At 46.3% G+C, this 70997-nt stretch overlaps 1 protein-coding gene across 1 annotated transcript; it reads left to right on the top strand.

Moving 5' to 3' along the window:
- Positions 1–18191: 18191 nt before the first annotated feature.
- SPRED2 (sprouty related EVH1 domain containing 2) lies at positions 18192–53723 on the top strand. The gene is made up of 6 exons (XM_074150840.1): positions 18192–18199; positions 19253–19430; positions 21085–21253; positions 25846–25910; positions 49598–49747; positions 50172–53723. The coding sequence occupies exons 1-6, from the start codon at positions 18192–18194 to the stop codon at positions 50820–50822; spliced, it is 1221 nt and encodes a 406-aa protein (XP_074006941.1). The 3' UTR covers positions 50823–53723.
- The last annotated feature ends 17274 nt before the right edge of the window (positions 53724–70997 follow it).

Below are 70997 nucleotides of genomic sequence, written 5' to 3' on the forward strand. Positions count from 1 at the left end.
ACGAGAAAACTCATGGCTTGGTATGTTCTGTGTCAGACAAATAGAAAATGTGTAATATTTGATACAATATGTAGATATCTATACGAACATTCCATGCAGTAAGAATGCAAATAGCATCTAGGTCTTCACTGCAGTTGTGGTAGAGGCCAAATCCAAGTGGCAAGCTGGGTTGATAGTATTGCTCTTGCTTTTTAATGTAGATAACTTTCCCCCTATAGTTAACTAACATCTGCTAACTAAGGTGGAAATTTAATTATATTTCTGGAGCAATGAATGCCCTAGTTCAAAGGGACCACTTCCAGTGGACAAAAATAATTCAACTATATATGGTACTAAAGAGCGAAAAGACGAGAACGTATTAGAAGCATAAATATTTAAACCTTTTTTTCCAGGTTAAGTTAAGCTTAATTTCCGTACTGATGGCTTTCTGTCCTCTGGGAATTCTGCAGGCAGATGCGAGCTTAATTCAGCTCTTAGGGTGGCGTTCAGTATTTGTGCGTAGCACTGGTTGCAATGGGAATGATCCAGATTTCTTGCAGGCTTTTGCAAGAAGGAGATGGAGAAGTCACTTTGATTAAGTTCCTGGTCGAGGACAAATTGATGTGGTGTCCCTGTCCCCTACCCTCCCCGCCTCCTTTAATAGCAGAAGAACCCTGGGCAGTGCTGTGCCTCAACCTGACTGACTGAAGTAGGATGACATACCTAGGACATGACACAAGTCCGAGGGCTCCTCGTGGTGCCACTGTGAGCTAGCACGAGGATGTTTTTGAGATGGAAGTAAAGGTTAGTGCCTCTGGACAAAGCGGTGGTGTCTGTTCATCTCTGGGGACTTGCGATGCTCCCAAAATAGTTGTGATCCCAGGTTGCTGCAGAGGCAGTGGTTGGCCTCGGCACATCCCCACTGCATCCTTGGAGGGAATGTAATTCATGGCGGAGGTGGTTTGATTTTCATTCGAACAAAAACCAAGGTGGGACAGTCTAGAACAGCTTTTCTTGATAGTTTCTGTTTGTGGGAAAACCCTTCGTTTCCAACTAGTACTATCTTTTATTGAGTATTACGGTAAATATACCAAAAATACTTAATCTGGAGGGGAGCGCCTTCATCCTGTGGCGGCGGGGGGGGGGGGGGCGGGGAGGGGGAATGCACCAGCAAAATAACTTGATTTATTGGTATCGCCTACAGAACATTGTCCATGCAGCAGCAGCAGCCCTTGTAATGACTTTAAATGAGGTGAAAAACTGAATAACAATGTTGGCCGGGGAGGCAGCTAATCCTTGATGTGCAGGATGGTCTGCCCGGGCTGACAGCTCTGGGGACCTGGGTGAGGAAACTCTCTGCAGCTGCTTTTGTATAGAGAATAGTGTGACCTGCAGATGGAGGCTTTTGCCGGTATCTTAAGCTTTAGAAAAAACAAATATTCCCTCAAAATAACATAAAAAAAATAAACTTCCACTTCTTCCTGTTTTTATAGTTCGCTTATTTCCTCAGTGTCATGGTTTTGTCTTCAGTACTGTAGATTATTAATCTTCAGAGGATCAGGACCTTCGTAGAAGTATTTCCTGTACATGTTTATCTGTCTCTTTAACAAATTAGTATCTACTTGTTCTCTTCTGAATTTTCCTGCAAATAATAGGAAACTCTGTCAGTAATAATGCTTTTTGCTAGAAAAAATACCTAGATGAGTCACTGCCAGGGGTTAAAGTACCTTTTGTATGACTTAGTCGATGGCATCCTTTAGGACATCTGTGAGTAGCCCCAAATTCCAGAGGTCACCGTCTTTGTGTTGGTTTTGGCAAAGCATTGTTTCAACTAAACTTCATTTATTTGGTTGTAAGTGCATCTGGAGGTCTCCTGTCCAGGTGTTACCTAGACTTCTAGAAGAGGGATGTTGTTACGTTTACAGCTTGCTCGGAGATGGCCATGGATTTACACCTAATTTACTAGCAAGGTGAGCGTTGGCCAGTAGTCAACAGAGAAGCTCTTGTGTTGCCCTGTTATAACGGGATAGAGGCAATCTTTTCAGCCACTACACTACTAATTTTTTGTTACTTTTAGCTAGTCTCAGCTCAGTTTTTAAATGCATGCATTAAATATGTGCATTTAAATATATTCCTCCTGAAAGGGGCGTGCAGGCACGTGGTGAATGGGAACTCAACTCCCAGGTTCTCCATGGGCTTGTTACAGCCCGAGCACACCTGGACAGGCTGAAGCGAGGATGCAGTTTCTCCATTCTACCTCAAACTTGATGGTATGCATCGTGCATGCATCTGCAAGGGAGAGTGTTGGATTGGGATGAGCAGCTGGCTTCCCACCTTGGCTTTCTGGTTTGGATGGAGGTATCATCATCCCACTCCAGCACTGAATCTGCTGAAGCTGGGTCTGTGATGCAGCCCATAACACCCGTGCTGGCACTGCCTCGGGTTTCTGTGAAATGTGCTGGATTGCGTTGATATCCACGGCATCTTCACAGCATTGGCCCAGTGGCTGGCTCCTCCAGGGCTGTCCACATGGTGGAGGAAACACCTGGTGCTAACATTAATAAAAAGGCATCCCTGGACAAAGTAGTAGCTTATGGGTCCTTCAAGGCATAATCTTTTGAATTGCCTCTTGCCCCACCTTGCAAATAGCACTTGATCAGACTCAGAAAGGTGGGGAGGGTGGGGTATTTCTTAATTTTATTTTTCTCAGACTTGACAACTGGTGATTTCCCATGATGGTGGGAATTGTTTAGCAAAGCTTGTACTCAACTTGCTTTTGGCCAATGCGCGGCGTATTTCTCTCCCTCAGCACGCCGAAACGCCATCGCTGTTTGCTCTGAATATTAATTTCCAGCTGACAACAAGGCCTTGCGGGGCAGTCCTGGCACGTCACGCTTCTGTCACTGTCTTGTCTGGGAGCCAAAACATCCCTCTGGAGCCCTGGGCTGCCCTTCCCTTTGCACAAATAGAGCAGAGACCCATCTTCAGACCAAGGCTCTTCCTCACTAAAATTTATCTTGCTTGAAAGGTGAATGCTTTCTTCTTGCAGAGAAGCTGTGGATGCTCCATCCCTGGAGATGTTCAAGGCCAGGTTGGACAGGGCTTTGAGCAATCTGGTCTAGTGGGAGGTGTCCCTGCCAATGGCAGGGGGGTGAGACTGGATGGTCCTTAAGGTCCCTTTAATGGTCCCAGCTGCACCATCTGTGTGATGGGCAGGATGAGAAGCTCCTTCGCCATCAATGCTGTGCAAATGAAAGACCATGGGAGGCTCCAGTCACAGTCCAATATGCCAGGGGACTCCGGCTGTCCCTGGGCAGACGTACCAAAACTTACCTTTTTGGAAGTAATTGTCGTGGAAACACCAACATGCAATACATTGCGTAACTCATCCTCACCCGTCAGAATGAGAATACGGGATGACCCCCAGGTGATTTCCCCTGATGGACTTCTCTGCTGTATGCCAATGAAATTGCTCTTGCCAGCAATATGTTCAGCTGGCACTGAATCCTCCAGTATTTTAAAAAGGTGCCTGTTAAAGCAGAGCACAGGAAATAGATGCCGTTAAATGCGAGTGACACTTGTGACCGGGCAAAGGAGGAGAGGGACGCAACTGCCGGCAGCTTGAGGAGACTTTGCTTGTTTGTTTGTGCCTTTTTTTTCTTTTTCTTTTCTTTTTTTTTTTTTTTTTTTTTTCCCAAAAGCCCTTCAGCTTTGCAAGGGAAGCGACAGCTGAGATGTAAACAGGAAGGCTGGCTGCAGGGAGAACAAAGTAAGAGGTTGGGAGATGTGCACAGTTGGCCACAGGAAACTGAAGGTATTGATAAGAAGTCTCTGGCTGCCGTCGTACTTCAAAAATAACATCAGAAAGCTGAATAATGGTTAACGCTGGATGTCCCAGTACAGGTCAGGCGTGGCGAGGCTTGCAGTACTCTGTGCAGGAGGGGAAACACGCCCTGCATCATTTCTGTGCCCTGAAAGAGGCAGGCAGTGAGAATCACTATACTAAAGGAGCAATAAAATAATTCCCACGCTACTAAAAATGAAATCGGAATCATAAGCATTAACCGTCTTCCTTTAAGTCTATAAAACAGAAGCTTGTTCCCGAGGGCACTGGAAAGAGCTTGATAAGGTACATCTTAAGAGCAAGATGATGTTTTACTGACGCTTACAGGAAAAGCAGAGGGATCTTGAAAGTTGAAGCTGGTTAGCTTAAAGCAGTCCCCAGCAGAACCAGGAGCTGGCTGAAAGGAGGTGCAGTCGGCATCAGCTCGAAATCTCAAAAGAAGAAACTAGAGAAGACGAGAAAACAGATATACGCGGTCTGGGGTACACGTAATTAATCTGAGAGTACTTGCATGGGGGGGGAAATAATTATCCTACAGAAAGGGAAAACAATGGTTTGAAGTTAAAAGAAGGTTCACACTTTAAAAAAAAATTATATGTATTTTTACAGTGATTCTTCATCACTGAGATCTTTTGTAGATAAACGGGAGTTAAGCATCTGTTAGACCAAGCAGTCTAGATTTAAAGCTGAAATGAAACAAAGGTTTGATTGAGGAACAACCAGCCGAGTCAAGCTCTTCAACCTGTGTTGTGAGCAATCACTGTTCTTAGGCGGTCAGAGGTATGAATCCGTTCGTGGCATTCCAGTCTGGCCAGTCTAGGAGATACCCATCCAAGAAAAACACAAATTCAGATGCAAACTGTGGAGAGGCAGGACATCAAAAACACCTCTGCTTTGAGCTAAGTGTTAAAGTGTGGAAAAAAGGGAGGAGGAAAGTCTTGGGTTTTTACTAGCGGTTTTTTGGTTTTTTTTTTTAAATTAGTTTTTTGTCAAGAAAATGAAAATTTGCAGCCTGCCCTGCGATGATGGAGTCCATGTCACATGATTAAAGCAAAATGTGGGATTAGATTTCCTGGAGTATATCACAGCTGTTTGTCCAGGTATCAGTGAGGAGCCTCGGAGGAAGGTTTAATTAGAAGAAGAGCACACGAGGCTTTTCTGGCACGGAGGAGCTGGGTGCATATCATTTGTGTAACCTCTTTTCTGGTCGTGGATGTTTATTTGGAGTCTTGCTTATTTGGAGTCTTGCGAGTAAGATGCTCTCGGCAGCTTTTCCTTTGATCTGTCTGCAGGAAAATTAAATCCACGTGGCCTCCATCCCAGAACCTTTCTGTGTCCTGGATGGAAATACCCATCTATGCTGGGGGGTTGGTTTTTATTGTCATCCATCCATGTACAATCATCTACAAGAATGATGTGTCTGTCCAAGGCCTAAGCTTTAAAACACCTGGAAACAAAAAAAAAAAAAAAAAAAAGGATTGTTGTGAGCTGTCAGTCACAGGAAGATGAGTTTTTTAAACCGACCTATAAAGAGTTGCCTTGGTTTGCGCAGTTTGAAATGGTGAAGAAATGTTGCCTTCACCTTGCCATGCTCATTTAGCATCTCTGTAATTTATAAATAGGTTGTGCCTTTGCTAGGACTTGGGGTTGTGTGATTACGCATCACTTGTGTAATGATCTGGTCCGGCTGGGATGATGAGCCCAGCCTGGGCAAAGCAATTGCTGCCGGGCATCAATGGCAGGATGCTCCCCCTGTGCCGGTGGTTTGCAGCTTGCCGGAGCCAACTGCAAAAAGACAAAAGCATGGATCCTCTCTTTTTTTGGATCAGATGATGTCTACAAGAGGTTAAATACCACGGTTTTCCTCTTTCCTTAGCTGTACTGGAGTACTCGGGGTGTGTTTGTAGTAGGCAAGCATCGTGCTTGGTGAAGCCTAACATCTGCCTGAAGCCTACCTCGGGAAACGTGTAAGCAGAATCGAGCTGTGCCGTGACCAGAACTGCTCCTGTATAGGCTTTTATAGACCATCCCTCCCCCAGCAGACTCCTCAGCTCCTGAAGAGCTATTTAGAACCATAGCATCATTCAGGTTGGAAAAGACCCTTGGGATCATCGAGTCCAACCATCAACCCTACTCTGTGCTCGTGAGACCCCACCTGGAATATGTGTCCAGCTTTGGAGTCCTCAACACAGAAAGAAGGACATGGACCTGTTGGAACGGGTCCAGCGGAGGGCCACGAAGATGATCAGAGGGATGGAGCACCTCCCCTATGAAGACAGGCTGAGAGAGCTGGGGTTGTTCAGCCTGGAGAAGAGAAGGCTCCGGGGAGACCTCATAGCAGCCTTCCAGTATCTGAAGGGAGCCTACAGGAGAGCTGGAGAGGGACTCTTTGTCAGGAAGTGTAGTGACAGGACAAAGGGTAATGGTTTTAAATTGGAAGAGGGGAGATTTAGATTAGATATTAGGATGAAATTCTTTCCTGTGAGGGTGGTGAAGCACTGGAAGAGGTTGCCCAGGGAAGTTGTGGCTGCCCCATCCCTGGAAGTGTTGAAGGCCAGGCTGGATGGGGCTTTGAGCAACCTGCTCTAGTGGAGGTGTCCCTGCCCATGGCAGGGGGGTTGGAACTGGATGATCTTTAAGGTTCCCTCCAACTCTAACCATTCTGTGATTCTATGAAGCTTTGGGGTGATGTAGCTGCTCAGTCCTGATGTTTCAAAACCATGATTACAACACAGCTTATTCAGAGGTAGTTTTGTCTTTGACTGGGAGGCTGATTTCATTGTCCCTTGGAAAAAAAAAAAAACAACAAAACTTTAGAAACTGGCCTTGCAGCAAAATGGGCTTTAATTTTTCTGGCTGAGGTTGCTTTGGGCTTGTGTGCTGAGTTCTTGCTGGAGACAGCTGAGGGCAGAGCTGATGAGCCGGGAGGGTAACAGCAGTGCTGCAGGGGAAGGGGCAAGGTGGCATGTCCTGCTGCATCTGGGTGGGCTGAGTTGTGGACTGGGGGTATGCAATTAAAATAAAATCTAAAAAAAAAAAAAAAAATCCACTTTTTTTTTTTTCTTAATTACCTGGCTCCCAGGGTGCTCTAAGCAGCTGATGAGTTACCCAGTGGTTGCAAATGCGCTTCTACCAAAAAGGAGTGCCCTTTGCCTGTTAAATCAAGGATGTTTTTCTGTTGTACGTTGAAATGGGGTAAACGCAGCTGTCACTTGATCCCGATATAACAAACTTAAAGTGTTGCCTGTTGCCTTCAGCGCGGCTTTGGACTGTAGCTTGGTCCTGCTGCCATGACAAAATCCAGCCAAGCAGCGAGTTGGTGCTTGCAGCTACACCTCTTGACGAGAAGCAGTGAAGAAATGCTTCTGTCCCAGAGACTCGGGGTGTCCTCAGCATCCTCCCTGCAGCCTGAGGTCCACGCTCCGCAACTGGGTTCAAAGGCTCGGTGGTCTTCAGCTCGGGGTTTCCATCATCCAAGCTTGAGGCTTTCAGGAGCAGGTGCGATTTTAGGCTGCTGTGTCTGTAAATTCATGGTGCGGCTTTCCTAAAGGATGCTTTCAGGCAGCGTCACCTCCGTCCTGGGAAAAGGGGACTTTTTTTGGCCCCAAATTGAAGTGGTAACAGTTTGGATTTGAGGAAGGCTTTCAGGAGCAGGTGCGATTTTAGGCTGCTGTGTCTGTAAGTTTATGGTGCAGCTTTCCTAAAGGATGCTTTCAGACAGCGTCACCTCCGTCCTGGGAAAAAGGGACTTTTTTGGCCCCAAATTGAAGTGGTAACAGTTTGGATTTGAGGAAGGCAGAAGCAGCTGAGCCTGGGAACACCACAATTAACTTTCTTCCCCTCTCCTATCTAATCATCGGTGCCGATTAGTTCCAAAATCAGGGAAGCATTTTTAGAAGCCGCTTTCCAGAGTTCCAACGTCACAATTTTTTATTCTTGTCGCTGGTGCTGAGGCAGTTCTTGTGCAACATTTCTGCTTTAAAAAAAAAATGAGAGGGCATCCAGGGTTGATCGTATAACTCCTGGGGGGGGTGGTGGTACACGCTGCCTGAGCGAGGAGTTAAACAAAGCGGTGGTGAAAGGTTTTGAGCAGCGAGTAAGTGAGCTCTTGAGAACTTCTACCTGAAATGAAGCTCGTGCATGGAGATGCAGCTGGGCTGGGTATAGGTACGCGAGGACCTATAGCGGCTATCAGCTGCAAACTGGAAATACTTAAAATCCTGCGAAAAGCAGCAACGGGCTTGTGGGGAGGGCTAAGTACTTCCCCCCAAGCCCAAGGAGTTGTTTGGACCCTTGATCCCACAGCACTGCGTTAGCAGCTTTCAGGGAATAAAGTACAGCCTTGGTTACCGGAGGAGATGACGATGCCCAGAGTTCAACTTTGGACCTGTTTGCAGTCCTGGGTGACATTCCTGCCGGTCTGGTGCCACCTCCCAGCAGCACGTTTCCTCCGTCCGCCGCTGCTCAATGCCCCTGTTATTGGTTTATGGCAGCTGTATCTTAATTTATTTTAATTTTTTTTAATTTTTTTTTTTTTCCCCCAGCCTTGTAAGCGGGGTGGGGAAGCGAGGATCTTTGGTCCGTGCGTGCCGGGAGGATGTTGGGAATGAGTAATGGTCCGAGCCGGGGCTGTAATATGCAGAATACCTCTGGGATGACTCACCCGGTACAATGCAGCACATCCCTCAAGGAGACTGAATCACCGAGAGAGAGCTGGGGAGGTGGGGGGGGGGGGAGAAAAAGCCGCTGGCTGGCTCCGTCACAGCCAGCTGGGACGCTGGGGCAGGCAACGCCGGCTGGGAGGCTGGCAGCGGCAATGGTGGTGAAACGGAGCAGTCGGGGTGGAAAATGTAGAGGAAATGGCATCCCCCGGCAGGTAGGTGCCTGTGTTCTCCCCGGGTGTAATTTCGTATTTTTTACTCTCGGGTTTTTTTTTCCTCCGCCTCCCCCCCCATCTGCTCCCACGGCCCTTCTGTATCCTCTAAATCAGCATATAATTTATCAGTGAATATGTACGACTTCTTCTGTGAAACAGGCTTTCTTTTATGATTACATTTAAAATTTTTTTGTTTTCAGAAGTAATGGTTTAATGTGCACCCTCTCGTAAATACCGAGAGGAAAATAGATGAATCTGCTTCCCTTGATGTCCCTCTCCATGGATGCTTATTTGGGCTGGGGGGCATTAAAGAGAGGTGGAAGGCAAACTCAGTGGGCACGCTGGTTTTGATGTAGTAAAGAATGTTGTCTTTTATTCTATCTTTTTTTGTTGTTTTAAATGCGTTTACCTGGCAAAAGATAAAAACCCTTTAGGTTTAGACCACAGTTATCCTGCTTACTCCCTACCGCCTTCTCTGATATAGATTCAGCTGGAATCGAGTCACAGAAATTTTTTTTTTTTTTTATATTTGCAAAACGTTGTCTGCCCTTTGTAGCTGTAACGTACGTGTCACAGAGGATGTTTACGGGGGGGGGGGGCGATAAACAGAGTTGCATTCTGCACTCATCTAAATGGAGGAGAGTGAGGGAAAAATTGCTTAGGGTGAGCGATTTCTGAGGTTTTTTCCCTTTTCTTTTGTAAACTTTGATTTTTTTTCAGAAACGCGATGTATATGTGTGTGTGTAGGTACATGATTTTATTTTTATGTTCTGGATTATGATTGATTCTGTAGCTGAAGAGAAGTACCCCTTGCATTATTTTCACTTGCGTTAGGACGGGCAGCACTTTTCATCTGCAAAATCTGATATTTTACGGCAGCAACGGGGTTCCTCGTCTGGGCAGCGCCTTCGGTGGCATCACGGTCACCGTGTCTCCGGCGTGACAGCAAAAACTCATCGGATGGGGAAGAGGGTTGAGTGGAAATGGGTTTGTCTTGTGAATTGAATAGATTTCTCCACTACGCTCCTCTGTAATTTTTGGTATCAAATCTCCAGTTTTTCGTTTTTGCAAAATAAGGAGGGCCGTAAAACTTGCAAAGCTGGAATGCAGTCACTGTGCTTGTTTTCTTATTTTTGCTGAATATTACCATTCATTAGCTAACATAGGATAAGAGGAACAGAGTGTTTAGGGTCAGTATACCTCAGGAAAAAAATGAGGATAGAACTTGGTTGTGGCTTTTTTTCCGGAGGGCGGGGAATCAATTCAGGATGCAGATCTCCTGCAACTACCTGTTTGGCTGGCTAAGCTTTTATACGATTTTTGCTTATCTTGCATGTGATGTAAAACAAATACCATCTGTCACGCAATAACAACTTCCTTTCTCATTACTGTAAGTAGATGATAGTACTAATTAGCTTTCCTTGAAATCTGTTAATATTTTGTACCCTCGCACGAGAACAGGAGGACTTGAGCGTGTAATTCTCGGCTGTACCGCGTGCCGGCTTCGTGAGCTGCAGGGTAAATGATGTAAATGCTTTATCTTATTAAACTGATTTTTGTTTGTTTGTTTGTTTTGCTGCTCCTTACAGCTTTCCAGGGCATACTGACCTGTGCAGATAGAACGATTTATTGCGGAATTGATCCGTTTAACAATTTTGAAGAAAAGGTGTTTGTGGTGGTTTTGGGTTTGTTGGTTTTTTTTTTAAAAAACAAAACAAAACCAGCAAACCTGTAATTTTCTATCACTGACAAAGCAGCCACCGGGCAAAGCTGCGAGGAGACCGGTCCGGAGGTAATTCGGGTCTCCAGTGAGAAGGAGCTTCACTCTGATACTTATTGAAGAGGTTTCAGTAAATGCTCGTAAAAAGTTTTGTCGTTCGCCTGCATCCCGGTGGCTGCCTTTTAGAAACAACTAACTTTGGGGGGTGTTTTTCTAATGACTTCTGTTGTGGGTTTCAATAGCTCTAATGCAGTTTCAGCAGTGTATTACATAGAAGCTTTAATACGGCCGCGAGTAGTAAATCAACCTGCCCCTAACACAATCAGACTTTTGTTTTAATTTGGTATTGTTTGCCTAATAAGCTGATTTCTGGGGATAGCCCTTAAAAATCTATGTGCTTGAGCAGCGCCGGTGAATCTCCGCTTACCTGTCAACGTGTTCCCAAGCCTGCTTTTTTTTGGTTTTCTTCCCCTAAAAAGGCGCTTGGCGGTTCATTTGGGGTTTTGCCCACGTGTAGGGCGCTTTGTGGGGACGGGCAGACAAACCTAGTGCAGGAGGAGGAGAGGTTAATGCCAGCCGAAAAAGAAAACAACCCTTTTTTAGCCCTTGGAGGGTGACACAACTGCAGGTTTGGGTGCTTTTAGCTCTCCGTGGGCTAAAACCACCCAAACCTGCAGTTGTGTCACCCCTGTGCCAAGCCCCGCTGCTTTTTAACACCAGCTCCATAAGGAGCGAGGGTTGAGGGACCCCTCTGCAGCAGAACCTTCCTCCCGTCCCCTAGTTTGGTGCATCCAAAGGAGCCGGGATGTCACTGGAAAACTGGAAAACTGCGATGCGGGAGTTACTGTTGTGGCAGAAGCTGGTGCTTTTACGTGTGTCATCTCAAAAAATTAAAATGCATCTATATATAAAGTATATATAAGAAGTTTTTAATGGTTTGGGGTTTTTTTACATATACATATATATAAAAGTATCAATTTTCCATGTAGATCCTGGAAGGATCTGAAATGGTTACGGGACTATGAAATCCCATTGGAGCAAGTTAGGATAGAGCTGTTTCTCGTAAACTCAATAAAATCAGCCTTAAGTCATAGAATCACAGGGTGGTTTGGGTTGGAAGGGACCTCAAAGATCATGTAGTTCCCACCCCCTGCCCTGGGCAGGGACACCTCCCACCAGACCAGGTTGCTCAAAGCCCCTGGTCCAACCTGGCCTTGAACCCCTCCAGGGATGGGGCAGCCACAGCTTCTCTGGGCAACCTGGGCCAGGGTCTCACCAAACTCACAGGGAAGAATTTCTTCCTGAGATCTCGTCTCAATCTCCCCTCTTTCAGTTTGAATGTTTAGAAACACTTTGTTGAAAGGGTTCCTTTGTTCGTCGTGGCCTCAGTGTTTAAAGGAGATGTGGAGGTGGGCGGCTGGATTGTTGTACATGTCTTGGGTCTTCTGAGAAGTCCTTTTCCTTCTGAAAAAAACAAATAAAACTGCTATTAATCTTTCTTCGGGAGGCTTTTTGAATGGGCTGCAGCCAGAACTGGCCATGGAGGACCTGGCCTCTCTTTGGGACTGCTGTAGAGCCAGAAAGGCATCATGGAATGAAAAATAAAATGTACTCCTTTGGGTTTCCCCCAGCCTCCTGGAGCTGTGCTGCTTGCGTGAGGCCATGTGTCATCTAAGAAGACAAACTTTTTCGAGGGTTGAAGGCACTTGAGCCTTCGAGCATCCCTGCCGCATCCAGACCCCTGGCAGTCCATCGGGGTATCACCCTGCTGCAGCTAACAGTGTTCTTGGAGTTAATATAGTAATTTTATTTTCCTTTTTTTGCATGAAATTGTTAGTGTACAAGCCAAACACGTGTTGCCGGACGCAATTCAGCAGCCGGGTGTGAATTGAGCTGGAAGAGAAAAACTCCTTTCCATTCAGAAACGCAAACAGCCAACAGAATTTTCTCATTTTGTTGAAAGAGAGAGAAATGCCCCAAAACTGAGCTTGTAAGGTTAATATTGTTTTTATGGTAAAGTGGCAGAGGACAGTGGGGCGAGGTGTGTGGAGATTGAACTGTCTTGTATTTATTCTGACCAGGTGGAAGCCAGAATTTCCCAGAACACCTTTATATTGGATTGGAAAGACAGCAAAATACAGCGCGGGAATTTGCTGTACTAGACATGGGTTAGAGAGATGGTGGTTCCGTGTTCCTGGGGTGATGCAGAGGTGAGGGCGAGGAATACTTTTGGGGAGTTTTTCCATGGTTTTACACAGTCTCTGTTTTAACATCGTGTCTGACCAGAGTGGTGCAGGTGGCTTTTTTTTTTTTTTTTTTTTTTTTTTTAAACTTGCTGTTACTTAATGAAAAAGTTTCAGGCCTGCTGGAAATGGTATCAAAACATCGACTTTATTTTGTCGTGGCTCCGTGCGCCCAGAAGCTTTCTTTCTAACAAAGTACTGAGTTAGGGTTTTGAAGAAGAAGATGCTGGTTGTAATCTGCGGATGTTTCACCTTTGCTAGAAGGTCTCTAAACCGAGTACGGGATCAAGAAAGCGGGGCTCCAGAAATAGCAGTTTTTCATGGCTTCCATTCAAATGCCGCCACTTCCCAGCTGCGGGATGAACTCCAGAGGGTTATATCCTTGCAATATAATTCCCAGCAATTGCCTAGGCAGAACAGGGTGGCTTTTACTCCAGCTGTCGGAGGTGCTGGGACAGGGACAAGGGCCAAAATAAGAGTGCCGTGAAATGTGTCCAGCCAAAGACAAGGTGATGCCCCCGTAGTTGTAAAGTTAAATATGCATGGATCCAAATAGTTTAAATTGCGTTTAAGCGACCGGTGTCTGTGGTTCAGTTCAGCTGAAGAGCCCGACCTCTTCCCACCGGTGCATCAGCAGCCTCCTGCTGTCCTTGTGACTCTTCCCAGAAATCTGGGATCTGGGAATGCCGATGTGTTGAAGACAGCAGTCTGCATTTTCAAAGACCATTACGTGGAACTACCTTTCTGTCAGAGACCTGAACCTCTCCTGGCCTCATAACCTGCAAAGTCGAGAAGGGAGAGAAATACTGAAGTGCCCTATGGCTTTTGTATTTTGTTTGTATTTTGGTCAACTAGCCTGGCTAGAGGAAAAAATATTCCTGAGTTACGGAAGGTGGCCGGGAAGTGTTTTAGATGCTAAATGTGACTCAAAGTAGTAAATGTGGTGGGTTGAACTACTTTTTTTTTTTTCCTTTTTCCTCCTTGGGATTTTTAGACATCTCAGATCGTATTTGCAGTTGCGTTTGAAGCAAAGTGGAAAAGAAGAGTGGCTGGGGGAAGGGAGCTGCGTACTTCAACCCTCCTTCTACAAAGACACAGGCAAAATTAAAGCCTTAACTAACAAAGGAATCGTTATCGTCCTGCCTTGTATTAGAAATACTGTGACCAGCAGAAGTCGGGAGGTGATTGTCCCCCTGTACTCAGCACTGGTGGGGCCACACCTGGAGTATTGTGTCCAGTTTTAGGCACCTCAATCCAAGAGAGATATAGAGGTGCTGGAGCGGGTGCAGAGGAGGGCAACGAAGCTGGTGAAGGGCCTGGAGAATAAATTGTGCAAAGAACGATTGAGGGAGCTGGGACTGTTTAGTTTGAGGAAGAGGAGGCTGAGGGGAGACCTCATCACTCTCGACAACTACTTGAAAGGACATTGTGGAGAGGTTGGTGCTGGTCTCTTCTCACGGGTAATTAGCGATAGAACGAAAGGGAATGGCTTCAAGCTGCAACAGGGTAGGTTTAGAATGGACATTAGGAAACAATTCTTCACAGAGAGAGTGGTCAGACACTGGAACAGGCTGCCCAGGGAGGTGGTTGAGTCACCATCCCTGAACATGTTTAAGAGTTGTTTAGATGTGGTGTTGGGGGATATGGTGTAGGGGAGAACTTTGTAGAGTAGGGTTGATGGTTGGACTCGATGATCCCAAGGGTCTTTTCCAACCTGAATGATTCTATGATTCTATGAATTATTTGCCACGGAGTCCTGGATGCGTGATGGCAGCCGTAAGCCCATGCTTGGGCGTACGAGGTTCCAGGGCTTTGTCCCCCACTGGTTTCACTGCGGTTTCATGGTTGCCATAAGCCATGGGGCTTGTGTTGGAGAGCACTGGATGGGCTTGGCCGCTTTATACAATGCGGTTCATGCCTGCTGGAGGAAAGCACTTTTTTTATCCGCCTTAAACATCAGCTGTCTCTTAGACACAAACGCTTTCTAGAAGTTATTCTATAGGTAATGCAACAGTGGTTCATTTCTCACAGAAGTAGTCATTCAGTCACTTCTTGGTCAGGAAAAATCTCAATATCCTTCAGAGTAGCAATTATACACACGCGTTCTTCTTTTTAATTTTTTTTTTTTTATATATATATATATATATTTTTATATATATATATATATATGCACACCCACGAGCTATAATTTTTAAAGCTCTTTTCCTTCCAGTAAAAACAGCACGTGGGTTTCTGCGCTACCTTTACTCCCCCAGGTTCATGAGGGGTTTTTCGCTCGGGGTGGGACGGGCTCACACAACCTGCAGCAGCCCTGGAACACGCTGGCCGGCTGCCACGCAGCTGGATAATCCCTGCAGACCCTTTTCTTCCCGAGCTTTTAAGGCCGTTGGAAGACAAATCTGCAGGGTTAAGATGGCAAAGTATCCCATTTAAGAGCATAATTAAATATAGTTTGCATGAGACGTGTAGCAACCCGACAATTAGAGCAGTATTAAAAGTTTTAAGAAGCCAATAAAAATGAGGGGAAGTAAGGCTACTGTGGGTTTGTTATTTTTTTCAGCTGTTTCATTTTTAACTGTATGAAAGGCGCTATCTAATCTCGGCCGCAGTGGGTATCTCATTAATGGAGAATGGCCCAAACATTTTCACGTACCACATTAACTCTTTCTCCTGGAACAGTGGAATTGCAGAGGTCCCATGGGAAAAGTGCCAGGGGCTGACTCGAAGAGGGTTGTTTTCGCTCCCGAAACCTCAGTACACCAAAGTGGTGACACGCGTGTGGCGTTTGCAGGTTGCTCCTTCACACTGGAGGATTTTGAGCCCTCGCGACCAGCCAGAGCCTAATATCAAATAGCAAAGAAAATAAACAGCTTTTTCGCTTAAGGAAGCAAGGTCCTTATATGGACCTGAAATACTTGAGTACCTCCCAAGTATTTATCAACACTGGCATGAGGGAAAGCCGCATTCCCTATTCTAGGCTTGTGGATGGAGGTGGCGGGGAAGATTTTGACTTAGAAAACAAAAGGAAGCGGTGCATAGCCTTGAAAATTCAAGGTGCAGTTCCTGAGTCCTAGTCCGGTGACTAAACCAAGCTGTCGAGCCCTAAGAAGCATTAACCACCTTCTTTCTGCCTTTCTGTCTTTCTATCTTTCTCCTAAATCCATTAACCACCTTTCTTCCTTTCTGTTTTTCCTTCTGTCTTTATATCTTTCTCCTGAATCCCTCAAGTGTAGACTGCACGTCGCTCCAGGTAGGAGTGGGGACAGGGCTCTCCAGGGGCTGGAAACTAGCTCTTCTGGCTTGATATACTTAAGGAGGTAGGTGGCTCTTCATCTTGGGAGAAATGCAGTTTATATTGTGTTTTCCTGGGTATTTGGGGCTGACGGACATATGCAGTGAGTAATGGGGAAAGGAGTAAAATTCTAACGTCTTGCACTTTGTGCTCGGGTTCCTTTAAGTTTGTCCTCCACCACATACGCTTGAAAAGCCAGCAAATTGTTCTCCACCGTCAATACATCCGCTTTCCATTAAAGCAAATTACCAGATTGCTCTGTTTGGGTCAAAAAACCTGCTATTCCAGCTTGTTTCCCACGCCATTGCCCCCCCTGGGCATCACAGTAGCATCTTGGATGTGGGCAGATGCCAACTGTCATGCCCTGGTCCAAACCCTGTCCATCTTCTCACCCATCTCCAAGAGCCATCCTCCTCGAGGATGCTGACTGCCAAAAAAATGCCACTCAAAAGTAGAACCAGCAGTTTTGAGTTAACGAAGCACTCATCTTTTCCCCCCTCATAGGTGCCACGTCTAGTTGCGGAGCTGTTGGGCACGTGGGTGAAATGGGTGGCCTTGGTGGCAGAGGTTGTTAAGAGCCATAGGTCACGGTGTCGCTGCGGTTATGAAGATGAAAACCATATGGCTCTGTGCCCCATCAGATTGTGATTATAATGGGCAGGGATAGTAGATGAGGGACCTAAATTTAATGTGTAGGCATCCACTAGTTTTCAAACGTAATTAGGAGCCTAGAGAAATCACCGAGAGGTGATGGAAACCTACAAATAATTGGTAGAAATCACCAAATACCGAGTAGCTGCTGCTTTCTTAATTTTCCTTCAAGCCGGCGATTCCTGCAGAAAAGTAACTGAAGAAAACGTTACTTTTGGGACGGCCAGGGGCTCTGGCTGCTGCCGTAAAAGCGAATGGCAAATTCCGCAGGAAGCCCTGTTGCCAGTGGCAATTTTCAAGCGTGGAAGGAGAAGCAGGAATTTTGTGTGGATGACGTGCGCAGGAGGATGGGAAGGAAGGTTGTGTTGAGCGGCTGTGACTTCGGAAGAGAACTTGAAATTTAATGGGAGTTCCCCAGAAGTGAGAAGAGTTAAAAACAAGTCCAGAAAGGATCCCTGGGGAACAGGAGAACTATATAGAAATGTATAGTTGGCTTTCCTTCTTACCCTTATTGCTGTCTTCGTCTTATTGCTAATTCTTATAGACCATACGGGAAGGGTACAGAGAAGAAATCAAAAACTGTCTTGGATATAAGCAGCTGAATTTTTGCCCAGTAGGAAATTAGCTGAAGTATTTTGCTTAATTCTGAGTATCGGGAAGCCAAGAGATTAAAGTTGCAACTGGTAAAATCTAGAAATGGCTTTTCATTAGAGAGAAGGGAAAAAAAAAAAAGGTAACTGGCTCTGTTTATAGACGTACTTGCCCTGTTTCCTGTACCGGGATGCTGCTTGAAGAACTCAAGACCAAAAATATTCTTTAAAATGTTGCTTCTCAGTTCTGTGGACACCTTGTGTGTGTCAGCTGCGGTACGGGACGCGGATCTGAGTATGCTGAAAAGCTTTTTATCAGCCAGCTCAAGGTCCTCGGAGCGATTGGGGATGAACCTTGAGCGTCTTTGTACCGCCGTGGTTGTGTAGGGCCATTGAGAAAGTTGGTGCATCCATAAAATAAAGCTGGCGAAGGGAAAACGGCAGGGTGTGTTTTGTGCAGAAGGGATTAGCTGGTACCAGAAGGTGCTTTGCTGCCTCTCTTGGTCTGTCCTCAAAACGGCCTTCAAGTAGGATCTGTGGCGCTGCTTGCTTAGGTGTTAAATAAAATCTGGTTGTATTAGAGAAAGGGGAACTTGGGCTTCAAATATTAGCACTTGGATTATGAAAGTGATGCAAAAATAATGTCTGGAAAGAAGAGCCTGTTTTACCTGGTGCAGGGTGAAGGAAGCTACTGCTGCTTGTAATTTCGGATGGAAAGGGCCCGTTCTGTTTCCCTAAAGGATTATACCTGTCATGTTGAAGGGTCTCCTCTTGAAGCCCTCTGGAGGTTGAGCTTTCTTTTAGTGAGCTCACCTGGTTGCCTGGAGATGGACAATTCCTGGGCGATTTTCTTGGCACGTTCTTTTTCTTAGCCTGGTTGATGTTCCTGGTTTTGCCCGGGTTTGAGTGTCCTGTGGCACCTTTGGAGGCGCTGGTGGGTGTTTCAGCATCTCTGCCGCCGACGCTGCCGTGGTTGTGTATGGTTGACGTCTGACCATGCCGTGGTAACCTTCCCGTGAGGGTGTCACAGCCATTGGCGCTGTTCCTGAGCAGTCCCTGGGTTAATTGATGTCTTAACGCGTGACAGGTTACACCGAGCCGGGACTCAGCAGCGGTTGTGAGGATGGAATTGGTATTTCCCAGAAGCTCTGGGGTGGGGACAACCCATTTTAGCTTGCATGTCCCATGGTTTTGCTTACATCGTGTAGTGGCCTTTCTGCTCCCAAATGACCCCCTCCCTGGTGCTGTCCCCAGTAGATGCTGGAGCAACTGCTCTGTGAAAAGGGTACAGGAGGAGGCCTGGGGAAATGGAGCCTCCTGCTGTGGGGGCTCTCTTGACCCCTTGTGATGGGCACATGAATTATCCTTTGCGTATCTCAGGTGCTTCTAGAATAGCTTCTTGTGAGGTTATGACGTGCCGCCTTTGAAGCCCCTTGAAAGGCTTGTGGAGCTGTTCTAGGGATGTGGTGTGATCCTGATGACCTCGGTTGAGATGATTCCCATCTCCTTTTGTCTGAGGTACCAGTTGGAGCCATACTTGTGAGGTTTTTTTCCCATAAGGCTGTCCCAGTTGCAGACGGATTTGAGTGTCATCTTCCAAAGCCCACTTCACTAATTTGATCACAAACACCTTAAAACACTTTGTTCATGGGTTATTTGAGCTCCACATGCTCTGCCTACGCTTTGGAGACCTCATGCCCCAATACATTCCCTACGGGTGGTGGTACTGGGGTGCTGCGTGACTACCCTGCTCTCTTGGTCCCTGTCCCCAACTGCATGAGGGAAAGGGTGTCTGGGACCATGGGTTGTTTGGTCTGTGTGTGGGTATTCGGACACCCAACAGTGCCGTCCCTTGCTGTTTGATGGGTGTCTTTCCTATGGTGACTTGAGTAGTGAAGACCATCCATCACGGAGGTGGACTTCCATCCTGGGCAGAAACTGTGTGTTGGGACCAGAAGCAGTGCTGCCCCAATACCACCCTCGAGAAAAAGACCCTGGCAAGGTGGTGTGATGCTCACAAGAGGTTTTGTTTTGTTTTTGTTTCGTTAACATTGCAGTGACAGCTATATTGTGCGAGTCAAAGCTGTGGTTATGACCCGAGATGACTCCAGTGGGGGATGGTTGCCACAAGAAGGAGGCGGTCTCAGTAGAGTTGGCGTCTGCAAGGTCACGTACCCGGAGGGCAATGGAAGAAGTGGATTTCTAATCCATGGTGAAAGGCAGAAAGACAAACTGGTAATAGAACCTAATTCAACTTTTGTCTGTTCTTATAATGAGAATTATCCCAAATCTATCACTGTTGTATTCTTCTGTGGGTTTTTTTTAAAACATAAAAAACAGGCATGTGCAAAGAGTACCAGATTGGACAAAACAAACCCATCCTCATCTCGAATTGCCATCTTTTGCTATCCAGGTTATCGTGCTGCCACTTGGAAGGAGCAGGTAAATTTTTTGACATCCATGGGCCAAAGACCTTCCTTTGATGATTGAAGAAAAGGGCCTGGGTGTTTGGGTTCTTTGTTTTATTTTTTTCTAAGACCTCGCAGAGGTACTCGAGAAGTGAATTGAAGTGTAAAGAACCCGTGAAGGCAGTCACATTGCACTGAGTAACGCAGTGCAAACCTTTGAAATGGCCATGAATTATTTATGCTGCGTGCCCTTCAAGGTCTGAACGAGCAGAGTGAGACAATGAAGAACAAGTTGTCTCTTACGAATTGAAGCACTGGGTTTCTCCAGCTAGCTGGTTATCTAAAAAGGAGCTCTCTTCTTTTCCCCGCACAAAGCAAATCAATAAAGCCTCTTCCCTATTTCCAGAGTCCCTTTTAGATGTTATAGTTTGTTATCTCGTTTTGTCTATATTTCATTCTTCTGAAATTCGCTCCTGTGAAGCGATGGGCTACCTTAAAAATACATTCCGTGCACAGGCTCTGCGAACTCAGCATTTGGGCAAAACAAAACAAAACAAAAAGCATTATTTGAGTCAGAAATTATCCTGCTGTTTCAAGTACAGTTTGTCTTGCGATCCTGTTTTGCTTAGGATGCCTTTTTTTTTTTGGGGGGGGACACTATTTTGGTGCCATGCTTATGGTTTTGGGGGACAAGGTAAGACTTACAAGCTGAGCGTTTCCCTAGGGATGGTTTTTGGCGCGGCAGAGCTGTGAGACAAGTGCCTGGCCAGGAGGAGAGGGGGGCAAGAAAAAAGGATGAGGGGAGTCTTACAGCACCTCCTAAATCTGCTGGCGAATAAAATCTGCGTTGAGCAAAATTACGGAGGGAAGAGGGAGATTTAACAATCTTAAAACATGCGTGCATATTTTATTCCTTATGAAGCTGAAATCTTTTTAAACCAAAGTAATTCTATTGAAAATTCAATTTTAAAAGTTTCAAACCTGTTTTAACATACTGAAACAGGAGCTACTGAAGACAAAACAGTCTAAGACGATAGTTCTGACAAATTTAAAATGAATGCAAATGCAAGATGACTTCAGGTAAAAGCGTATGCGTTTCAAGAGCTTCAGTATTTCTTCCACTAAACAATATTCTTTTGTGAATTATGTGTCAAGAAAGAGAGAGCAATTTTGAAAGAGCAAAACTCCCTCCAGCTGAGCCTCCGCTGGCTGGAACCTGTGCCTCCCTGTTCCGGGTCTGGGTCCGAAATCGGCCCCTGGGGTAGTGAAGAGGCACCTACTCTAAAGCACAGGGAAAAAGATGGATGCGCGATGGTTACGAGAACAATGACAGCATCTGGTGTTTATTAGTCATCGTTTGGTAGGGAAAGGATGTTCCCTTACGCGAGGCATGACTTGGGTCCGGGCCGAGACGGCGCCGGTTGCGTCCTTGGGGTGGGAAAAGTGACTTTGCTCCTCTTTTGGGGCTCGTGCCCTCCCAGGTGGTGCTGGAGTGCTTTGTGAAGAAGGACCTGGTGTACACCAAGGCGAACCCCACCTTCCACCACTGGAAAGTCGACAACAGAAAGTTTGGGCTCACTTTCCAAAGCCCCGCCGACGCTCGGGCCTTCGACAGAGGAGTGAGGAAAGCCATCGAGGACCTCATTGAAGGTACCGCCGCGCGCAGCAGCAGCAGCCGCCACTTCCACCTTCCGAAGAGCGGGGGAAGGGGGTTTGAAGCATGGAGTTGGGACAAAGGGTGGGTTGAAAATCAGTTCTTGGGCTCGGACATCTCTTGTGCGCGTGTCCCAGCGGAGCCGGGCGCTTACCTTGTGCTGAGCGAGCCCCAGCTTATTTTGAAGAACTGAGTTTTCTCATCCCTTAAAGAGAGAAGGCATTTCAGTCCCAACTATTTTCCTATCCTATCTGGCCCGGCCTGTCCAGACTTCATCCCCCCCCCCCACTTAATTATCATAGAGTCGGTTATTACTGCTTCTTTTTTTTGATAGGCTTGGGTTTCACTCTAGCAGTGGCAACTCATAGATTCATAGATTCATAGGTTGGTCCAGGCCGGAAGGAACCTCCAAAGGTCATCTAGTCCAACCTCCCTGCAGTCAGCAGGGACACCCCCAACTAGACCAGGTTGCCCAGGGCCTCGTCGAGCTTCACCTTGAATATCTCAAGGGAAGGGGCCTCAACCACCTCCCTGGGCAACCTGTTCCAGTGTTCCACCACCCTCATGGTAAAGAACTGTTTCCTAATATCCAATCTAAATCTCCCCTTCTCCAACTTAAAACCATTGCCCCTCGTCCTATCACTGCAGGCCTTTGTAAACAGACCCTCCCCAGCCTTCCTGTAGGCCCCCCTCAGGTACTGGAAGGCCGCTATGAGGTCTCCCCGGAGCCTCCTTTTCTCCAAGCTGAACAACCCCAGCTCCCTCAGTCTGTCCTCATAGGAGAGGTGCTCCAACCCCCTGATCATTTTGGTGGCCCTCCTCTGGACCTGCTCCATCAGGTCCACGTCCTTTCTATATTGAGGGCTCCAGACCTGCACACAGTACTCCAGGTGAGGTCTCACCAGAGCAGAGTAAAGTGGCAGAATCACCTCTCTGGATCTGCTGGCAACACTTCTTTTGATGCAGCCCAGGATGTGATTGGCCTTTTGGGCTGCGAGAGCACACTGCCTGCTCATGTCCAGCTTCTCGTCCATCAGCACCCCCAAGTCCCTTTCCTCAGGGCTGCAACTCCAACAGCCCAGGCTCTTCTTTATATGCAGCCGAGTCTCATCTTACCGAGTCTTTGTTAAATCATGGTATGAATCCTTGAAGTTGTGGTATGAAGCCTTGGAGTTGAATAAAACTCTGGTTTGGTTTTGGTTTTTTGCGGTAATTAGTTTTGTCTGCATCCTCTTAGTTGAATGGTAGCTCTTGAAGACTTTGTTGTGTTTTTCTTTTGCTTTTTTTTTTTAAAAATTCAGTAAAAAATGCATTTGAATTGCCTGTGCTTTGAAGTTGTCATAAATTTTTCCTTTTCACATTTCATTGGAATCAAGCAATCCTAATACAACTCTAATTCAATAGTACTTAATTTTAATGAAATTTAATTCTTCATGGGTTTTTTGCTTGGTTTCGTTTTTTTGTTGTTGTTTGTTTTTTTTTTAACCACGCCACTTAATGTAGGGAGTTAGTGGTCCAAAGTCTTTCTCATTCTCACCCGGTGTGTCTGGGATATTTTTATATGCAGATGGTACTAGTTTTTGAGGATACTAGCTCAACTAATGTGTACAGGCTTGTATTCTTTTGGAGTACATCAGCTCCAGAAGACATCTAAACATTCTGGATGCCCTGTCCTTGCTTTACCATGGAAATGGTAGATACTGGGAGAGAATTAATCCCCCGGAGCTCTTTCCTGGTAAATACCTTACCCATTAGAGGAAGGATCTTCTCAACTAGTTATTAATTTGCGTCTTCATGTGCCATTAACATGAAGAAGTTACAGGTAGGCCTCCCGCTTTCTTCTTGCTGGCTTGCTGAAACTGGGAAGCATTTTGAGTCGTAACAGTGATGTTTTGTGTAAGTGGCATGGGATTTTGCAAAGTTTAAAGGGGATGCCGACTCAGCTGTATTGAGTAGCATTTTGGAGGTGCTGGTACATGGCAATTTCTGCTCTTTCTGATCCATTTTCCAGTGGAGGTGTTTAAAATGAGGTTCTGTATCTCAGATACTTCAAAATCAGCAAATCTATATTTATCCCATTAACAGCACAGACGGATCCTCATGAATGTGTTCCTCCTGAACTTCCAAATAAGGCTTTCTGAATGAAAACCAATAGCTGGCTTGTGCACACAGAGCATCAGGCAGAGGGTTTCCTTTATTGTGCATTCTTTGTTCACGTAGCTGATTCAATTTAGCAGGTAATATGAAGCACAACAAACCATGTCCATTTGAAGCCCCACTTGATGAAATCACTGCTTTATTAGAATTGTTGTTATTAATATTTAACCAAAAAATTGTTTCCTGTAACATCAGAAGTATGGAAGTTTTGTGCACAAGTACAGGAATCCCTGTGCGGCTCTGTAGAAAATCTGGATGTTTTTTTTTTATTTTTAAAGCTAACATGGCGAATGTTACTTAGTGTTTTAAGTGGGCTTTGGCACTTAGCTCTGCACATCTTCGTGATGATGCAACTGAGAGCAGCCAGGGCTGGTGCGGATGGCATTATATAAAACACATGATTTTTAAAAAAAATCCAGAATGAAGCTGGTACAAACGGCTCAACTCTTTTAGTTAGGGATGTGATGTTGCCCTAATTCAGTGTAGCACTGAGCTTACATTAAAAAAAAAGCCTTTGACCTGGGGTTTCTCCCCGCCCCTCAGAGCATCTTGCTGCACCCACGGTCCTTGGCAGCCTCATGGAGGGATGAAGTCAGCCAGGAAGGGGGTCTGGGACCCTCGGCCAGGGATGGGGAGAGGGGTCACCCATCACTGTGAAATCCAGCGATGGCATGTGCCGCCCTCCTCCCTGCCCTTCTGCCATGTGGGTGCTGACCAGGCTCCCCAAGGAGCTCTTGGGGGGGGCACACCCATGGGGAGCGAGAAGAGGTTGGAGAAAAGTGGATATTTTTTTTAATGTGATTTCCCACTTTTCCAGGCGATTGCCATGATGCAGTTAATGAGAACTGCACCCCAGTATTTTGCTCTTGGCAGGGGTAGTTACACATTTCAGCTCCTTTCGAATACTTTGCTTACGTGGGGCAAGGTGGTTCTCTGAGAAGTAGCTAATAAGAGAGAAGATCTTTACAATATATAACAATTGCCAAAATTAGAAAAAGAAATAAAAGCCAATCTAACTCTTCATTAGAATCATAGAATGGTTTGGGTTGAGTTGGAAGGGACCTTAAAGATCATCTCGTTCCAATCCCTCTGCCATGGCAAGGGACACCTCCCACTAGACCAGGTTGCTCCAAGCCCCCTCCGACCTGGCCTTGAACCCCTCCAGGGATGGGGCAGCCACAGCTTCTCTGGGCAACCTGGGCCAGGGTCTCACCACCCTCACAACAAAGAATTTCTTCCCCAGATCTCATCTCAATCTCCCCTCTTCCAGATTAAAACTGTTTCCCCTTCTCCTATCACTACATGCTCTTGTAAAAAGTCCCTTCCCATCTTTCCTGTAGGCCCCCTTCAGCTACTGGAAAGCTGCTATAAGGTCTCCCCAGAGTCTTCTCTTCTCCAGGCTGAACACCCCCAATTCTCTCAGCCTGTCTTCATAGGAGATGTGCTCTAACCCTCTGATCATCTTCATGGCCACCTCTGGACTCCCTCGAACAAGTCTATGTCCTTCTGATGTTGGTGGCCCCAGAGCTGGAGGCAGCACTGCAGGGGGGTCTCCCCAGAGCGGAGCAGAGGGGCAGAATCCCCCCCCTCGCCCTGCTGGCCACGCTGCTGGGGATGCAGCCCAGGATGGGGTTGGCTTTCTGGGCTGCCAGCGCACGTTGCCAGTTCATGTTGATCTTCTCATCCACCAACAGCCCCAAGTCCTTCTCCTCAGGGCTGCTCTCCATCCCTTCTCTGCCCGACCTGTATTTGTGCTTGGGATTGCCCTGACCGTGGTGCAGGACCTTGCACTTGGTCTGGTTGAACTTCATGTGGTTTGCACAGGTCCACCTCTCCGCCCTGTCCATGTCCCTCTGGATGGCATCCCTTCCCTCTAGCGTGTCAACCATGCCAGACGAAGACGTCACTGGTCGCCACTTGGACATCAAGCTGTCGATGGCAACTCTTTGAGCATGACTGTCCAGTCTGTTCCTTATCCACCGAGCAGTCTATCTGTCAAATCCATGTCTCTCCAATTTAGAGACAAGGACATCATGCAGGACACCCCCCCCCCCCCCCCCCCAGATTTAGGGAATACGTGAAGAATAACTCATATATGGTTTCTTGACAGCTGGGGATCTGGTCTTGAGTGCTGATTAGTGTGTAGCTTTATCTTTCTTCAGAAGTGAGTCTTCTGTAATTGGAAATGTTAACTGCTATTTTTAACGCAGTTAATTAGCATCGGCAGCCATGCAGTTGCATGTCAAGAACCACTTTCAGATTTTACCTTTCCAGTAGATGGGTTTTTCTTCCTTAATTAAACCACTCTTTTACACATCTGCAACATACAAAGTTGTGAGAATCCAAATGTTTACCAGCCTAATTAAAAAAAAAATGGTTGCACAGGGATGCCATGCATTTAAAAAGCTGTTGTTTGGGTTTTTTTTCCTAGGGTCTACAACTTCCTCATCAACGCTTCACAACGAGGCCGAGGTTGGCGATGATGATGTCTTCACAGTAAGTACATCTCAGCTGAGGTTGTTCTCCTTTATACTCCAGTTTACGTGGTCAGGTTGGAAAGGGTTTTGCTTTTTATGCCTTGGGGTTGGCTTCCAGCCGTCATCTTGTTTGGCCAGTGGATGTGTTTTATTTGATGGAAGTATGTGCTCTACAGAAGGTAAAGCCTTGGCTTTCTCTTGGCCTCCCGTCACCACGTGAAAAGCATGGCAGAGCAGATGTTGTCAGGGCCAGAAGTGAGCGAATAATAACTCTCAGATTTCCTGTGGCTTGGTCTGAGTGGTGCGCGCACCTTAATACTTCTCTCTCTCTCCTTGAGAAACTTCCCACACGCTCAAGTAGGTGGCTGCTGCTCGGGTGCATACTGAAGGGAATGAGATTTTAAGTTGCAGTTGTTAACAAAAGCCAACTTTACAAGCGTTTCACCTGTGTGTGAAATGTATGAAGCTCAAACAAGTGTTTTTCACCCGGAGGACGGCACAGTAGCATGCCACCTGCCTCACCAGTGGTGACTTAAAGAAGAGCGAGTTTGTTCATGTTTCGTTTGTGGTGATGTCCTAAATGTGTTTCGGAACTTTCCTGAAGCAGAAGCAACTCCTGTCCCCGTTACCCGTGCACACTTTAAAAGAAAAAAAAAAAAAAATCAAATTATAATGTGATCACAGATGCTCCATGGACTGAAAAGAAGGCGCTCACAACTAATACTTTGTCATATTAAATTTATTTGCGCGGCTCCGATCGCAGCTCCCTGCGTACACACGTTAGTTGTATTATAAATGCTTTCCTTGTCCTGGGGGGCAGGAGGGTGGGAGGTGGACATCCTCAATGCAGCAGCAACAAACTCAATTAAAAGTTGTCTTTGGGATGCTTCCCTGCATCTTTAGGGTTAGGGAGGGAAAACTGAGGACCGGCATCACGCCATTTGAAAATGGGCACTGGGGAAGCACCCAAAGACCTGAAGTGTTTTTGAGGGTGCTGTTTGACCGGTGTGGGACAAGGGCATGTTCCCTGCTGCGTTTTGACCAGATCCTCCCAACAATTGGCATGTTGTCCGCATCTGTCCTTTTGTCACGGCTCCGGGAGACAAACAACAGCAGGCGGGGTTAAAAGGTGACTTCCTGTGCTCCGCAGCAAAACTATCATTAGCAGCTGCTTCCCAACTACCTGCCAGAAGAGATTTATGGGCGCTGGAATGGGACAGGATGGGGAGAGGGAGGGGGAGGCACCCACTGGAGCCAGGGGGGGTTTAGCAATTTGTGCTGCTTTGTCCCCAAATTCACCAGCTGGATGCCCCTCTGCTGTGCTCGTCAGAAAGGGGACGACCCGTCGGAACTTGCCTTGGGCGAGCGTGTGTATGCCAGCTCTCGCCAGGCTAAACGTGGAAACGCTTGGCGTTAAAGCAGGGAAAAGTAGTCTGTGGAAAACGGAAAGGCTATTTTTGCTAAAATCCAACTGGCTGACGTTTTAGGGACCTGGGAGGGCTCCTGTGTTTCTCCGCATTCGCGATTTTGGGACTGAGTGTTGATTTTTGAACTTGCAGGGTGCTTTTTTACTGGGAGGAAGAAGTTGCTGCCTTTAAGTAGGTGTTGCTTTACATTGGAAAAGTTGAATGAAGGGTGCTCCGCCTGCATCAGAATCACTCAAACTCCTGCATTCAAAGTGAAGAGCCAAAAGTGTGATTTTCCCCCCTGCTTGACCCCCGGGAGGTGACAGATAACACACACACACTCACCCCCCTGCTGTGCAGATATTTAAGGGTAGGATGCTTGGAGGAGGAGGAGGAGAAACCAAGCTACTTGATGGCATCAGCAAGGGGGAAAATCTCAGCTGCGGTCAGCACCTTGTTGGGATACAGGGGGACATCCTCATGGGTTGTGCCCTGCCCAGCAGTTCTCTCTCACCTCCAGAGCAGCGAGAGGGACTACACCAATGGTGGAAGCTGGCGTGGTGCCGTTGGTCAAGCTGTCACATCAGGGCAGGCGTGGTATCGTACTCCAAAAAAAATAGGCTTTAGGAGCATCTTTTTTTTTTTCCCTGAATATTTCTTCTTGGCTTCCCTAGGATGGAGTTTCTCCTTTTCCTGCAGTCCTTAGCTCTTTGAAGCTCTCAACTTCCCATTTATCTGGTAGGTGATGGTGGAGTATGAAGTCTGCATAAGCCTGAAGCATGGAGGGGTTTTAGACTGGAAGAAATTGATAGGGCTGTGATGTGTTTTATTTTTACCCTTCTGTTTCATTCTTTCTTTGCACTTCTTTTTTGACTTGTGTATCATAGTCCATTTGGTCAGCCTTGCACACAAAACTTCTTTACAACTTCCCTGTAAACTCTTTTCCCCAGCCGCAGCAGTGGATTTGTTGAGTTTGGGTTTTTTTTTTTCTCTGTTTTAAAGAGAAAGTACATTTTTTCTTTTTTATTTCCTAAGGTAGTTATTAAAATCTTCACAGTCCTCCCCCTCTCCCACACATGCATGAATAAACTTAACTGCGTGCGGCAGGATTTTCAAAAGCATCTGCATGATTGAGTCATTTAATCAGTCATTTACCCATCTCTGAAAATCCCAGCCGTCGCTGTTGGCCTCAGCTATTTGGCCTGAGGTCCTGCCCCTCCTTGATGGTGTTTCAGTCTGTTCAACCACAGTGGTCTGAAGCTTCACGTTTCTTATGCTGCTTTACAGATGGCCACCACCAGCTTTTATCTTGCGTCTCAGCGCTGATGTTTGCACCAATGTCGCGGTACCGGCTTTAAAACAACCACTCTCATCACATGTAAGCACCCACCCTGATATGGCTGTTGGATACTGATTGACACGAGGCTTTTATACTGCCCCTGATTCTGTTAGCTTCAATACCGCTCCGTGGGATGATGGCTCTGTGTGTATTTTTTGCGCGTGCAACTCATACACCACCCATTTCGTTTATTCATCAGCCGGCATGCAACCCTTCCGGGCATCCAGCAAGTTACTTACACAGGGAAGAGAAGGTTTGCCCCAGAGGCAGAGCTCTTCCTCAGGCTGTGGTCTTGTGTGGCTTAACGGATAATCATTTTCGTGTATCAGAAGGTGGGTTTTTTTGTTTGTAAGGGGGTGAACTATATGCAGCTGTGGCTGCAGGAGCATTTGCTTGGGAAGCATCCCTGGTGTCGGTAGCCTGATCTCCTCCCATTATTTTAACTTGGGGTGCCCAGACGATAACTTGGTCAGTTTTACAGAATCACAGAATCACATGGGGTTGGAAGGGACCTCTGGAGATCATCCAGTCCAACCCCTCAGCCAAAGCAGGTCCACCCAGAGGAGGTTGCACAGGGACTTGTCCAGGCAGGTTATGAATGTCTCCAGAGAAGGACACTCCACCACCCCCCTGGGCAGCCTGTTCCAGTGCTCTGCCACCCTCACAGGAAAGAAGTTCCTCCTCGTGATTAGGTGGAACTTCTTATATTCAAGTTTGTCCTGTCCCTGGGCACCACTGAAAAAAGACCACCCCCCATCCTCTTGACACCAAGCTTGAAGTATTTATAGGCATTGATCAGATCCCCCCTCAGCCTCCTCCAGACTAAAAAGACCCAAGTCCCTCAGCCGTTCCTCATTAAGAGAGATGCTCCAGGCCCCTCATCATCTTTGCAGCCCTCTGCTGTACCCTCTCCAGCAGTTCCCTGTCCTTCTTGAACTGGGGAGCCCAGAACTGGTCCCAGGACTCCAGATGGGGCCTCACCAGGGCAGAGCAGAGGGGGAGGATGACCTCCCTCGACCTGCTGGTCACACTCTTCCTGATGCACCCCAGGATGCCATTGGCCTTCTTGGCCACAAGGGCATATTGTCGGCTCATGGTCATCCTATTGTCCACCAGGATTCCTAGGTCTTTCTCCTCAGAGCTGCTCTCCAGCAGGTCAGTCCCAACCTGTCCTGGTGCATGGGGTTATTTCTCCCCAGGTGTGGCACCCTACACTACCTTGCCCCATGTCTAGGGCGTTTGCTCCGCATCCATCGTTCCAAAGCGTGGGTTACATCTTTAAAAACAAGACTTTGCCATCTAATATTTTTCCCATGGATTAGACCTACAGCAGCTGGATGAATCGATCCAATCCCCTGTTCTGAAACTGATACCTGACAGGGCAGAAAGCTAAAGAATATAGAAATAAATGTCGCTGACTTGAGGGGAAAAATGCTTATTTCTAAAATGAAATCTCCATTTAGAAGTTTTAACAATATGTAGTTGTGTTTCTTTAATTCCAGATCCCCAGTAGAGCCCGTAAATGTTTTCCATATGTTAGCAAATAAATTTCTTCTGTCTTGTACGTTATAAATCGTCCTCTCAAGAGATGCAATCTGAGTAAGACTAGCCATCCGTTCTGTCTCCGTTGGGGGAAACATTGTCATTGCAACGGTCTGAGATTGTTCTGTTTGTCTTCATCCATCCAGCCTGCATCTTCAGCCTTCTTTAATTAACATTCGTTTCAGAAATAACGTTTAATAAGGACTGAATATATTCTCTAGTTCCTCAGCCACAGAATTTGCCATATAATTGAGTTCTCGTGCAAAATCTACACTTTTACTTTCAATTACAGATAATAATCCCACGTGACCGTGAAGTGAAAAATGTGAATTGAGTCCAAGGAAAGAAAGGTCAATGTCTTCCAGAGGCTGCAGAGTGCCTGGAATGGTCTCTTTTAGCAGCCCATCTGAAAAAGCAGAGGTGTTTGTTCTGAAACAAACCTTAGGACCAGTTCAGCTGAAACACCGCTCGTGTTTTTCAGATACAGCCACAGCCTTGTGCCTGCTTTAGTGCTAAAGAAAAGACACCCACTGGCAGGAGGAGCAACAGCTCCCAGGTCAGTTCTGGTTTGCGTACCTAAAAATGACTGCGGTCCCCTTCGGGGTTAATGGGGAACATAAGGGAGAAAACAACAAAACCCAAACATAATAAGTTTGATGTGCACGTTGCAATCCTAACTGTTCCACGTCATCAGTAGTAATTTTTACAAAATCCTAGTTTTTGTTCAAAACGAGCCTTGCAGAGTTCAGCAGGTGGAGCAGGCATGATCTAGAGGTGCATGGCTGAGCTACAGGGTTGCGTTTCAAGACACCTAGACTCCATCCATCGCTTGCTTCTCTGTGCTGGCTCCTGGCGAAACGCTTCTGTCCCTCGGTTCCCCAGCTCCCGGATGGGGAAACTGTTCTCCCGCTTCACTGAGATGATACGGACGGATCTTGCTGCCGCCACCGCTTTTCTTCTCGGGCTGAAATCTTCAGACTCATGCGTTCACCACGAAGGTTGCGTGTTTGGAGCGATCCTGCGCCCCTCGTGCCTTTTTCTCAGCGTGAACGTGTATTCCTGTGCTGGGAGATGTTCGAGTTAGGAAGTTTGTCCTGTGGCTTGGGCGCTGCTGACAGTCATTTAAGAGACAGACACGATTACCCGTTCTCCGCCGTAGCGGTGCAGATTGTGGCAGATGTTAACGTTCCAGTCCTCCTTGCATCTCTTCTGGTTTCCTAATTAAAAAACCAGATTTCTCCCTGCTGCCTTTTCCATGAAACCTTTTCCCTACTTTCATCTCCCATGTGGGCCTCAAGCGTGTTACAGCCTCACTATTAAAATTTATAAGATTTATGTTAGTTAGATAAACACTAAATCTAATTTTTCTTGCTGGCTTGGTTGTTTCACGTTCAGATGGTTCTTTTAAAGAACGACTGTAGCCCTTTTTCTTTAAAGTAGACGAGTAGAAACCCAGTCCGATTACTTTGGAAAGATATTTGTAAGTTGTGTGTGATGCTGGAGCATCTCTCGTCCCACCCCCTCCGTGGAAAACGGTGTTGCTGGGAGTAGGGAAGCACTGAGGGAGGTCATTCGCCCCCTCTACTCTGCACTGGTGAGGCTACAACTGGAATACTGTGTCCAGTTCTGGGCTCCCCAGTTCAAGAGAGACAGGGAACTACTGGAGAGAGTCCAGCGTAGGGCAACTAAGATGATTAATGGATTGGAGCATCTCCCTGATGAGGAAAGGCTGAGAGAGCTGGGGCTCTTCAGCCTGGAGAAGAGAAGGCTGAGGGGAGACCTTAGCTATGTTTACAAGTACCTAAAGGGTGGGGTGAAGGAGGATGGAGCCAGACTCTTTATCAGTGGTTCCCAGTGACAGGACGAGGGGCAACAGGCACAAGCTGGAGCATGGGAAGTTCCATTCAAATATGAGGAAGAACTTCTTTCCAGTGAGGGTGCCAGAGCCCTGGAACAGGCTGCCCAGGGAGGGTGTGGAGTCCCCTTCTCTGGAGATCTTCAAGCCCCGCCTGGATGCAGTCCTGAGTGATGTGCTCTGGGCAACCCTGCTTTGGCAGGGGAGTTGGACTAGAGGATCTCTAGAGGTCCCTTCCAACTCTAACAACTCCGTGATTCCGAGTTGCAAGATTTATTTCTTTCCCGAGTTGCACTCGGGGATCGAGGACACATGAGAGCCTGCAGTTTCCTTTTTCTTCCGGCCAAGCTAGAGTAACAAAAAGGGAAAAAAAAAAAATGCCTTTTGGAGTAGCAGAGCTCCCTGTGGGGGTGGTGGGGTGATGGGGGGTTAGGTACCCACCCTGAGCAAGTCCACCTTGTTTGCTCTGTGAGGCTGAGCATTAGGGGGTGACTGGGGGATTGTCACAGCGACAGGACCGGGCGGCCGTACCTACGGCGTTCTTCCCTCTCGGCGGCCAGCTGTGCTGTGCTGTGCAGGTGCAGCCAAAAGGTTCATTGCCCGGAGCCACATCCTCTGGTGTCTAGATTTTTGGGGCTTGTGTTGTAAACCACAGCTATTCTAATTCAGATTTTTAAAAGAAAAAGGAAAAAAAAACCACCAAAAAAATATACTTGCCAAGAAGAGAGAAATTCACACACAGAAACCAGCAGACAAATCCCTTCCTCAGAAAAGAAAAAAGAAAAAAGCCTTTAAGCAATGAACTAATGAACTGGACTCAGATTTATTCATATTTTTTATAGCTGGGTCTCTCGAGTTATACACGAGATACTCTGGCCATCCTACACTTAAAGAGTCGGTGCAACACCAACCTGACAATTGCTCTTCACACCTGAACGCGGCTCTTCCAGCGCTGTGATTTCTTCCAGCAGACAGACTACCAAGGTAGTCCCGGCAGCTGAAGTCATTGGTTTATCTGTAGTTTAATTGGTCTTTTTCTTCCTCCTGTTAATAGCCAGGTGTATTGGCTTCTCGGTGGAATTCTTCCTGCTTTTATGCCAGGAGGCAGTAGGCATCCCACTAAAGCAGTGAAAAGATCCTGAATATCCGGCTATTTTAAGGCTAGCTTCTTTTTATTCCTTTTTTTTCCCCCTGCCTTTCTTCACCTTTGAGTTAACTTTGCCCACAACAAGTTCATGTTACTCGGTGGCAATGGTTACCCATGCTCAAAGAAATTGTCGGTAGGGAAATCCAAGTGGAAAGTTTTTCTCTGGCTGACAGGTTGGGTTTCTTTTTTTTTTTATAGTGCTGTGTTTCTTCCTTTCCTTCAGGACCTCCTGTTCGCTTTAAAGCGATGCTGGAAATTAACCCACTTCTTTTCTTACTCTTTCTACCCGTACAAGCAAGCTGTGCTCGCTCTGGGGATTTAATAGGATTGTCGCTGGGACGGAGGGGTCGCTGCCGGGGTCTGGGGTGGCAGCTGCTCTCCTCTTTTCCTTCAGAACTGCAGGGGCAATTACTGTCTGCTGCAGCCTATGGATTGTCCTTCGCTCACTCGCAGCCTGGCGTCGGGAGAGAAGGAAATACAAAAATTACTGCGGCGTGGAGGTACGCAGTACATAAAATCTATTTATTCTTCTGTATATAACAGATCCATAAGATGTAAATGAAGGGAAGAGCTAAGGGGAGCTGACGGGAGCAAGGACCTGGGGGTAGGTTTGAAGGTTTGTTTGCTTTCCTTAAAAGAAAGGAGGGGGAAGTAAGAGTTCTTGCACAGTTTATGGATTGCTTTGTTCTATTTATCACGGGTTTTTTTGCTTTGAGGTCACTCTCTGGTGGGCAAAGCAGGCTTTTCCTGCTAGCGCTCAGGGATAGGCAGTTTAACACAATTCCCAAATGCACTGAACTTGGGTTGCTTTGGCGCTATTTCAGTCTAAGGCTTTAAAACAGTAAAACCACCTTTTTTTTTTTTATTATTATTATTTTTTAAACCAAACTGTCATTCTGGTCGTTTTACCACACACACAGTCTTCAGACTCCTCAGTCCCTGGCAAGAAAGGGATCACCCGACCAGCACTGCGTGCTTCCTGAGGCTCCGGCCGGCAGTTGCCTCTGCGCCGGTGGGGAGATGATGGGAACGCGGTTGGAAATTCTGGTCGGTCATGGGCATCCGTGTGCGCTTTGTGGAGGAGGCAGAAAAGTGTTTCCTGTCACAAAACCAAACCCAAAAAGAAAGGATGTGATTTTTTTTTTTTTTTTTTTTTTAAATTTATTGGGGTTTTTTCACGTTAGCCCAAATAGGGGAAGCTGTCCTTTGCTGCAAATATCAGCCCGCTGAGAGCTTGGGGTCTTTGGGGTGTCTTTGTGAAGACGAGGCGAGGAACGTCTGTTGTTCGGTAACAAATTATTAAGCAGAAAATATCTGTATTGCTATCAGATATTCCAAGTCTCGCTCTCACATAGTTTTTACGTAGCTAATTATAGCAGTGTCTTGAACGTGTCGAGCTACTTTGCTGAGGGTAAGCAATTTCTCTTGTCACGGTTCTTCCTCTCAGGACCGTTTTTGTAGCGTGTTTTCTGGCTCTGTACCGTTCCCACATACAGACGCGGTTGGTCCCACACTGGGATTGGGATATATCCTGCAGGAAACTGAAATACGATCTTCTGCTGTGATGGAGGTTTCCTTATAGCCGTATCTTGCCAGAACTTGTAAGCGTTGTAATTTATGCACCAGTTAAGTATTGGGGTTTGTTCGGTTTGCCCCAGCAGTTCAAAGGAGATTTTTGACAGGTTTTTTTTTTTTTTTTGGTTTCTTTCTCTTTTTAACACACATAGTCCCCTTTCCCTCTGCTTATTTTAGTGTGCTGGCTTTGTCGATTTTATCGTCTATTTAGTTATTATGTATAACCGGACTTGCACTCATTTCAGTAATCTTCGGATTACTGAAAGCCTGTTTTCTTCACCTCAATCCAAGAGAGATATCGAGGTGCTGGAGCGGGTACAGAGGAGGGCAACGAAGCTGGTGAAGGGCCTGGAGAATAAATCGTACGAAGAACGATTGAAGGAGCTGGGACTGTTTAGTTTGAGGAAGAGGAGGCTGAGGGGTGACCTCCTCACTCTCTACAACTACTTGAAAGGACATTGTAGAGAGGTTGGTGCTGGTTTCTTCTCACAAGCAAATAGCCATAGAACAAGAGGGAATGGCTTCAAGCTGCAACAGGGTAGGTTTAGAATGGACATTAGGAAGAAATTCTTCACAGTAAGAGTGGTCAGACACTGGAACAGGCTGCCCAGGGAGGTGGTTGAGTCACCATCCCTGAACACGTTTAAGAGTCGCTTGGATGTGGTGTTGGGGGATATGGTGTAGGGGAGAACTTTGTAGAGTAGGGTTGATGGTTGGACTCGATGATCCCAAGGGTCTTTTCCAACCTGAATGATTCTATGATTCTTGCCGTATGCAGTCACCTGAGGCTTCGGGACGAGAAGGGTCACCGGCAAACCTGCCTGTAGGATTCCTTGCCCAAAGGTGAATGGACTGGTGCCTTCCTCAGCTGTAGTTTTTTTTTTTGCTGGTGAATTTGTGAATCTGCCTGCGTTGTAGCACCGTTTCGCACTCGCCATCAGCTGGCTGCGTGTTCATCTTCTGAAAAAAAAACAATTTGGCTGTGTAGTAACGTGCTTAAACTATGTGATGAGTAGAAGTGTGAAGGTGTTTACGAGCATCTTCCCTTTTAATTCGTCTGGAGCTGAAGGCTTTAGTGCATTTGTCTGCTTAAGGCACAAACGTGTCAGGAGCAAAACGTAGCCAAGACGAAATTGCCCTTTCTTAACGTAGAGTAGAATGGAGGGGAAGAGATTTTCTTTTTTCATTTTTTTTTTTTTTTTTTTAAATTTTGTAACGTGGATCAGTTTACTAGTTGGACTTAGTGCATGGCCCCACAGGTAACAGCAGCGGCCCAGGAAAAAAGGGGGATGAGAATCCAGACGGGGAGCCTGAATTGCTTGCTGCCGACAAAGCCACCCCTGGAACCTCTTGCCGAAGGTGGGCTTTACTGTTCCTCCCCAAAAGCAGCTGCTGTGGCCCTTCCTCTTTCCCTCTGGTCCCTCACCCTCAGCCAGGAGCAGCATTTGCAAGCACAGCTCGTCTTTGCCTTGTTTGCAGACCAAGTTTTGCCTCCCTGGGCTTGTCTCCCTTGGGTGTCAAGAGGAGGGGGGTGGTCTTTTTTCAGTGGTGCCCAGTGACAGGACAAGAGGAAATGGGCACAAACTTGAATATAAGGAGTTCCATCTAAACATGAGGAGGAACTTCTTTACTTTGAGGGTGGCAGAGCCCTGGAACAGGCTGCCCAGGGAGGTGGTGGAGTCTCTGTCCCTGGAGACATTCAAAACCCGCCTGGACACGTTCCTGTGCAACCTCCTCTGGGTAGACCTGCTCTGGCAGGGGGGTTGGACTAGATAATCTCCAGAGGTCCCTTCCAACCTCATGTGATTCTGTGATTCTGTCATCGAAGCTTTGCCGGCTGGGTTTGCTGCCTTCTCGTTTTGACCTTGCTTTTGTCCAGCTGTGGTTCCCCACGCATTTCTTTGGCGTTATGTAAAGGGGACCTAGTTTTGAGGCAAAGAACGCCCGTGAAAAGCAAGTTACTTTCCAGCCGGTTCAGTTCCACCACCCCCCACCTTGCTTTCGCAGCCCAAGAGCGGAGCCGGTGTTGGGGCAGCAGGAATGAGGTCACAGTGGTCATTTGATGTGAAACCCCATCTGAGAGATGCTACTTGACTGATGCATCTTTATCCTTGAGCGCTGCTGGAAGCCAGCCGAGCGGAGAGGGACTCCTGCCCCGTCCCCCTTTTACCAGCACAGCTGACCTCATTCAGCCAGCCCCGGGGTAAGCGAACCAAAAACTAACCCTATAAAAGAAAGCGAATACTTTTCCGGTGGTTTGGCTCTTCCAGCCAGCTCGCTGGAGGGCCGGAGAAGCAGAAGTGCTGGCTCAAGGGAAACCCTGAGAGTGACGGGCTTAATTAAGCAGGCGGCAAAAAACCGCCGCCGGCCCGCTAATACTCATCCTGCTGCCTGAAATTCGTGGCGTATCCCCTGGCTGTGGGTACAGCTTCGCTGCAGACCTTTGCTGTGCCAGTGGTACACGTAAGGTGGTTCTTGCAGTCCTGGCTGAGGCTGGCTTAGTGTTTATGGCATTTTCACAGACTGACATGGGGTTGGAAGGGACCTCTGGAGATCATCTAGTCCAACCCCCTGCCAGAGCAGGTCCACCCGGAGCAGGTTGCACAGGAACGTGTCCAGGTGGGTTTGAAATGTCTCCAGAGAAGGAGACTCCACCACCTCCCTGGGCAGCCTGTTCCAGTGCTCTGCCACCCTCACAGGAAAGAAGTTCCTCCTCATGTTTAGATGAAACTTCTTACGTTCAAGTTTGCTCCTCCTCCTTGCTGCTGCTGCAAAATTCACCCTTCAATTGAGATGAGGAGGAGATGACAGGATAGCTGAGGGGGGTGTGTTATGGCCAAATGTTACGCTTTTATCTTGAAAATACATAGTTGATGTTGCTATAGTTTTCCATTAGGTTCCTTCTTTAATCAGGGCTATGCAGTTTTTTGGCCGCGGGGTGCTTGAAAATTTCACAAAGACGTAAAATGGCCTTTTCCATTATTTTAATACATACACAACCTGAGGGAGCTGCTGCTTTCTGTGAGCCGCGATCCTTGCTGCTGCTGCATCCAAACAAAACGCTTTGTCCTGGGGCACTGGAGGGAGGAGGCACTGGGGGACGCCGGCCGGACTTGGGGGTGTCTCACCCGGCCCCGGGTGCTGCCTCTGAAGGTGACAGGGGTGTAAATGCAGTTGGAAAGAGGCCACCTTGGCTGGAGGACAGAGCGGTGATCGACAACTTCCCGTGCTGCGGCAGAAAGGATTAGGGAATCGCCACCCAGCAGCACTGGTGGGGCCAGAGGGATGCAAGTCTGGAGCGAGCAGGCAAAGCCATGCTCGGCCCCGGCATCCCGGTCTCTCTGCCTGATTTAGGGGCAAGGGGGAAGCATTTGGCTCTGGGCGCCGAGCTGGAGCATCCGTCGTGATGGTGATAGGAAGGGGGGCTGGGTTGGGATCATGGGGCAAATGACTATGTTGCCCTCTCGTTGGGAGGGGGCCTATAATTTCCATGTGCTGTTTAAACGCTCGCAGGAATGGATTGAATCTCTTGTCTCCTGTGACAGTTAGAAAAGAAAAGGAAAAAAAAAACCAAAACGCAGAGAATTCAGGCCACTTGGAGCGCGTGTCCGAGTTTTGCTAGTCTATCATAATTTGGTTGCATCCTCTCAAATGTAGGTTTCTTTTTTTGGGGGGGCGGGGGGAGGGGTTTCTTTTTTTGGAGAGCTTGGAAAGGAAAAGGAGGAGTTTGGTAAAGCTAAGCAATGAAATGTGCTTTTACATGAGGCTTCAAGAATGATTTTCCTTTAAAGCGGTAGGATCCTCCTTGCACCCCTTTAATGGAAAAAAAAAACCCGCCAACTGACAAAATACTGCATGGTGGTACATGGTAGTAACTGAGGATGAAGAACAGAATACATCAGTGTGGGGAGCTCAAAATGGACCTCTGCCCAGTACAGAAATGCATTATAAACAACTGCATCTGAATAGCCCTGTTTCCTTCCCTCACCTGCCTAATGCGTTTTGCCAAGGGTCTGCTCGCCCTCTTATCTCCTAAATATTTTACGAAAATTAAATCAGAAGTGATTATAGGGAGCAGTTCATCTGTCTCTGGTTCTGTCTGCAAAAGGAGAAGGGAAGGAAGAAGTAAATAAGGCCCATTGCATTTTTAAGTGGAGCCTGACGTATTTGCAGTGCATGTGAAGAGGGTATTTTAAAAGTTTGCATCAGCTGTTGGGTTCTATTTTGGTGATGGATTCCAGCTAAAATAACGTAGATGCTCATAACTGTGTGAATAAATGACCTCTAACTGGCTTCTTAAAATACCCTATCAGTCTGCTGTGGGAAGTTTGCATTTAACTGTTTTTTTTTTCCCCTCCGTTTGTAACCTGGCGTATGATATGGGAGGAGCGTGCCGCTGAATTTAGAGGCTGCAGTGTTAAATTTGTACCTAGCGAAGACATTAATGATTGATTAAGTACACCGATTCTTTTAGCTTACCTAATCTAATTTTTGTTAGCGTTTTTTTCTTTCCCTCCCCTCTTCCCCCCCCGCCCCCCCAACTCCCCAAATCTTATTTTCCTTCTTCCCCCCGCCCTGCCCCTTTGGAAATCTCTGTGCGGAGGAGCTGAGGTTCGGCGGTGGGTTATGTGGAGCCATCTGCTCATGGCTGGGCTCAGCAGCAGCACAGCCTCGTGCCACCCCCCCTGTGCGCGCGCACACACACACACACACCCCCCAGGCTGAGTTTTGCTCCTCTATTTCCTAGCATCCCTACCCGAAAGCTTTTCGGCAGCGTGGGTTTTGCTAAGTTCCCTTAAAATTAGGAGCTGGCTCTTCCCAAATTAATTGCAGTTACGCCAATGACAAGTAGGTCAAAGGCAGAAGAGTTTAAAGAGGAGCTGGCACCCACCTCCCTCTCCAGACCCACCGTCTCTGCCCCCTGCTTCTCCTGGGGACCCTCCTGTGCCGTCAGGGCACAAGCCTCTCCGGGTGGTCGAGTGAAGTCAGGGAGCTGATAGGAGAATGATTTTGGGCTGGATTCCTGTGGTTCTCCACCCAGGCGTGCGCACAGGGCAGGTGATGGGACCGGTGGGAGGGAGAAGCAGGCACCGTCACCTCCCCGCAGCGGTACAGACCTCAGTGGCCGTCTCATGGTCTGCGCAGAGGACAGCTGTGGCCACGTGGCTAATATTACTTGTTAGAGGAGGGAGGCTTTGCTAATCTTCACGGAGCTGTACGAACACAAATATTGGGCAGCTGATCATCCTGACAACGCTGTAGTCCACACCGGGGTGTCATTTCCAAGGCATAAACAGATTAACGGAGCCCCTTCTGCACAAAGGCAAAGCTTGCCTCTCTCCCTGGATGCTTTTGAGCAATGGGTTGGTTTAAACAGTTTGCAGGTTTAGGTAAAAAGATCCCGCTGAAGCGACGTAACTCATTTCAGCATGGAGAAATCCAATCAGGCCGCAGCAAGGAGGAGTTACAGGCGTGAAGAAGGAAACGTAAGAGTCCCGGGAAGCAGAGGCTCTGCAGATTGACAAGGACACGAGCACCTCATGGGTAGGCAGAGCCACCAGTGTACCACGGGACCGCTGTGTTGCCTGGGAAGCAGCCCCAGTAACTGGGGCTTGTGACTTGGGGTGTTTGGTTTTTTTCCCCCCCTTACAACATTCTGGTTTTCCCTTCCCAGCACCTGATGCAAAGGCTTTTCCTTCCACCAAAGCGGTGGTGCAGTAAGGGCAAGACAAGGGCCATCATACGGGAAGGAAATGGTGTGCCCAGGTGGCCGAGAAGGCCAAGAGCATCCTGGCCTGTTTCAGGAATAGCGTGGCCAGCAGGAGTAGGGAAGTGATGGTGCATCTGTACTGGGCAGTTCTGGGCCCCTCACTCCAGGAAGGACATTGAGCTGCTGGAGCGTGTCCAGAGGAGAGCCACCAAGCTGGTGAGGGGTCTAGAGAACAAGTCATACAAGAAGAGGCTGAGGGAACTGGGCATGTTTAGTTTGAAGAAGAGGAGGCTGAGGGGGGACCTCATTGCCCTCTACAGCTACCTGAAAGGAGATTGTAGAGAGGTGGGTGTTGGCCTCTTCTCCCAAGGGAATAATGACAGGAGCAGAAGAAATGGTGTGAAGTTGCAGCAGGGGAGGTTTAGGTTGGATATTAGGAAGAATGACTTTACTGAGAGAGTGGTCGGGCACTGGAACAGCCTGCCCAGGGAGGTGGTGGAGTCGCCATCCCTGGAGGTATTTCAGAAGGGTGTGGATGTGGCACTTCAGGGCATGCTCTAGTGGCCGAGATTGGGGGGATCTTTTGTGTGTGTGTGGTTGGACTCGGTGATCTCAGAGGTCCTTTCCAACCATGAAGATTCTGTGGTTCTGTGAAATGTCACATATATCCGCTGCTCCTGGGTTGAATCCGAGCAAAACGGGGTCTGTCTTCACTCCTCCTCCGACTTTTGCAGGCATTTCTCTTTGTACCTGTTCAAGTGCCTGCTTTTGCAGAGGCACGTCTGACGCCCTGTGTCACTGGCAAGTAGTGAAACAGGAAAATCTCATCGAGGTTTCCCCCTTGCCACATCTGAGGATTTGCCATACCGTCTGATTCTCATATATCCTTTTTACTCCTCAAAGTAAGCTGTGAAGCCACATCTGTGGTCCATGCAGAACTGACTGATGATGCCAGGAGCGGGTTTAGCATTAGCTTAATAGAGATGGTCTTGTGCACCGAACCCTTGTAAATATTCCTTAAGTTTTGCTGACTTAAGACAGCACAGCCACCAGCGTCCTTTTGGCACTAGAAGCCAAAACCACAACATTTAAAAATAAAAATAAAAAAGGTAGCAGTAAAACTAGCTAGCTTTCTGCACTTTATATTGGTGTTTGTGGAAGTGGTGACTAGGAAACGGTCCAAACATTTGAGAAATTATAGTCCTGTTCTGGTTTTACAGAAATCTGCATCCGTGCTGATGGTGATGGTGGTGTACAGCCAGTTTGTCTTTGAACTGTACTGGAATATGATCTAACGTGAAGCTTTTCCTTCAGGCTCTCTGCAAGGAAATAGGACTGGATTCAGCTCCAGGAGCCCTCGGTGAATGAGAGCATCAAAAATGTTTCAAAAACAGATAGATGGGGTTTTCTTCAGTATAATTTTTGTCTTGTCTTCAGTGATAGGAAACAAGCAGAAATTTAATGAAGGTGTTTTGTTCCGTGGCTTTATCTTGCCATGACAAATTAAAAGTTTGTGCTCAGGAGACCAGGAGACAGGAGTCTCAAATCTTTTTTGGTTTTTTTACACTGAACCTTTTTCTTTCTTAATACTTCAATAATCTAAGCCCCTTTTGAAGTGGGCTGTCCTGAATATAGGGGGCACAATTAGAAGTGGGTGGAAAATGTCAGCTTTCCTCGTTTTTTGGATAGAGGGAAAGAGGTGTTTTGAGACAAAAATTAGGATTTTTGTTCTTCGTAGAATCATAGAATGGTTCGGGTTGGAAGGGACCTTAAAGATGATCGAGTTCAAACCCCCTGCTGTGGGCAGGGACACCTCCCACTAGACCAGGTTGCCCAGAGCCCCGTCCAGCCTGGCCTTCTTCCCCTCTTTGTGAAATTCAAAAGCGCTGTATCTCTTTAGGCTTAAAAAAAAAAAAAAAAAAGCTAGAGGGGAAAGGAAAGACTTGCTCTGGCAAGATTAAGCTGAGGGAGTTCTGTGAGACTATATTTTATCTTAATTTCTTGGGAAAGGTGGACGTTTCTTTGCCACGTGTCCAAAATAGCTCTCAGACTTCCTCTTGGTGAAGTACTTAAACAGCAGAGGCTCTGCAGATAAACTGCAGGTCGGTGCTTAGCTCGGTAGTGCTCGCTTGCCGTACCGTTCCCCCGGCTTTATCATTTTTCCTCTCTGTCCTGATAGCACAGCTGTGTTTCCCCTTATTCCAGCAAATGAAAAGGGCCAAGCGAAGAAGAGCTGGCTTGTGCTGGGGCTCCTAAGGGCTCACACCTGGGCAGAGCACGCTAACAAAGGGCTCTGGCTGCCTTCAGAGGGGCTCGTCACACCGGTCTCAGCCGGAGGTCATCGGGCTACGGCCAGGGAGAGGATGCAGCTTGCTGGGCTGTCCTTTTTCCAGGCTCATCCTCAAGCCATGAATTGGTGGGAGCGCTGGGTTTCTTAGAATCATAGAATTGCCCAGGTTGTAAGGGACCTTTCAGATCATCAAGTCCAACCATCAACCCAACACTGCCCAAACCACCACTAACCCACGTTCTCTCAGCACCACATCTGCCTGGCTTTTAAATACCTTCAGGGATGGTGACTCCACCAGTGCCCTGGGCAGCCTCTTCCAGTGTTTGACAGCACTTCTGGGGAAGAAATTTTCCCCAATATCCATCCTAAATCTCCCCTGGCGCAACCGGAGGGCATCTCCTCTTGTCCCATCACTTGTTCCTTGGGAGAAGAGACCGACCCCCCCAACTTCACCCTCCTTTCAGGGAGTTGGAGAGAGTGAGAAGGTCTCCCCTCAGCCTCCTTTTCTCCAGGCTGAACACCCCCAGCTCCCTCAGCCGCTCCTCACAAGACTTGTGCTCCAGACCCCTCACCAGCTTGCAACTAAACAGCCCAGTCAGTGTATCACGCCTGCCACGATGACACCAACACCCCCCCATCAATAACGCACACTCATTTCTGGCCTTCTCATGTTCCTATTTTTCTTGTCCCGGGGACGGCGAGGATGTCTTTTCAGATGATGAGATGGCCATGGGCTCCTCTTTAACGTGTTCGGGCTTCCCGAAGTGAACACGGGAGCCGCTGCAAGGAGGTTTGGCTGTTGCAGGAGGCTGTCTCGGTAAAGAGGAGACCTTGAGCGCCCACCAAGTTTTGCATTTCTATGCTCCATGTCAACAGTCCCCTTCAGATCTGAGTGATGCCGTGAGGAGGCTTGCAGGGCAGTGGGAGATGAGCCAAGCGGAGCTTGGCAGTAGAGAGCAGGTCAGCTTGTAGAGGGCTTCGGCTTTGCAAAGGCCAGACTGGCATGGGTTTTTGATTCCTTTAGGACCATTACTTGCGAAACTACTTGTTCAACGTCACGATACTTCTATTCCCCCTTGTCCTCCCCGCCTCATGTAACCGATAAAATCCTGGAAGGGGAAAAAAAAAATACATAATCTTGTCTTGCTTGACCCACGATTATTTTTGACAACAAACTTGCAAATGCTTTAGCTGGCTGAGAGCACTTCTGGAAGTTACAAGTGACATAACTCCGTAATTCTCCTCTGGCAACCGGTTTCTGACGAGCTGCCGCAGATTGTATTGCTTCATAATTTTGAGACGAATCTTTCCTCTTTTTCATAGTCACTCTTGGATGTTGCATCACACAGGATGCACCTATTCTGTAAAGCCATTAGAGGCTTCTCTGGAGCATGTCCGGAGAAGGACAACAGAGCTGGTGAGGGGTCTGGAGCACAAGTCTTGTGAGGAGCAGCTGAAAGAGCTGGGGGTGTTCAGCCTGGAGAAAAGGAGGCTGAGGGGAGACCTTCTCGCTCTCTACAGCTCCCTGAAAGGAGGGTGTAGAGAGGTGGAGGTCGGTCTCTTATCCCAGGTAACAGGTGATAGGACAAGAGGAAACAGCCTCAGGTTGCACCAGGGGAGGTTTAGGATGAATATTAAAGAAAAATTTCTTCACGGAAAGGGTTATCAAGCATTGGAGCAGGCTGCCCAGGGAAGTAGTGGAGTCACCATCCCTGGAGGTATTTAAAAAATGGGCAGGCCTGGTGCTTAGAAATAAGGTTTAGTGATGGTTTTTGTCAGTGTTGGGTTGATGATTGGACTTGATGATCTGAACGGTCCCTTCCAACCCAGGCAACTCTGTGAGACAAGATGGTCAGTCCGGTTCAGGAGCAAAAGGCTTCCTTTTCTCATCAGTTTTTATGATAGATGCTTATCTCAGAATATTACTTAGGCACCTGATTAGCCGGCTGTTCTTGTGTAACAAATCCATTTCAATGAGAAATAAACTGCGGTAAATGATTAACATAATCTTCTTTACTAATGGCTAGGGTTTTTTAATTTAATGAGTCACTTCTGAAAGTCCAAGGGGAAAACAGGGACACTTTTTTTTCTTTTTCTTTTTTTTTTTTTTTAAATACTCACAGTGCAGTCATTCGTGTGTAGAAGCCCGGTGGTGTTTCTCAAAGCAGCCATATCAAACCTGCGGTACGTGTGCTTGCTCAGATACGTACAGCTCACTTGCAAAAGGAAATGTGTTGCATGGGTTTTATAAAATTACTATTATGGTCATGATTAATGATTTTGTTATCCAAGCAGTGAAACCACAAGACTTTGCGACCGCCATAGCAATCGCAAAACTCTGGTACGTGCAGCACAAATTTCTCTAATTGAGCATTTGAGGGAATGTTGAAACAGTTTCTTGCTGGACTCCCTGTTCCAACAACTTTAGTTTTGGGTTCATTTCTCTTATGTGGCTACTGGGCATGTTTTCAATATATTCCCCTCAAAACCAAATACTGGACCTGGATTGGTTTCAGCAGGCTTTAGAGGAAGACAGTGTTTCTCTGACAGACTAGTGGCTCAACGGTCTGGGACATGTTTTTCTATTGGTGAAATAGCCTGGCTCTGGAGGCCACCTCCTTTCTAGATGTTTTCCTGTAGGCAAGTGTGTTGTATTTGGGTGATGGTGTGTATTTGGTGCAACAAACCTCTCATGTCTGCCCCCTCCACCAGCATCCCCAAAATCTTGACTGCTATGTTGGTGGTAGAAAATCCCAGCCAAGACCCAGGCTTGTCGTGGGGAACAGAAGTTGTTCCCTGCTTCCATCACTGACAAAGTCTGGCCATCATTTCTTCGTAGTGGCACCTGGCTGAAGATGAGGGTGCCTTTTCTTTGAGAATGTGCCTGACTTTCGCCAGTCACCCAAGTCCAGGGTCAGCCCCAGTGGAGTGGTACTGAGAGAACAGTATGCTTTTGAAGGCCTGAGCATCATCGTGCCTTTGATCCTTGGTCACTTACTTTCTTCTGAGGGGTTTCCATATGGCTTCACATTTTAACTATGGGCTCTGCTGGAAGTACCTCCTTCTGTTTGAATATCTAAGCGTGTTCCAGTGAATGCCTCACGATCTTCTCTTCTGAAGGATACCAGAAGAATCATCTCTTCCTACTTACGTTCCCACAGGACTCATGATTCAATAGACTTCTTCTCTTCCTATCTTCATGGTACCTTCCATCATCTCTTTTCCAGGCTGGAGACACCCAAGCTATAGTTAGCTGTTGTTAAGAAGCTGTCCCGTGTCCTCGATTGTCCTGCCCGTGGCTCTGTGAGCTTGCCATGGTGAAAATACCCTTAATGACACAGGGTGGAGGGGGGTCCAGGACCGCAGACAGATTGGGGAAGCACAGCAGATACATGCAAGGCCTTGATGATCGTCTTTGTTGCTGCTGCTTTGGTTTTTTTTCAATCCATTGCTGAGCCACCAGGCTGGGACTGTCACAGGGCTGTCTGTTATAACCCCAAGACCTCTTTCCTGAGCAGAGATAGCTGGCTCTGAGTGCATCATTTTACATATCAGATCAAGGTGTTTCTGACACTTTGCACTTTAGTGGTAATTTTTTAAAAATTATTTTTTAACTTCTGTCTCTCAGAAATATGAGATTCTTAAGCGAGTTTTCAGGGTCAGCTTTCATTTTCACTCCCTTAAATAACTTAAGTTTCATCAGAAAACTGTGTCATCTTGTCGTTCACCTGTCTCTTTAGATCATTGATGAGAACGAACCCCACAGTCTCCTCATCTGTGCTGGTGAGCATTGGTGACCTTCTGCTTGGGAGGAGGGTATTCTCTACCTTTTTTTTTCCCCCCAATCTTCAAACCATTGATTCCTACATGTCGAGAGCCTTCTCTCTTCCCCTACAGAAGCTTGAAGCTTTGATGGGGGACCTTGTTGGAAAGCAACAGTGCTTGTCCTGGTCAATGGTCAGCAAGGTAACCTTGCAGACACTGCGTTTGTCGACCAACTGCCTTTAGCATCACCAGCCAGGAGGCAGCGTGAGCTTTTGTTTTACAGACAGCTGAGCAGAGACGTTAGTCTTGGATAGCCTGCTTTCTCCCTTTCTGGGCGCTTAGAGTAAGTGTTTGTCTTGGCACACTGCCCCTCTAATCTGAGGACATTGAAGGTGGAAATGCAGCAATTTTTAATAAGGTGAAAGCAGGGGCCGGGGCCGCAGCCTCCGTGCTATGCTGCAAACAGGTTTTGTAGCCATGTCAACACACGTGGAGGAGAGGCTCGGTTGCCCTGCCGGGTCTGAAGGAGAACAAGGTGTGGAGGAAAGCAAGAGCAGATAAGAATCGGGCAAGATAAAAATCACTACAGCCTCTTTTCCAATTGCCTGTTGCAGAAATACTGCTTTTCCCCGAGAGGCAGCAAATAGCAGGCAGCTTGGAGAGCTGGTTATAGCTCCCAGCTGCCCTGCTGAAATTATCTAGCAGTTATATCCAGTTTGGGATTTTTATTTTCATCTAGGAGGGTGAGGGGGTTGCAGGCCAGTGTGTGCAACCTCCTCCAGTTGGGTAGTTTTCCCAGGCTTCATTATTTTGACCATGGGCACCCACGATGTTTTTCGGAGGGTATCCACGAAGGGCTCATCACAGCAGGGCTCGGCTGTGGTTCCGGTGAAGGGTCCCACTGGCTGGCACGGCACCGCCTTAAAGCCCTGCCTCCTTTTTGGTTCACACCAGTCAAAGTTTAACTTGGAGAGTACTGGCTGAGGCTGACAGGACTGTGGGGTGTGTGCCTCTCTGTTGTTGTTCCTGAGGAGCTTAAATTACAACTCGGCATCCGGGGCTGCACCACATACGGCATTGCAAAAAGGTGCTCCTGTGAGGCAGGTGTTTTAACTAAATCCTAACTCTTCTCGGGTTTTCCAAATAGGTTAGAAGCTTAGTGCTATCACAAAGTACTGGCTTGTAGAAGCTGCTCATTTTCTTTCGAAACGTCCTCAGAACGCACTAGGTATTGTAGGACCTAAAGTTACAGGCACAAGAATTAGCTTTGAAGGGTTTAAACCCCAGATTTGAAGTGCCCTTCGTCTAATAAGTTATGAAGGCTGGGCTGACGAAACCACTTTTTAAGAAGAGCCTGAGTATCAGTGCCAGTTACATTTTAGGGGTGGTGTTAACTGTTTTTAAGAGTTGTTCTGCTTCTAGGTACTTGTCTTAAAAAAAAAAACCAAAAACCAAAACAAACCAAAACCAAAACACGTGCATTAAAAGTCTGCTCCTCATGGGGTGGGTCAGCCATTCTTTCAAAACTCATCCTGCCTGTTGTACCTCTCAGGTAACCCAGCCTGGCTTTACATCAGACTGCAAACAGATTTGTATATTTTCTTTTCAATAAAGTACGTTGGTGGTTCAGCCCTTTTAACTGCTATACCGGTTAGAGAGAATCAACATCTGTTTTGTGCTGTAACGCTTGAAGGTGTGCTCACCTTTGGACAGAGCCTTGCAGAGCGTTGTTTTCAGAATAAACAAATACCCACAATGAGCCGCCTTGTATTCTTGGCGTAAGAGACGTGTCTACTACGATTCATTGGAAAATAATATTTAGAGAGTGCGTTCCTGACAAGGAGAGAAGGTTTTTCAGGTAAAACCAGTCTTCTCCCGCTACCGATACAACTTCTCTCCACTTTTGAGGTTGTGTCTTTAGCTAATACTCTCGTGGCAAACGGAAGGCTTTCCCTTGGACTCGTCGTAGCTGCAGCACAGCTTGTTAGCTGGAGGGCGATGGGAGATTTTTCTCAGTTCAAAGCACCAAAATTTTAGGCAGATGCAACGTCACAGCTCTTCTGATCATTGTGCACGGAGGCTCTTTTTTTCCTGTTCCTCATCTCGTAGTGCATTTAACAGCCGTCCTCTTGATATTCATGGTAATATGAAAAAGCCCAACCAATCCATGAAAAGAATTAACGCGCAAAATCCTGAACGTCTAGGTGTTGTATGGAAAGTATTTTAACCAAGGAAGGGCTATGGAGAGAGGATGGCTAAGACTGGTACCCCACTGTGTATTTCTCCAGGAGGAGGAATACGTATATTAAGAAGCTGCGGGTATTGGCAACAGTGTGTTATTGCGTGATATTTCACCCTTTCGTGATAACTGATTAACCTAAAAAAAGTGCACACCGTGAGTCAGGAATGTATAAAAACACAAGTAACATTCATTGCACGTTAGAGATTAGTGACAAAACGAGGAGAAAAAAAAAAAAAAAACAAAACTGAAGTTTTTAAAGGAAAGCTGGTTATTCAAGTAGCCTGTGATGAACTGGAATTCAGTGAGTGTTTGGAGAAAAAAAGCGTAAAGGAGTTTTTGGCTTCATGGGACACCTGCAGGTCATCAAAATCTCCGGTATTTTTGTAGCCTGGGTAACTAGTGGGGTACAGCCCAGGCACACAAACGCTCTGTCTGAGTCTGCCCACGGGACTCACACAATTGCATCATTTGATGGAGCTTAACTTTGCTCTTCAGAGGTAGCTTCTGGCATGAAAGCTCATCGTCCCGCAATGCCCAGTATAACAAATAGCACGCCAAGCAAATCCGAGCGGTGTTGGTGAAAATGTCGCAAGTAGGCGATGGCATATTATATTTTTCCATGTGTGTGGCAGCAGCTTTTATGGCCTGGCAACAGATCTGCCTCTTTCAAGTATTTTATGTGAAACTTTATGAAGGTGCCTGCTGTCAGGTGTTGCCAGTATTGCAGGTGTGCGCGAAGTCAGCGAGCGGCAAAACATCACATTTATTACCGCCTGCAGTAACAGCTGAATGTATGACGATTTTCCGCCCTCCCTCCCCTTTCCATTTATCACAGAACGCTACAGATAGCTCCTCTAACTCCTCTCAAAAAAGGGAACAGCCCGTGCGAACTCTGGCTTCTCCTGCATCCTGCGAACATCGAAGAATTTGCACTCGTGGACACCTTCACGACCATTATAGCTCTGACCACTACCATCTAGAACAAGTAAGGTTTCTTCCCAGTGTTGCCACCTAAAGGGCTGTGTCTGCCATAGCTGAGACTGGTGTTCGGTTTTCCCCCCACATCCCTGAAAGACCCCCCCCTCCCTTCTTTCCCCTTTCTCTCTCAGTTAGCTTTACATGGCTTCCATTTTATTTAAAAAAAAAAGGGGGGGGGGTGTTACACTGTGATTTAATATGTTACGTTGCACCACATGCACACAGACCGTTGTAGGTCTGTGACAATTCTACTCATTCCTGAGCCACAGGCTGAAACTCCGTGACGGCTCATGGCTAAAGGCGTACAAAGAGGGAGGGAAAGGTGAAACTGTTAAATATTGGCTTTTCACTAAGCAAGGAGACTGATTGCTGACAGCAAAGTGAGCTTATTTAGCTTTTCTCCCTCTTCTTCTCCATCCCTACTTCCACAGTCAGTACCGCGATCCTACCGGCACGTCAACTTTCCAGACGATGATGAGGAGATAGTGCGCATCAATCCTCGGGAAAAGATTTGGATGACTGGATACGAGGACTATCGCCATGCCCCAGCACGGGGAAAGAACTTTGATCCTGATGACATGGACTCTTACGTACGTTTTGCCAAAAGCGAGGCCTCAAAACACGAATACACTTATCCTTACGTAGACAACTCGGACTTTGACCTGGGTGAAGATATCAAGGGTGCTGTGATAAAGACTCAACCTGTCAAATTCAAGCCCAGGCGGAAGGAAGATGGTGAGAGGTCACGGTGCGTGTACTGCAGGGACATGTTCAACCATGAGGAGAACAAACGGGGTCAATGCCAGGATGCTCCAGACCGTGTCAAGACTTGCATCCATCGAGTGAGCTGTATGTGGTGCGCAGACACTATGCTCTATCACTGTATGTCCGATCCGGAAGGAGACTATACAGATCCTTGCTCGTGCGACACCAGTGATGAAATGTTTTGCCTCCGGTGGATGGCCCTTATCGCCTTGTCTTTCATTGCTCCATGTATGTGCTGTTACTTGCCGCTTCGGGCTTGTTACCACTGTGGGGTCATGTGCAGGTGCTGTGGTGGAAAACACAAAGCTGCTGGATGACTACAGATGCATTCGAAGTGTTACGTTTTTCCTGTAGTTCAAGGAACACGTTGGTTTTGGAGCATTGAGATCACTCATTTTGATGCAGCCACTGTGCCCAACAGCATCCAGAAACCACCAGTTTGGATCACTTTACATACGGTCGTCTGGGGGCTCACACTGCATTGATTTGCTCATCAAGTGTTCTAACTAACTAACCTACAGCATAGACTTTTGTATTATTAATCTGTAATCAAAACAGACTGTCTTGTACATGTTCTTTTTTTTTCTTTTCTTTTTTTTTCTTTTCTCTCCAGTTAAAATGAGTTTGAGGAGAAAAAAAAAAAAAATGCTTTAAATGGTGGTGGATTGTAGAACATCTCCAGGTTGTGTCCGTCTTGCCTCCCGCGGTACCATCAGCATGTTAGCAAGCTTTGGCACTTCTAGAAACGGGGTGGTGTAGTGAATGACATCTCACTCAGAAGATATTTTAACTTGCCGTCAAGTTATTGTGTGTGTATAGAAGGTGTGCTAGTAACAAACTTGTACCACAACACAGTATTTCTGTCACTGGTTTTCTTAGGGGTTTTTTGTTCTGTTTTCCGAAGCCAAAATAGCCATCTAAGCTGCAGTTTCTCTTCTAGAGTCCATTGTCATTTCCTTCAGCAAACATCTTAAATTATTTCTCTGTTCGTGAAGCTCTGTGAACAGAAAGCAAGGCTCAGTTACCATAGTCACATAACCATTGAGAATCTGGTAGTTCTCTTTACCTGTAATCATTTCAGACCACTACTTGAAAGGGAAACTTAAATTTTAGGGTTTTCTTTTTTCCCTAAATAACATTGGAAAAATAAAACTGTGTTTTCAGAGCTCTGCCCAAAAGAAAGGGAAGTTCTTCATTAGCCAGCCATGTAATGATCTGTGAATAAAACACTAATGTTCCAGATGAGGAAAATTGTTGTTATGCAAAGAATTACTAACAATGCAATGTCAAAAGCACTATTATGGCAATTCTGGGGAAATGCTGCATTAAGTGGTGGATTATGTGGAAAATTGTATCTGTTTGTTTGTTTTCTGTACAATACATGAGCATGAGAACATACGCATCCACGGTAGAAACTACTACATTTAGCGACCTAAACAGGTATTTTAAAATCAAAAAGCCAGGGTGTCGACCACCACTTCCATTTCCTGACCTGCGGTCCCAATCCTCCAGATTCTTACCCAAGTCTCAGCGTACCACGCCTGCAGCCGGCATTTCTGTGACTCTGCGTGAAGGATTAATTAAGCATGGTGAGTCTTTGCAGGAGCCGGACCGAAGCGTCCCCCTGGCTTTCCCCTCCCCAGTTCACCACCCAGATTTATCGAGTGGATGCATAAGGTGCATACAGCAGGATAAGATTACTTTGAGATTTTTTTTTTCTTAATTTTTTTTTTTTTCTAAATGTCATGTTGTCTTGTGTACAAGGCTTGTAATTAGCTTGGAAAAAGAGTATTTTTCTAATATATTACAAGGAATAGCCAAATAATTTTTATTAAAAAAAAAATAAATAATGATTTAGCGCAGTGAGCTCTAACTAGCATAGTACAATCTGAATACTTTGAGGCAGCTAGGGATTGGCTTGTCAAAGCTGGCACTGCTGTTCCTGCCATAATTTCTTTCTGCAGTAAATTGCCAGTGGGCGCATGTCCTTTCCCTCCCTCTATTGCACATTGACATCAGTCTTAAAAGAGAGGAAATTTTTTTATTTTTTTTAATTAATTTGCCAAATAAATGTAAAAGGAACGCTTGCCATTCTTTCTTGGTGGAATGTCCCAATGGTTCCTCTGAGAGTTAATCACAGCTTTTTAGTCGACCATTAATTAAGTATGCAATGTGCTTATACACTATAGAGTTCGGTAGGCTTAATTCGTAGCAGTTGCTGGGGATTTTTTCAGTTGGGAAAAAACAAAACAAAACAAAACAAAAAGAATGATAGTGGAAAAGGGGTGGAGTGTTACACTCTGGGTGATGTGTCTGGGTTTGCTGAATGAAATATAAATATTTTGTGCCTAATAGCAGTTGACAAATCTCTCAATGGTGTCTAATAAACATCAAGCCAGCCTCGAAAAGAAAAAATAAAATTAATGGAACAACCTTTTCCTTTTATTTCTGTTCTCAAAAGTTGTTTCATGCAAACAAACATCTGTAAGATCTTCTCTCTATAAAGCACAACACTACAAAAAGATCTTACAGCTTTTTGTCCGGTCTTGAAGTGCCCCTATTTATTTAAGTAAAGTAGACATACTCTAAGCCTTTCTGTATGTCTGGAAATAAAAGTTTAAAAAAAAAAAAAAATTCCCTCTTTTTTTTTATTTTTTTTTTCTTCCCCTCCTCCTTCCTCCCTCTTCTCTTGGGTTTTTGTAATACTTGTAGATTTTGCTGCGTGTGTTATTTGGTTTGTGAAGGCAGTGGTGTAAGGGCACAATGGTAGAGATGGGTGTTTTTTTGTAAATATTTCTCCTTAATTTCCACACTGCTGCTGAACAGTGTGTAGCGTTCTCCCGGTCAGCTTTGCAATACTGACATCAATCATTTGAGAGAAATTATTCAGATTTTATTTTTGTATCTGTGGTAACAAAACATTAACCAAATTATTTTTTTTTTTCTGTTGTGGAAAGTTTTTTGGGTTTTTTTTCCAAGCTATTGCTCACGTTAACAAATTAAAGTGCCTGAAGCCTCATCATTATTGTATCTATATACTAAAAGTTAAAACCCTGTTGTATTGATTTTTATAAGCCTTTTTACCTCTGTGTAAAAAAAAAATATATATACAAGTGTATGATGTACATTTTAGTTCTTAACTTCTTTTTTTATTGTTTCTAATATGTATGATCAGTGTAGCTATTGCTTTAAATTGTACCATGTAAATATAAATACATCATATCAAAAAATGACACTGTTTATTGTCATTGAGCTGACTGGAAAATGAGGGGAAAACAAAGCGGTGCTGGGAATCGCAGAGCCATTGCCAGAGTCACCTCCCCAAGACCCCGGGGTTTCTGAGGGAAAAAAAGGACTTACTTTACCTTTTTTGGTGTTGAATGCGGCCAGCCCCAGGCACAGGCCAGTGGGGAGCGTGGGGGCAGGTGTTCTTTAGGTGGCGTTCAGGTGTTTTGGATGGTTTTGGGGGAGGGCGGCCCAAGCCTGGTGGCCCCCACAGGCCCCGGCAGCCATGACAGGGGCTCAGATTCCCCTCCTGCTCTCCCTTCTCCTCCCACGTGCAGCTTTGGGCTGGAATAAATACTTTGCGGGAACGTTTTTTATTTTATTTTGTTTCACCCAAGCACAGTGGCCCCAAAGAACAAGGGACAGCGGAGAGAAAGGCTGGCAGACGTGGCCGCTGAGCGAGGGCCGCCTCGCTTTTTGAGGGCTGGCTGGACAAGGGCGACGCTGAGGAAGGATGGCGGTGCTGGCACTGCCGTCCCCACATGGAGGGATTTAACGTGGAAGATGGAAGAGGAATAACCCAGTCAAAACGGACACTGATCAACTGAGGGATCCGGAGGGAAACCGGTGAGTATATCTGAATTGTTACAGTTAGTTCCAATGGGAGCTAGTCAGGCCTGAAAAGCCCAGTTTTATTTTTCTGTAGGTAAATGAGAACCCAACTAAGCTGTTGCTCCTCCTTTTTCATAGAATCGTAGAATGGTTTGGGTTGGAAGGAACCTTAAAAACCATCTAGTGCCAGCCCCCCCTGCCCTGGGCAGGGACACCTCCCACCAGACCAGGTTGCTCAAAGCCCCCTCCAACCTGGCCTTGAACCCCTCCAGGGATGGGGCAGCCACAGTTTTTCTATGTGCTGCTGCTTGTTGCTCAGCTGAATAACAAAGCTGCCTCAAGAGGTGTGTAAAAGGGAAGGCAAAGAGCACACACGCCAAAGTGTACGTGTCCTTCTGGGATGAAAGGTTTGCTCCCTGAGACGGTGGTGCTTTTGTGTCACCTGCACGTGGGGTGACAGGCCAGCTGCATGAAAAACCTCAGTGGCTTAATTTGTCACATCTTTGCTGAGATCCTGAGTCCGCGTTCACTTTTTACTGGCTTATATTTGTATTCATGTATTTCTAGAAATATTATATGCTTGTATAAACATGGATTTGTGTTGACATTTATGATACAAGTGTGTATTGGTTATAAATTTTTCTTAAAAAGGACTTTGCAGGCCTCGTGAGAAGCACGTGCTCTGTGGGTCAGGCACTGTGTTCAGGAGGACTCTTGTGGCACACAAAGCCTTTGGTCTGTGTTGGTGTTTGCTCCCTCCGCGGCCAAGCCGAGGGCCAAGGGACTCCGATGACCTGTTGCTTCCAGTTCATCACACTCTCTTGACTAATTAAAGCAGGAAAACCTGCTCTGTTCCCTGGTCATTTGAATTCAGTTTGTCCCGCAGATGGCCTGGCTAAGCCATGTTATCTTCCTCCAGCCTGCAATGTCCTCTTGCTTTCAACTGTGAATCAAAGGGGTTGCTTAAGCCTAGAAGTCTCTAAACTGAACCAGTAAATGGTTCGTTTGGACCCTGGCTACGTGGAAAGTGCAAACACCACCAAGATACAAGGCACCATGAAAGGCAAACAACCCTCTGCAGCGTAATCAATGCAGAGATCCTGGGCTTTCTCCTGCTGATGGGTACTGTCAAGATGCAATCAAGGAGACTGAGTTTGGAGAGGACATAGATACTGTAAGCTTGCAACCATATGAAACAAGGTTGAATATTTTATGGCTTTAAAAAAACATTTCATTAGTTAATGTAATACAAATTGCACTTTAGAATAATATTCTTTCACCCAGGCTGAGTTTTAGCCACTGACAAATGCAGTTTGGCATTTTATAGTAAAGAGAATTGACACCAAATGTGCCTGGGTCAGAATGGCTCTTCCCGGCCTCTCCTTTTCCCGCTTTGGCAGCAGGAGCAGTGGTGACCCAGTCCACCCCCGGGCCTATCTCCTGGGGAGGCATCCTTGGGTTCAGGCAAATGTTATCACAGCAGTCCCACCTCTGTGAACTTTTCTCCTTGTAGCCTGTGAAGCTGAAGAGACAGGCGGCCGGGAGAGAATTTGCTTGGCTGTGCTCACTCAGAGAACCTGCAAATACTTCCAACAAGGCTCTCTTCATAAAAGCAGTACAGGTCAGGAATTGCAGAAGGAACAGAGGGCAACTGTGAGGGATAACCGGTGAGTGTGGATCTCTCCTGCTACAACAGCTCTGTTTTCCTGCAAGGCAGCACTATAACAGTGTCAAACATTTCTGCGGAGTGACTGCAGCTGCCCAGCATTACCTTCAGGGGCAGAATTTTTGCATGAGGAGGGTTCACCCCGCCTCCTTCATGGCTCAGTAATAAAAAGTTTCACTCCGCTCAGAGAGTTGTAATTTTAACAGGCAAAACGGACTTATCCCTGTTGGGAAAATGAGTAAGTCCAACAGAGTTTGAATGATTTGCGTATGTCACATAGGGAATTTGTGGCACAAGAATCCTAAGCACAAGTCCACCACTATCTTCATCTAAAGGTCATCATCTCTCCTGTCACTCTGTCTAAAGATTAACTGGGAGGTTTGGGCTTCTGAAGGAGCCTCGCTGCTCAGAGTGCCAACCAAACCCAGTCAGCAAGGAATGTGTAAATCTCCTTTCTCTGCTAATTCCACTTAGAAATGCAAATTGGAAGTAGCTGTCAGGATGCCTGGAAACAAGAGGTATCATCGCATGTGTTCCCAATGCTGATGGCAGGCAGAACTTGGCTTCTTATACAGACCAAATGCAGCCTTTTTCACAAATCGTTTGAGAGCAAGCTTGAAGCACTAGCAACCGGAAACGCTTTCCTTTCTTCAGCACATGATGCTAGATGAGTTAACATCCTCCTAACACCTTGTCCTTTTCCAGGATGTTCAGCTTTCTGGTATTTTCTTAACATTTTGAATTAGGCAATTAAATTCCTTAGTATCTTGGTGGCATATGTGGAAATAAATAGAAAAATGTTTGGCTTCCACCCAGAGACAAGATATTTACATGGTGGAAAGTATGTGTGTATTTTTGGGGTGGTGTACTTAGATCTCTACAAATATTTTTAGTTGCTTCCCTGCACTCATGCGCAACCATCCCATGCCATTCATCTCATTCCCCATTCCCCACTTGTAAATTCATTTAGGAAGAGTTGACAGACTCTGGTTTGGCTTCTGCTGGATTTCAAGCCTGCTGCCTAATGTTATGTGAGACAGGATCTCCCAGCAGCCCTCCGGGTGGTTGCAAAGGGAAAGGTTTCCGAGGGCTGTAACACCCCCCAGCTCTGTGCGCGGATGTGTACTCTGAGGTGGCAAGGAAAGCACAAAGTCATTTCCAGGCTTAATGCAATTCATGTAATGACCTAAGGAGTCACTGAATACATATCATTGCAAGGGGGAGATAGAATTAATGCGTACTTTGGGATGGCTAGAACATTATGAAGTCATACACAGCCTTAAACTTAATTCTTATCTAGAATTCTTAATTATTCTTAATTATATAGAGAGTGTAATATGAATTGACATTTCTTTTTCTGCATTTTCTAAGGTTATGTCACAATGAGCTGCAGAGTTGGCCAATATCAGTTTTAAGGGAACTGACAGGACTAGTATCAGGCTTACCACTTTGAGCAAGCATTTTTCTGATTTTCACACTCTCAATTTTTCTGTTTCAGTGTTGTGCCAATGTTAGCTTATTAACTGTTTAAGCGCTTGATGTGAGATTTCAATCTATCTATCTCATGAAAAAAGAACAGGGACAGGGAACTTAGTGCAAACAGTGAGATCCTTGAAGTATCAAGTCTGATAAGTTCCCAAATGTACCCTATCTTCTAATCTGAGATGAAGAAACTAAAAGCTCAGACACTTCTAAAAGCTGAAGCATTAATGTCCTTGTGCCCTGGAGGGCCATTTCCAACCTTAAAAGCCCAATTCCAGAACTACTGAACTCAAGTGATTTCACTTTAAAAGTGCTTACTCTTTACAACTTCCTGAGAGCAATGATAAAAGCCAGGTTAGAAAGTATAACTTTCAACCACATTTTGCAAAAGTGCTGTCCACAACTTAGAGCATTTTGATGCGCACAGCCAAAAGAAGCAGCGCTCTGCTGGTTTTATTCATGAGTCCGAACATTGCAAAATTCAAACCCTGATAAATTTGTTTCAGAAAGCTCTGAGCAGCTCAAAAAAAGATAGAGTAGAAGCTAAGACTGAATGCAGATGCAGGATATATGGTTCATCCCAGATACGAAATATAAGTAGGAATACAGTCTTTTTTTTTTTTTTTTTCTTTTTTTTTTTTTTTTGAGGGGTACCTAAAATGAAGTTCCCAGTGTCACAGTGATGTACTGGTATGGGGCCTGATGTTCATGCTAAAGTACCCCCATCAGTTCCCACATATTCCTGCCGGGAAGGGGAGATGGCCTGTGCCTCTGAGGAGCATTCAGACCAACGCTGCAGCTCAGGCTGCCAAGCAGGAAATGTATATACACATATATATGTGTATGTGTGTGTGTGTGCACGTGTATCCTTTTGGAGCAGAAGTCTGAAATTACCAACATGAGCTAAAAACCCAAGTGATGGTTACCCTCGAAATAAATAAATAAACAGGTAAGACTCCTGCTGTGTGGCTGACCTGGGTGGCTTGGCAACAATGAATGGGGTTTTCTGTGCAGTGGCCCCAAGTATTGGGTGTCGCTGCAGGATTTCTCTGTTCGCTTAGTGAATAGACCTCAGTGCATGTCCTCATCTTGGGGAAAACCCCAGAACCCCGTTGAGTGGTTGGGCCAGCCACAGAAATGGGAAGGCTTCCAAAGAAGCAAGCGAAAGAGCAATAGGATGAAGCAGAGAGATGTGTTCTGCTCCGAGGAGCACTCTGCTTTGCTGTGACTTGAGGGTCATGTGCTGAATGGTCAGTGGCTCTGTTTCATCTGGGGCTGGGCTGTGGGGAAACCAAAGGCACTTTGGCGAGCAGAAAAGCCTGTGCATTCATTCATCTGCCTGAAATGGAGGGGTTTGGTGCAAACCATTTGGCCAGAGCAAGCAAGGCAGCCTTTGCAACGCTGCCAGTACCACAGTTCAGATACGGTTTCTGCCATCTGCCACAGGGCTGAGCCATAGTTTTACTTCCACGCGTGGTCAGGAGTGCCACAGGCCCGCAGGAGGCTGCTGGGTGAGCAAAGAGCACTCACCTCTGTCTTTGGAGAGGGATTGGAAGGACTGTAGTGTGCCAGTCAGGTAGCACGTGCATTTAATTTCAAAACTCTTAGCACCCATCACAGATGCAATGCTATTTGCTGCATTTGTGCTTCCCTAGATTTTGAACAAATGGACTCCTTCCAGCATCAGGCAGGAGAAGACTGGAGAAGAACAGACCATTCAGTGGCAGGAGATTGCATTCGCTAGTTCCCTGGGGTAAAATCCTGACTCCGCTTAAGTCAGTGGCAAACATCCCATACACTTAAGTGAAGCCAGGATTTGCCTCCTGGGATCTGCAGGATTTAGATGCCAGAATCTCAAGGTTTGGCACCCAGAGCACCCCTCCGTTGGCAGCTCCCTGGGGTGAACTTTCCATGGTCTTCTCCCTCCCCCATTCTCCTAAGGGACACGAGGTACAATGACAGCCTAAGTCCATAAAAAGGGACTTCTTATCCTACCACAGGGCACCAGCTCCTGAATTCTGTCTTTAAAGGTCTGGTTTTGAAATGGGAGCCACTTTCTGCTCCTGCAAAGTTCCAAGTGGGTGAGTGAGGAGCGACAGCATCCTGCTGACAGCTGAGGAAGGGCTTTGTGGGACCCCAGGATCACTGGTTTTAACCTTGGCACCTTAGCTCATCACCCTTTTTCCCTGTGCCCAATTGCCAGGTCATTTCATTCACTTGGATCTTCACAAACCACCTTGGAAAAGAAAAAGATGTATCTAGGAGGACTGAGCAGTTTTGACTTAAAAAGTGACAAATTGGCAGGGGCATTCCGTCAGCCACCTTTCACTCATTTTTGACAGCTTGCAGGGTTTCGAGCTGGCAGCAATTCTTTCTGATATTAGGCTGAATTTCCAATTAAACACTAAAAGGCTGAAAGGGTGCCTGTGTACTAACATACATGAGAAAAAGGTCCTGTAACAAAGCAGCACCCCTGAAAGGACCATGTTTTCAAACCCACTCACATGCATAACTTTTTAAGAGCTGTCACCAGCAGAGCACATTTTATGGCCAGTTCCTGAAGGAAGTGGTTGTAAAGATGTGGCATGAAGAGCAGAAAAATCCAGGTGCTGAGCAGAGAGCTTTTGAATTTACAGCTAATGCGTGATACTTTTTTCTAACCAGAACAACTGCTGTTTGTGACCATCTGAACTTTGAGCTACAAGAAAATGTCTTTGGGGTTCCGCAGGCTGATATCCTGTCTCTAACCACAGCCTATACCAGATGCTTCAAAGGGAGAGAATACAAGAAACTCTGTATTGGAATCATCTGCTAGCAGAGGAAATTTCTTCCCAACATCAGACAATTTGTCATTGATTTATCCCCTCAAACAGGAAAGTTTATGTGCCTCTTAAAAAAAATCCAATTGAATGTAACAGCGATGTGAGTTTATTCATTAAGCCTAACAAATTTTTATTTGAAATATATTTGATTTCTCTGAAATACCGTAACAATCCTTCTTACCATTTTCTCTGGAGATTTTTCTAGTGCTGAAGTTTGAGGCTTTTTCCCAGCCAGTTTTTTATACAGGTAGCCCTGCAAATGTGATGATGTTCAGGAGCTGTGGCCCTATAGCAACCATTTTGCAAATGCCAGTGTCTCCTCCTCCAAATCCTTCTCCTGGCAAGTGTTTTTAATCCCCTTTTATGGATCTTTTAACCTTAATTTTCTTATTGTTGAGATGATATTGTGTTATTGTTGTGCAGTTTTTCTGAAGCCTCCTATGTGTCAAAGGACACAAAACAGATTGAGGATATGAAGCAGGTAGCGAAAAGACAGCAAATTTACTGTTTTATTTATTTGTCAGATTGCTGACATGAGATGAGCTGGATTTATAATTTGTGTTTTCTGGGACTCAGATACTTTCAAAGACGGCTGTGCTGTAGCTGTGAATATAAACTAGGATGAACTGGGTGTCTGAGATAAAGGCGTAAAGTCTGTATTTAGGCTCCTAAGTACAAGTGGCTTTGCTCTGAGAGGTGTTGAATGTCTTAATTTCTTCCTGAAACCTGTAAGAGTTCCTAGATGGGTAGGTGTAAAACATTTGGCCCACTGAGGTCAATGGCAAACTTCCCACTGGCTTCAGTAATATATAATCACCCCCAAAATACAGAGTTAGGAGACTAATTATCAGCAGCTATTTTTTTAAAAGCCTGGCTAATACATAGAACAACACCAAAACGCCTCTTTGTGTTTATTTATTTGTGCAAAGCTCTTCTATGCATTTTACCATTCCCTATAAAGAAATACAGAAAAATTCTGCAGCCTGAGTTGCCATCACGATCTATTTAAGGGTCATCTATTTGGTCTTAGTCACAAGCACCACAAACGAAAAGACCTGCTTTGCTTAAAACAGGGTCTGGGCAGATGAGCAGTTCAGCCAAATAGTAGAAACTTAGTGGTTCTGATGCAGAAACTCCTTGGTTGATGTTTGGATCCTAAATTGAGACTTCTAATTTGATTGTTTAGCAATTGCTGATCGCTTCAACATGAACTACAGATGATCAGCATCTCTGGAAATCAGGCCACAGGCTAAAAATAGTAGGTATGGGTTGTTTTTTTTAAGATGTGGGTCCTAAGGCTCTGCGCCTCATTGAATTTAATCACAGCTTGGAAGAAAAAGACACACACAAATTCGACTTTGGCTTGGTTTCTAACAGACTTGAATTTGCACCATTAATCTTCTGCCTGTCCTACTCCTGTAATGGTTCTTGAACCACACGGCCAGTGAAAACCAAACCGAGGTCTTGAAGAAGCTAATTGCCTATGGGCTTCATAAAAGTAGGCAGCCGCATAGAATGGAGAGCTGTTAGTACTCTTGCCGAGGCAAAGCAAAGTGTGAGCTCATCCCTGATTAGACGCCAGGAAAACAATGTGGGAAAAGCCTTGTTATGAATGCCCTGACTGTGGATAAACTCTCAGCTGGACACTCAGCATCCACCCCATGAGCGACTTTGCTTTCACACCATACCTCTCTCTTAAACAGCTAGTCATGCTCAGACACATCCTCTGGAAACCAAGCGCTGTTGTTTTCATCGCTTGTGGAATACTTGTTTTAACATATACCAGTGATATCTAGGAGGGAAGTGACATGTTTTCCCAATCAGGGCAAAGAAATGTGTCAAGTAATGCCCTGGTTTTTTTCAGTCTGGCTCTAGCTGCTAAAGGGTCCGCCTCACAACTTGTTAATTCAGCTGAGAGTGTTGGCTGTGTCTCTGAAGGGCTGTAGGTGGATGATTTATTTTTTTTTTGTTGCCAGATTGAAGTCTGCTTTTGCCTTTTTTCCTCACTTGCTTGTGCATCAGTATGAGTATCTTTCCATCTACGAATTTGAATTATTGTAGCTGTAAAGTCAATGATTCCAAGAGATTTCCTTGGGCGTGATGACTTGCATGATGACAGAGATTCCTGGGCTCCAAAAGGCTTAAAATGTCTAGGTCTTGCTAATAATAAAGACCCAAAGGGAATAGTCCAGCTGACTATATGTAGGCCAGACTTAATCAATTAACACACTGAGATAATGGCATACCAGTTTATGGAGCCTCCTAAATATGATCACATGTGAAAACAGCCACTGGCTACAGGAGGTCTGATGGTTTCCCAAATTAAATAGCACAGAACTGCCAATATTTAGATCTGGGATTTCCAGAAAGCCACACTGAGATAGAGAGCAACAGTGATTTGTGAAGAAATGTGCATCTTTCCGTGCTAATATCTAAACCGGAACCATGGCTCAGGGGACACTGATACCAGAAATAAATGTCTTTCAGCTGCAGTCCTTTCTGGCTGCTGGCTGCAAACTGAAACTTGTTGGAGATGTTCAGCCGGAGTCCATGGGACCGTTCCTGCGTACATCTTTGCAGAACAGGGTCCGGCGTATGGAAACGTTGCTTGCTTTGGAAGTTTCGGTTGTACGTGTCTCTGCATTGTTCAAGCTCATGTGAGCCGACGTTTGCATACCAGCTTTTAAAAAAGTGGGCCTCAAAATGTCAAAGGGAGCCCCCTTTCATGTAAAAGATGAAAGCCACGTTGTCTTGGCTGAATTCCAGCATCTATCCTTGTGTGTTCAAGCGGATGATGGAGGTTTTCTTGTGATGGCTCCTGAACCGGGTGCCCTTTTACAGCCGATAAAGCAAAGTCGATTTGCCTTGATTTTGCTGTGGGCTACACTGTGTACAAAGGGGTTACAGTAAACTCTTAATTGGTGGTGCAGCTTGAATGTGTGCGTGAACCCTTACTTCACCCATCTGTACAATGAGGGCAAAAGAGGGGTCCCTTCCTTTTTGACCTTTTTGTCTAATCTGGTTTGATTGTAAGATCTTCCAGGCAGAGATTGTTACCACATGGTTGCACATTGTCTACTGGGATGGGGACCCTGGTCCCAGTGGTAAATAACAGCCTTCAACAGTTACTCTCACGTGAATAAAATACGACCGGCAGAGCGATCCGAGTCATCTATCAAATAACCCACAGCTCCACCCACGTACAGCTCCTCCATATGAATCCTGAGGTTAATTAAAAGAATCTAAAGAATGACGGGGTGATTTTGGTTGAGCTCTGAAGACTGATGTATCCTCACAAGCTCCCTGTGCTGTTCCTCCAGGCTGGGAGTTTTGCATGGTTGCTGGCCGGTCCCCGAAAGACCAGCGCTAGGTTACTAGCTACTCTGTGCAGGCTGTGCCAAGCTACGGGTTTAAATATTCATTGCATTCCTCACATGCCAAATCATCTAAGTTGGAAAGCAGGAGCCTAAGATTTTGCAAAGCTGCTTTTGCACATAAAGACCATTAAAAATTCATCGTGACAGGGAAAAAACAACAACATTGCCAGTAGTAGGGAACTTTATGTTGACTTGGCTAATGCAGTGTGGGGCTAAGTTAGAGCTAACTCACATTAATCCACTTAAATGGAAGGGTGAGCCTGATCCAGTAAAAGCAATAAATCCTCTTTAGAGCTGACCAGACTCCCGTTGCACTAGAGGAGAACAGCGCTGAATGGCAAACAGTTGGCAGGAGGTAACTGGATGGGGCCCGAATTTCCAATGCGCCAGGTAATTTAACCCACATCATCCCCTTTCACCCCACATGCTCAGACCGGCTGTGGGTAGGACCACATCCCAAAGCTCTTGGCACCAGAGGTGGAATGGTAGACTGCGGGGTAGGGAAACTCCCTGCCAATACAGAGCTGGAAAGGTTGAAGCAGCTCTCCATCATGGCGGGGAGTGGGTACTCAAGACGCCTGTGTTGGCAGAGCTGTTATCCCAGGCAGCTCGAGCAAAAGGGGTAAGATGCAGGGAGCAGAGATGGACAGACAAATGCCTGACCTATCATAGAATCACAGAATCATAGACTGGTTTAGGTTGGAAGGGACCTTAAAGATCATTGAGTTCCAACACCCTGCCCTGGGCAGGGACACCTCCCACCAGACCAGGTTGCTCAAAGCCCCCTCCAACCTGGCCTTGAACCCCTCCAGGGATGGGGCAGCCACAGTTTCTCTGGGCAACCTGGGCCAGGCTCTCACCACCCTCACAGCAAAGAGTTTCTTCCCAATATCTCATCTCAATCTCCCCTCTTTCAGTTTAAAAACCTTCCCCCTCGTCCTATTACTCGCCACCCTGACCAAGAGTCCCTCCTCAGCTTTCCTGGAGCCCCTTTAGGGACTGGAAAGGGGCTCTAAGGACCCCCCAGAGCCTTCTCTTCCCCAGGCTGAACCCCCCCAACTCTCTCAGCCTGTCCTCACAGCAGAGGGGCTCCAGCCCTCCCAGCATCTTTGTGGCCTTCTCTGGCCCCGCTCCAACAGGTCCATGTCCTTCCTGTGCTGAGGCCCCAGGGCTGGAGGCAGCACTGCAGGAGGGTCTCCCCAGAGTGGAGCAGAGGGGCAGAATCCCTCCCCTCCCCCTGCTGGCCACGCTGCTGGGGGTGCAGCCCAGGATGCTGGGGGCTTTCTGAGCTGCCAGCGCACACTGTTGGCTCATGTTGAGCTTCTCATCCACCAATACCCCCAAGTCCTCCTCAGGGCTGCTCTAGACCTGGAGTTGGTGAGGCTCTGCCTTGCCTTGGAGGCAGCCTGCAGATGCCAGGAGAGATGGGCTAGCTGCTGCCGCTGAGGGGCTAACTGGGTTGCTCTTAAATTCCACAGAATTACAACTGAAGCTGAACTGGCTTGGGAGCAAGTGGCCATCCATGCCTGGGAAGTGGCCCTTACTATCAGAGAGCAATTTTTGCAAGGCTGACCCAAGACATGGAACTAAATCCAGATTGGGTTAATATCTCTGTTTCCTTATTCCTCTGAGAAACGGGGCCTGCATTTAAAAGGCTGTTTAACACTTTGAAGCCACCCACAGTTCTGTCTTTTCCTCCCACACAAGCTCCAAGGAACTGACTCATTCCCACCGTATTTTCAGCTGCGCATAGATCCTGCTCACAGCCCAGGAAGATCCCCGCTCAGCCAAGCGAATCAAGCACACGTTGTGACTGGAGTTAGCTGGTCTTGAAAGGGTTTTGCCACACCGCCTAACAGTCGACTGTATCTGAAGACATCTGGCCTGCCTTTTTAAAGTAGAGTAGGAACCATATTCTTTAGTTAGCTGTATAATTTATGCCTTGTCTGCTGTTCTCTATACATGATGCTTCCTTATGTTGACTGTTAAATAGCTGTCTGTGAAAATAAGTGACACTGTCATCTGCTGTTAAATGAAAAGAGGTCTGCTCTATGAGCAGGCATTCAACTCTCCTTTCCCCTTCTCCGTGGCAAACTCGTGTTGCTTCTCTCCCCGTGGGGATGCTGCTTTGGGTTTTGCAGCGCTTTAAAGAGTGTGAGTGATATGTACAGCTCTCGATGGTTCGTAACTCAGGAAAATCAACGAGCCATTTCTGCAAGGGGAGACATAGAGTTGTCCCTCTGTCCCCTGCCAATCCGGTGAGCTCAAATGCTCTTTCCAATTTGGACTGAAGTCCTGACATCCCAGGATTTCTAGCCTGCTAATTCTTCCACTGCTGAGGAAAACAACTCACTTCTTGCTGACATCATGCTGTCCTCCCGCTATGCCGTATCCACTGTGAGTCTTCAAAGCTTCATGCTATGCCTGAACAATTACACCCACGTTTTGGCTGGGAAACAGAGACAAATGAAGGCAGTTAGAAGGAAGACATGGGAGCCCTGCCTTCCATTCTCCTGTTCTTCACGCTGGGCTCATTACTGCCAGCTTTCCCCCTGCCTGGTAGTGAATCTCCAGAAAATAGCCCTTGGGGTCACCGCTCTGTGCCTTTTCCCTGCGTCTCTGTAGAAATACCCCATCTATTTGGGCTCTGGACCACTTCTGCATGCCGTGACACCACAACACAGTCTTTACAGATAAACATTTACAGGTTTTTGAGCATAATCCTGCTCACTATATCGCTACAGAGGAGAGGGGGAGTAAACATCCTTTGCAGTACAAAGAAATTGTCAACAATCTCAGAGAAGAAGGGGAGAAATGTCCAGAGGTATGCTCCGGTTTTGGCTTGTTCCATTTGGTTTCCTTCGTGCAACTCCCTGAATGTTTGTGGTCCGTCTGTCTTCCCCCCCCGGCCCCTCCCCCGGCAAAAATCTGGTGCAAAGGCCTGGCTCTTGCCTGCACTGTTAGCTAACGAAGTCAGGAATTTACCTCTGTCACCACCTGGGAATTGAATAATGTAAAACCCAGCTCCTCTATCCTACTGGTACTGGGCTGAGTTCCATTAGCTTCTGAGGAGCTTTTTGGAGTGCAGAGTCCTGACCTGCTCACAGTGAGCTAGTATTAGCTGAGACATGAATAAACAATAAAGGAGATAAAGGAAGGCTGGGTTAAAAGCAACAGCTGTTTCCTATGGACTCCTGAATAAATTCAGGCTGCTCTTGCAGATGGACTGTGCTTTTGTCCTTGTGCAAAGGAATGAACTGCTCTGGGAACCTTGTTCTGATACAACAGCAGAGTGGTATTTGTTTATCATTAAACATAAAGAGTCAGCTCAAAAAGTTTAAAGAAGAAAAAAATGTCTATTTTGAAATGTAATTATCTCAGGTAGTTCCATTATTATTTCTTTTAGCTCTGTTATCTCACTTCAGCTGTGACTCAAGGAGCAGAATTACACCCCAGACTTACATGTGTAGAGCAAAGTCCTTGGCCTGAGATAGTCTTTTGCTGACTCCAGATGTGCTCTGCCATAAAACACTTCGGAGGCCTGATAGTACATTACATAAGCCACTCAGTGGTTTTCACATTGATTTCAACAGAAGGAGCAGTCCCTTCTCTGTGTAACTAAGCAAAAGGTTTGGCTTGAGCCTGTTGCTATAATGAATTTCTAAAGCTGGGCTTGTGGAAATGACTCCGTCAGCAAAGCGGGAGCCTCTGTTCTATTCTACCCCCAGGAGGGCACAGCAAGTCTCGGGGCTTCAGGCATCCACTCCTGGTTTCCACCAGCCGAGCAGAGAGAAGAGCTTGGCCAGGAGAGGTGGATTTTCCTGGTACTTCTCTTGTGTAAGCTCGCTCCGTTTGTGTGGAAACCGAGTGTTTTTCTTTTACAGAGAGATAGAGCCCTTGGTTATCTCAATGATACAGCAAGAGGAAACTCTAACATCATGATCCAGGAACCAGATAAATGCAATCTGTCTTAATGCAACAATCTGCTTTTCAGTTACTCCTACCAAGTTACTATATCTGAAAATTCGTTGCAAACTCTACTCGCTCGGGTAATTTGCTGAGGGAGAGGGTTGGGTATTTTTTTTTTGCAGGGGGAATATTGTTTTGTGTTATGCTTAACAAATCTTCCTTGAGCTGATGAAACAAGGCCCCAGACGGTCTGCATGGCCTGGCCACTTTGTTTATGCGTGTGAAACCTACAACAAATTTGGCTTCCAGATTAGCTAGTCCCTATCCTCCCCCTCCGCCTCCCAGCTGCAAACTGCAGCACTTTGCTCTGGGCAACATGGGCACTGTCACTGCAGAGACCTTCTCTGCAAAAAAAATAAAGAGTTTGGAGATTTTGTAGGGAGACAGAGTTTGAACTAGCCCCATTTTTATTTTTCCCTCCTTTTTTTTTTTTTTTTTTTTTAAGCAGGAGATATAATCTGTTTTAACATATGAATTAGCAGACCCTGCTGTAGCTCCCCTGTGTATCTACTTTTCCAATACGAGGTGCTTGGCTGGAGTTTGTGGCTCTCAGGGGTGGCTGTGGGGTACCTGGGCTGCTGGCAAACTGGCCACCTTGGGAAAACAGATCACACCAGCCCCATCTCCTCAGTGAATCTAGTAGTGAATGGTAAATTGGAGCTGTGATTGCATCTGCTACATCCAGATTGCCTCTATCTTCTGGTTTTGGTTTTTTTTTTTTTTAGGGGGAGGAGGAGTAAAATCCCTGGAAAAGTAAAATCTAAGGGTAATCAAGCCTTAAAAATTTTGCTATTTGTGTATTTCAAAAGCCAAATGAGTAATGCCTCGCCTTGGAACAAACCTAAATGTATAGAAATAGGAACCTGCTAAATTTCTAATGCTGTTTTAGGAGAGGGCGTCTTTGTTTTAAAGTTTAATATTAGCTAGAACTCAAATAGACCCCTTCAGCATTTCCTTTTTAGTTTCTCTTTTCTGTTTTTCACCAAGTCTTGCCCATCCCGACTGCTTTCCTGAGGCTCTTTTTTGTTTATCCTACACCATTTCCTTCCTTCCTTCAAGTCCAGACCCCCTTGCTCCCCTGGGGCTTCCTATGATAGCTAGGCACTAATCATGTACTTCTGCCCCAGAAGCACAGATAGCGGCTTCCTCCCCCTGCTTCCAGTCAAAGGAGGATGTAAGGCATAATGGTAATCTTAAACAACACTGCTATTCATTGTTTGGGAGATCTGGGAAATATCCTTGAATTCAGCTTGCTAAATTAGCTGCTTCTTGAGTAACCCACAGCTGCTGCGTATCTGTCCCATTACATTTTACAAAAACGCAGCAGTTCTCATTACGTATGATATTCTCTCGACATATGGATCTTCCATTAGTTTATGTCTCTGTGTAGCTCTGTTGCCATGAATGTATACACAGAAACATTTTCTTTTGTACTTAAAAACAAAACAAAAAAAAAAAAAAATACAAACCCAACAATTCTTGAAAATAGATTAAAGACAGGCATTCGCAATTATTCAGATGGAGCAAAGATGTTGGAGCGCCTCAGACTCCAGCCTCTGTCAGGAGCCAATAGTCAGATGAAAATGTTGCTTCTGGCAGTAAAAGTGTAACTACTAGTGGTTTTAAGGCTTCACCCTGCCTGTTGGGCGCATTAATATCTGCCTTAAAGTTGCCAGGCGCCGTCTCGTGCATGCAGATATTGGAAGTCAGCTGGGCCATCAGTGTAAGGTGATGCTTAACCATCTCTCCCAGTCTCCTAAGGAGGCAGCGACATGGGTTTTTTTGGATTTGGTCTCCTGTGTTTGCTTCTTCACAGCGATTGACAGAGGAATTTGGTTTGAAAGAAAATAGATCCCTGGTGTTAGTGGATTTACACTCCCTACCTCTTAATAACTTCTCCGGCATGAATGGGGAACTTGAGCAAACCTTGGGGAGAAAGGTTTTTATGCCTTCTCCCGCTTGTGCGCTTTTCTAGGCTTTACCCCTCAAAGTGGAGCTGTCTCTTCGAGGTAAACCCAGACCTCCATCCTTGCTGTGCTCCCTGTGAAATAGCTGGTTCCTGTAGGGTGTAATCCTTGATGCAGCAAGTACTTTAAATAAAAATACAATGTTAGAACAAGTAAGAATTTTCCTTAGACCCCCTAGAGCACAGTTCAACACCTCTCTTATCCCATCCAGACCTTATTTCATTGACCGTGTCCTCTAAAGGGCATCCTCAAGCTATGCTTCATTGCATGGTCACCTGCAAGGGCCAGCAAATGTGTCTCTGACAGTGGTCTTGACTGTGTAACCGTGGATAACAAGCCACTGGTATCCATCTCATTGCCTTCCTTCCTTCTTCCCACCTACCTTGGTCCTCTGTTGTCCCTCTTTCCCTCTCTCTGTCTCTCTCCCATCCTGCTTGTTTTTCTTTTCTTGAGTTGCATTCTCCTGATTCCATTTTGTCTTGCCACGAGCCGAGGACTTGACTTGCTACTCTAAGTTTGAGGCTCTAGACCCCTGTCATTCTTTGGGATGTTGCCGTGCTTAATCCTGCCTTCTTTAGGGATGCGATTTTGGAGCTTCCAATTAACCGCATTGAAAATGAAAAATACATCATTATATCCACTCTGAGTCTGTTTTGCACCTCGTTCCTCCTTTTATAACTGAACTACAAATATGCAACCTCAAAAATATCCACCCAACTAGAGATATAGCATGCTTTGCTCCTGTCCCTGAGCCTTCTGCAAGGTGCGTTCATGCCCAATACCTTCTTAGTGCTTCTGTGCCGAACGAAGGGAGGATCGTTTCTCTGCCGCAGGAGCTACAGAGCCCTTGGAGGTCTGGATCTCCGCAAGGACGTGTCTCCTGCAGCCTGGGGGAGCTACAAGTGCTAGGGGCTGTCAGGTACCCCGTTTCACGCTGGTGCATGTGTGAGGGTGTGCGGAGGATCCCCAGGAGCTGGTCAGCTGTGTGCAAGGAGCTGCCAAAACCTGGCAAATACCAGAGGCTGAGGACACTGCTGTGGCCTCTTGACGCCACACAGGTGCTCAATCCCATGCTATAAGGAGATGCCTCCTCCCCATCAGGATGCACAGGCAGGAACTCTTTGCAGGAGAGGCCCTTCTCATGAAATAGAGGAAGAGGGTTTGGGTTTCCTTTCAGTGACCTCTAAATCATTTGTCCAGAGCACTGAAGTGTCTCTTCCTGGAGGCACTTAGGCCCATTCCTTTAGAAGTCATCTATGATTGTGTTAGTATTTATGCATAAATGAATATTAATGGTGAATGTGGTCTGACTACTGGGCCCATTTCCTCCCACAGCTGCTTTTTGTGCGAGACCTGATCCAAAAACATCTTG

Source organism: Numenius arquata, chromosome 7 (genome assembly GCF_964106895.1).
Source record: "Numenius arquata chromosome 7, bNumArq3.hap1.1, whole genome shotgun sequence".
NCBI classification, from domain to species: Eukaryota; Metazoa; Chordata; class Aves; order Charadriiformes; family Scolopacidae; genus Numenius; species Numenius arquata.

What these genes read in the sequence shown, in the direction of transcription:
- SPRED2 (XM_074150840.1), top strand. An exon ending in AAAGGCAGAAAGACAAACTG is followed by an intron (nt 19,431 to 21,084) that starts GTAATAGAACCT and finishes GTGCCCTCCCAG; the next exon opens with GTGGTGCTGGAGTGCTTTGT. An exon ending in GCGATGATGATGTCTTCACA is followed by an intron (nt 25,911 to 49,597) that starts GTAAGTACATCT and finishes CATTTATCACAG; the next exon opens with AACGCTACAGATAGCTCCTC.